Source organism: Pristiophorus japonicus, chromosome 14 (assembly GCF_044704955.1).
Source record: "Pristiophorus japonicus isolate sPriJap1 chromosome 14, sPriJap1.hap1, whole genome shotgun sequence".
Lineage (NCBI taxonomy): Eukaryota > Metazoa > Chordata > Chondrichthyes > Pristiophoridae > Pristiophorus > Pristiophorus japonicus.
Window position 1 is genome coordinate 182652437 of NC_091990.1, and position 72089 is coordinate 182724525.

A 72089-nucleotide genomic window follows, 5' to 3' on the forward strand; every position below is an offset into this window, starting at 1 on the left:
GTTGTGCGAGGCCCCTTGGGGAAGAGTGACCATAATATGGTGGAATTCTGCATTAGGATGGAGAATGAAACAGTTAATTCAGAGACCATGGTCCAGAACTTAAAGAAGGCTAACTTTGAAGGTATGAGGCGTGAATTGGCTGAGATGGATTGGCGAATGATACTTAAGGGGTTGACTGTGGATGGGCAATGGCAGACATTTAGAGACCGCATGGATGAACTACAACAATTGTATATTCCTGCCTGGCATAGAAATAAAAAAGGGAAGGTGGCTCAACCGTGGCTATCAAGGAAAATCAGGGATAGTATTAAAGCCAAGGAAGTGGCATACAAATTGGCCAGAAATAGCAGTGAACCTGGGGACTGGGAGAAATTTAGAACTCAGCAGAGGAGGACAAAGGGTTTGATTAGGGCAGGGAAAATGGAGTATGAGAAGAAGCTTGCAGGGAACATTAAGACGGATTGCAAAAGTTTCTATAGATATGTAAAGAGAAAAAGGTTAGTAAAGACAAACGTAGGTCCCCTGCAGTCAGAATCAGGGGAAGTCATAACGGGGAACAAAGAAATGGCGGACCAATTGAACAAGTACTTTGGTTCGGTATTCTGAGACTGTGACACCATGTTCTAGATTCCCTAGCCAGGGCAAACATCCACCCAGCATCGACCTTGTCAAGTCCCTTGAGTATTTTATATGTTTCAATAAGATCACCTCTCATTCTTCTAAACTCTAAGGTAAATAGGTCTAGTCTACTCAATCTCTCCTCATAGAACAATCCCCTCATTCAAGGAATCAGTCTGGTGAACCTTCATTGCACTCCCTCCAAGACAAGTATATCCTTCCTTAGGCAAGGAAACCCTATATAATTGTAATAAGACTTATTTATTCTTATACTGCAATTCTTTTGTACTAAAGGCTAACACTATTTGTTTCCTAATTGCTTGCTGTACCTCATGTTAACTTTCTGTGATTTGTGTACAAGGATATCCAGGTCCCTCTGAATACCGACATTTCCCAATCTCTCACCATTTAAAAAATACTCTGCTTTTCTATTTTTCCTACCAAAGTACATAACTTGATACTTCACATTATATTTGCCATGTTCTTGCCCACTCAATTAACCTGTCTATATCCCTTTGCAGCATCTTTGCATCCTCTTCATAGCTTACTTTCCCACCTAACTTTGTATTGTCCGCAAATTTACCCCACTAGTTACAGCCTGCAACCTGAAAATGACCCGTTTATTCCTAATCTCTGTCTTTTGTTTGTTAAGCAATCCTCAATTCATGATAATATATATCACCCCAACCCAATGAGCTCTAATTTTGTGTAATAAGCTCTTGGGTGGCACCTTATCCAATGCTTTTTGAAAATCTAAATACATTGCATTCACTAGTTCCTCCTTATCTACGCTGCTAGTTATAACCTCAAGAAACTCTAAGAGATTTGTTAAATACAATTGCCCTTTGATAAATCCGTGTTGACTCTGCCCAATCATATTATGATTTTCTAAGTGCCCTATTGCCACCTCCCGAACAATAGATTCTAGCATTTTCCCGACTACTGATGTCAGGCTAACTGACTTACAGTTCTCTGTTTGCTCTCTCTCTCTCCTTTCTTAAATATCCAGGTAATCTTTCTGTGCCTCAACTGAGGAACATTAAAAATGTTTTTATAACAGACCTTCTCATGAGAGCTGATACACTGATTCACCTTTTCATGGAATAGTGCAGATTCCCAATTCAGCTCATGACTACGTCTTTCCACTATATTGAATAATGCTCCCTACCTTTTGTTAAAATCCCTCACTCTACACTTAAGAACTCCTCCCATAAAACCTATCATTAAATAAGAACAAAGGCAGAGAGATAGTGCCACACTAAATTATTACAATGCCAGCTGTACAACACTACAGTGTATGCTCAGTCATCACCATTGTGCGTCTAATGCCTCCCTTCTGTGACTCTGGGTACTTTAAGACATTTAGCTAATCACAAACTTCTTTTAAATGGTACCTGAATACCCAAGAGGACGCCTGACTGCTCTTTATACGTTGAAACTTCACTGGAAAAGTGGTTGATGTCTTTGTCAGTTATTGTCCTTGGAGAGATCTGATCCTGGCCTCAACTCCACTTTCTCGCCCGATCCCTGTAACCCTTGACTCCCTTATCTTTCAAAAATCTGTCGATTTCCACCTTAAATACATTCAATGACCCAGCCTCCACAGTTCTCTGAGGTAGAGAATTCCAAAGATTCACGACCCTCTGAGAGAAGAAATTCCTCCTCATTTCCATTTTAAATGGGCAACCCCTTATTCTGAAACTATGCCCCCTAGTTCTAGATTCCCCCACGAGGGGAAACATCCTCTCTGCATCTACCCTAACAAGCCCCCTCAGAATCTTATACGTTTCAATAAGATCATCTCTAAGTCTTCTAAATTCCAATGATATAGGCCCAACCTGCTCAACCTTTCTTCATATGAAAACCCCTTCATCTCAGGAATCAACCTCGTGAACTTTCTCTGAACTGCTTCCAGTGCAAGTATATCTTTCCTTAAATAAGGAGACCAAAAATGTACGCAGTACTCCAGGTGTGTTCTTACCAATGCCATGTAGAGTTGTAGCAGGATTTCCCTACTTTTATACTCCATCCTCCTTGCAATAAAGGCCAACATTCCATCTGCCTTGCTAATTACTTGTTGTACCTGCATGCTAACATTTTGTGTTTCATGTACAAGGATCCCCAGGTCCCTCTGTATTGCAGAATTTTGTAATCTCTCCCCATTTAAATAATAATTTCACTTTTTTATTTTTCCTACCAAAGTGGATAACCTCACATTTTCCAACATTATACTCCACCTACCAATTTTTTTCCCACTCACTTAACTTATCTATATCTCTTTGTAGATTCTTTGCATCCTCCTCACAACTTGCGTTCCCACCGATCTTTGTATCATCAGCAAATTTGGTTAAATTACACTTGGTCCTGTCATCCAAGTCATTAATATAGTCTGTAAATGGTTGAGTCCTGCTGCTACTTTTTGAACTTTTCAAAATTTAACGTCCCAATCGGGAAGCTACCAAATTTCCAGCCCCTAGTGTGATGTAACAAATGACAGAAGTGATAATGTTGTAAGGCAAAAAGAGGTAATAATGAGAGAAATTAGAGCAATAAATGATGTACCCGAGACCCAGGGAATGTGTAAATTGTTAGAGAAGAATCTTCTTCTTAGGCAGCCCCTTGGAAGCAAGGATGACTTGCTTCCACACTAATATGAGTTCTCAGGTGACTGATGAGTCCAATGCAGGACCTACAGTCTGTGTCACAGGTGGGGCAGACGGTGGTTGGAGGGCCGGGTGGGTGGGTGGGGTGCTTGGGTTGTTGTGCGCTCATTCTGCTGTTTGCGTTGGGTTGCATGTGCTCCCGGCGAAGAGACTCAAGGTGTTCAGCGCCTTCCCGGATGATTCTCCTCCAGAAGAATAGCAGAACAGGAGGGAACCAGGCAAAATCTGTCAAAGTGGAGAAGGCTCCAGTAGCCCAGGAGTATAGTAAAAGAAAAAAGCAGATGATAGATTGATGAAGATTCTGTTCTACTTGAAAAGCTACTGGTAAATGTTAATTTTTCACTGTCCAATCTCGGCTGTTACCTTCCAACTGAACAATAATTGCAATGAATTGATCTGCACTATAAAAATGACATATACCATTTAAATAAATTGTGTTGTTTTTGGTCAGGTTTTTCTCGCTGTATATTGTGATTGTCCAGTTACACATTAAATCAAGTCATTCTCATTACTCATTCCATTGGTTCAATATGCTTTCAGTCCCTGCATATGACTAATTTAATTTTTCAGTCTGAGACTTTAGGGTGAATTTCTGCAGCGGCTCTTTCACTTGTCCATTGTTAACTTCAATGGAACAGCTGCAGAAATCCCAGAAATACATTGTCAGCACCAGTTACACTGTTTGTCAGGGATTCTGCAGCTGTTCTGCTGAATTTGCATCAGATTGCAAATCCACCCCTTTAAAATTACATTTAATATCTGTTTAATTTTACGTATTACCTACACTCTCACATCTTTTATCTGTACTAGTTACTGCTACTAAAATCTATAGATTTGTGATTAAAATGTATTTAATTTTTATCAATTGATATTAATTTATAAAAATTAATGTACTTTTAAAATTATGTTCTTGATTGTATTTGTAGATGGTGTCATATTACTTAATAATTTTATTTAAATAATTCTTTGTAACTCATATGTAACTTCCTTTATATTATTGGACAGTAAAGATTCAACAGCCACTATGTTAGATTAAACTTAAAATTTAATGTGGCCATAATCCCTTTAAGGATCCCGGCTTAAAACGCATCATGTATGACATCACCAGACCCGCTCCATTTAATTTTGCTGGGTAACGCGCTGGGTGGGCTTAATAGGCCCCATGAAGGTAAGTTCATTTTCTACAGCAGGATTGAGCCAGCAGCGGGGTTGGGACCCACCACAGACACCAGCCGCACCGGATCGCGAAGGTAAGGAAAATTCTGGTCAAGGTCTCCCTGACACATTCACATTTCTTCAACCATCTAGAATTCACATTCCATTTGCCCTTAGATGGACGTAAAAGATTCAATGGCACTATTTCTAAAAAGCACAGGGGAATTCTCCCTAGTGTCCTGTCCAAAATTTAAACCTCAACCAACATCACTAAAACAGATCACCTGGTCATTATCACATTGCTGTTTGTGGGACCTTGCTGTGTGCAAATTGAATGCCATGGTTTCTACATTAAAACAGTGACTACACTTCAAAAAGTACTTAATTGGCTGTAAAGTACCATTTGAGATGCCCTGAGGTCATGAAAGGCACTATATAAATGCAAGTCTTCTTTCCACATCTCTCCATAAAGGAAAAGGTAGCAGACAACCACTGACAGAGAGCAACAATTGGGGGAGTCCACATGAACAGGACTGCAAATAATCGGTCGGCAAAGAGGAGGTGCTGTTGAAGATGATGTGGCAGCAGAAGGGTCCTCATAAGTAGTGTAAGCTTCATGTGCTATCTCAGAATTTTACAATGCTCCCTTATTTTACCTCCTATTTCTTCAAGCGCAAATGTTACTAAGTGCATAGCTAAACAATCTCTTTTGCATTTCACATCACAGAGGATGCCATGGATGAAGAGTTCACCCACTCCGATGACTACTCAGTCACTTCCTATGACAGCCACTGCCACTTGCACATCTGCAGTTACTGCCACTGCAGCACCAATTCCGCCATGGCATATTAACTGTGCAAGCAATAGAACAAACACTCACTTGAGAGGAAGTAGTTAGTGAGTCAGAATAGTTTTACCAGATAATGGACTGAGCATGACTGAGACTGAAGATCTGGGAGTGGAAGGAAGGGAGAGTGCCATACCTCCATAAAAGGTGGAGAAACTATCGTCCAGATCCATAAATCAGGACAAGTCTTCAAAAGAGCTATGACTGGGGAGCATCAGTGTCATATAGAGGTAATGGCGTTGATTTCCATGCATATGGTGGAAATGGTTGAGAGATGGGATGAGTCCACAATCCACATCCACAAAAAATGCAGAAGGTTTCCCATGACATGCAGACCACCTGGGAGAGTGTGGCAGTCCAGGAGATTTCAGCAACGACAAGGCCCCAGGAGGAAGTACTGAGGACGTTTACTGGAGTGGCAATGGAAGTCAATGGAAATAAAAATTGGCGAGATGTAAAACAAGCTGCCAACTCGCTAATGCCCATTTTACACTATCGCACAAAGTCAAGCCAACCTGAGTACATCGGTGATCACTACATAAGTTCACGCTTATGGTTTGTGGTGCTGAATTTTTGAGAGACCAGCAATGGTGCAACTTGAGATCTACCTCAACACATTTAAAACAACTGGCATCATTGACTCCAGAGCTGTGCCGTTTGTTTGGCAGCCCCCCTCAAGCCTCACCAGGGGCAGGCTGAGCAGCTGGCTTGCTGAGTGGCCAAGATTCTTAAATTGTCTGGAACTATTTCCAGAAATTTGTTGCTTAGCACTCATTGGCAAAGAACATCATAGTCTGTTACACCTTTGGTTTTTAGCCACTTCTGTCACAGGTAAAAAAATTAAGAAACACAGGAAGGTTCCAGCCGGTATGAATGAAGAAAGAGTTACCATGCTGAATAACCATTTCTTTATACATAGCTGAAGGAAAATTCCTGCATTTCTTAAATTTTTACCTGAACTAGTCAGATGTTAAATTATAAGCCCTGAGAATAGCAAGCTTTAATAACATAGTCCATTCTATCGGCAGGTCTGACATGAGAAAACAACATGACCGGTTTTCCATCTAATAACATCGTGAGTTGACTGGTCCATTCATTTTTATTTCACCTTATGGTGACTGGCTAACAATTCAAATGGCCAAATAAAACTATCGATATCTTTAAAATTTGGGATAGATTTATGTTAATAAAATGGTGGGCCAGAGTTCAGCCACCCCACTTACCAGACCCGCTGCTAGTGCGTGTTTCTTTGCCAGTTCAAGAGCACAGTGATCCTTTCTCCTTCCTGTCATCCTCACGCTGGCACTGTTTATTTTTCTTGTTGGCCTCTGCGTTGCTCTCATTCTTTAGCTAAAGCTCTTACTCTCTCAAATGAAACTCTTGGGGCGAGAAATTCGTGGCCAAGCACTAATCCATAGTACCATTAAAATGCACTAAAATGGCCGCCATCACTCTTTCGCCAAGTTCTGTCGGTTCCTGCGGCGGCTGCCATTTTCGTCTTTATCTTTGCACTGCTGGTAACTGGCAGTGCCATTGTTGTGTTCATACTCCAGTTATTTGTTACAGTTCACTAGACAGGCATTAGGACCATGTGGGAACTATTCACAGTTGCTGTAATCATTCTGTTTCCTGCGTGTTTGGGTCACCATTTTCGGAATTGCTACAAATAACATAGTTAAGTTACTTTACTCCTGGTTCAGTTTGCCTGTTTACTTAAGTACACAACATAGTTTGGCGATGAGGATGGGTCAAATTAACCTCCCTACCCCACTGCCTTTCCTCTCCAGACCCGGGGATCCTTCAATCCCGTGGCCGAGATGGATAAAAAGCTTTTCTGCGTACATCACGGTGAGTGGGTTAGACGGCGACAACATAACACCAGCTCGCCACCGTGCAATACTTATCCCTTGCCTCAGCACCAAAGACCAATGCATCTTTGGCCAAATTGAAGACACGATGTCCTACGACAAAGCGGTAAACGTCCTAGAGAACAATTTTGGGCCAAAGAAAAGTATCATGATGGAGAGATACAAATTTCGTCAAAGAGAGAAAGGGGACAGTGAACCAATCAAACCGTCTATCATTTCATTAATTGAACTGGCCACTACGTGCAACTTTGGAGCATTCACAGAGGAAATGATCAGGGATCAAATTATTCAGAAAACAACGATCCCCTGTGTTATGTATGTATAACTCGATAGACTGAATACTGTAAACTAACACAGGTACACACCTGGCTCTGCTTTATTAGGGCCCAAAGTGATTACATTACAAGATGGCTTGCCTTTTATACCTGGGCCACACACGTGCGTACAGTCCAATGACCTCCGACAGTGGCGCCACCTGGTGGCTAGTAAACCCAAGCATACATGCATGACAATATCTCCCTTTAAGATATTAGTAACAGTCGTTTTACAAATCGAGACGGTCCCGGGCTTTCCGCTCCCGAGTTGATCATCTCAGTTCAACTCCAGCCTTGGGCGAGTGTTCTGAGTCTGTTATGACTGGGGGCTGGGGCCGATCTGATGGGAGTGGCAATGACCATGTCAGGGATTGAAAGTCCAGATTCATTGCTGACAGCGGAGTCCTCTGATGACTGAGGGTAGGTTGGTTGGTCACTGATTGTGTCTTCCTCAGTCTGTTCCAATTCATCCGTGTGCTGCAGCTTTATCTGATCAACATGTTTCCTGCATGTTTTCCCATTCTTGAGCTTGACAATAAATACTCTGTTACCCTCCTTGGTCGTAACAGTACCAGCGATCCACTTGGGACCTTGACCATAATTTAATACATACACAAGATCATTAACATAAATGTCGCGTGACACAGCAGCGCGATCACGATGCCACTGCTGACTTTGACGTCTGTATTCAACATGATCATTCAAGTCAGGGTGGACAAGAGAGAGGTTGGTCTTGAGACCTCTCTTCATCAATAGTTCAGCAGGGGGGACCCCGGTAAGCGTGTGGGATCTTGTCCTGTAACTAAGCAATATGCATGAAAAGCGAGTCTGCAGTGAACCTTGAGTTACACGTTTCATACTCTGCTTGATGGTTTGGACAGTACGCTCTGCTTGACCATTAGATGCGGGTTTGAATGGCGCTGACCTCACATGTTTGATACCATTGAGTTACGTTAACTCTTGAAACTCCAGACTAGTGAAGCAAGGTCCGTTGTCGCTTACAACGATGTCGGGCAGACCATGCCTGGCAAACATGACACGAAGGCTCTCAATGGTAGCTGTGGATGTACTGGATGACATGATTATGCACTCTATCCACTTGGAATATGCATCCACCACAACTAAAAACATCTTTCCCAGAAAGGGACCTGCAAAGTCGATGTGGATCCTGGACCATGGTTTAGATGGCGACGACCACAGACTCAGCGGCGATTCCGCTGGTGCTTTACTTAGCTGCATGCAAGTGTTGCACTGATGTACACATGATTCCAGATCAGAGTCAATTCCAGTCTACCAGACCTGGCAATGGATTCCATCATGACAATACCAGGATAAGTGTTATGTAGATCATGTACAAGTTTCTCTCTGCCTTTCTTTGGCATAACAACACGATTACCCCACAGTAAACAATCTGACTGAATGTAAGGTTGTAAGGTTTGGTCTCATCACCCATTTGCTTGGGTATGGCAGACCAATCACCATTAAGGACACAACGTTTTACAACCGATAATATCGGGTCCTGGCTGGTCCAGGTTTTAACTTGTTGAGCCGTTACAGGGGTTCCTTCACTTTCAAAAGCATCCGTAACTAACAGTAGGTCTGCAGGTTGTGGCATCTCCACCTCCGGTGTGGGCAACGGCAGATGGCTCAGTGCATCGGCACAATTCTCGGTGCTGGGTCTATGGTGAATGACATAATTATAGGCAGATAATGTCAGCGCCCACTTCTGGATGGTATTTATAACTTTGTTTTCCGAAAACAATGAAATGAGTGGCTTGTGATCAGTTTGCAGTTCAAATCGAAGACCAAACAAGTACTGATGCATCTTTTTAACCCCATACACACAGGTTAGTGCTTCTTCTTCTACCATGCTGTTGGCTCTTTCCGCCTTTGACAAACTTTTGGAAGAATACGGAACAGATTGTAGTTTACCCGACTCATTAGCTTGTTGGAGCACGCAACCAACTCCATATGACGAAGCATCACAGGCCAATACTAGACGCTTACATGGATTATAACGTACCAGCAGCTGGTTAGAGCAAAGCAGATTAGTAGCTTTTTCAAAAGCTCTATCTTGAGACACACCCCAAACCCTTTTCTTAGCAGCATGTGCAGTGGCTCTAATGAAGTGCTCAATCTAGGTAAGAAATTACCGAAGTAGTTGAGTAGGCCAAGGAACGAATGCAGCTCCGTCACATTCTGAGGATTGGGTGCATTTTTGATGGCCTTGGTTTTCGAGTCCGTAGGCCTGATGCCGTCAGCAGCAATTTTCCTCCCCAGGAATTTAACTTCCGATGCCATGAAGATGCACTTTGAATGTTTCAGTCTGAGTCCCACTTTGTCCGGATGATGTAGAACCTCTTCCAGGTTGTTCAGATGCTCGGCGGTGTCACGACCTTTGACCAGGATGTCATCTTGGAACACGACAGTTCTAGGGACGGGCGTCAGTAGACTCTCCATGTTCCTCAGAAATATGGTTGCAGCTGAGCGAATTCCGAAAGGACACCTGTTGTAGATAAACAGTCCTTTATGAGTGTTGATGTACGTAAGTTTCTTCAACATCTTGACCAGCTCCTGTGTCATGTAGGCCAACGTCAGATCCAGTTTAGTGAACGACTTCCCCCTGGCTAGCGTTGCAAACAGGTCATCAGCCTTCGGTAACGGTATTGATCCTGTTTCGAAACTCGGTTGATCGTAACCTTGTAGTCTCCACAAATCCTAAAAGTGGCATCACTCTTCAACACAGGAACAGTGGGGCTGGCCCATTCGTTAAATTCGACCGGTGATACGACCCCTTCACGCTAGAGTTTGATTTCGACTTTCTCCCTCATCATGTATGGAACTGACCAAGCTTTATGATGGATGGGTCTTGCACCGAATCCACGTGGATCTGCACCTTGGCTCCCGTGAAATTGCCGATGCCTGGTTCAAACAGCGAGGGGAACTTGCTCAGCACTTGAGCACATGGAGTATCATCCGACGACGACAACGCTTCAATATCGTTCCAATTCCATTTGATTTTTTCTAGCCAATTCCTGCCTGCTGAACAGCGTTGGACCATTGCCTGGAACAATCCATAACGGTAAATCATGAACTGCACCCTCATACGACACCTTGACTACTGCACTGCCAATCACCGTTATGAGTTCTTTAGTGTATGAACGCAACTTGGCATTGACTGGACTCAGCTTAGGCCTCACACTTTTAGTATCCCACAGCCTGTTGAATGTCCTCTGGCTCATTATTGATTGACTCACACCCATGACCAATTCCATCGGTACCGGAACACCGTTAAGTTTCACATTAATCATTATCGGTTGGCTCTTTGTTAGGAACGAATACAGTCCATACACTTCCTCCTCTGGTATCTCGGATTGCATATCCGGATCCACGCTATACTGGTCATCATCCTCCACATGATGTGGCGTAGCACACTTGCTCAGTTGCGGACACATGCGCTGGAGATGCTCCAGTCTCGAACAGCCTTTACAAATGTACTGTTTAAACCGACCCTAATGAGGCTGATGATTGCCTCCACAATGCCAACACGGTGAAATTGGATTCATTCCAGTTGGCGAACTTTGGGCAGCCACAGGTTTCGCATACGCAGTTGAGTAGGCCCTGCCATATGCAGCTCTGCCAAACAACGATACAATCCTGTTTAAAGTACTTGCCGAGCTCCGATTTTTCGATGATATCTGCTTAAAGTTTTTGTCCATCATCATGCATGCCTGGGCAATCATGATGACCTTGCTCAAATCCAGTGTCTCCGCCGCTAGTAGCTTACGCAGGATCACCTTGTGGTTGATGCCGATTACAAAGAAGTCCCGCAGCATATCTCCCAATGCATTTTCTAACTTACATGGTCCAGCTAGACATCTTAGGTCGGCAACGAATTATGACACATCCTGGCCCTTAGAACGAACGTGCGTGTAGAATCGATATTGTAAGATGATGATGCCTTCTTCTAGTTTGAGATGGTCACGTACCAGAGCACACAATTCCTCATAGTCCTTGTCCATTGGACTTGCAGGCGAGAGAAGATTCTTTATGAATCCATAGATTTTCGGACCGCAAACCGTGAGGAAGACCGCCCTCCGCCTAACTGCGTCAGTGTGTTCCTCCATTTTGTTGGCTATGAAGTATTGGTCCAGGTGAGCTACAAAATCTGCCTCTTCCTCTCCCTCCAAGAATCTCTCCAGAATTCCAATTGTGCTCATTTTTGCATGCAGAGGTTCTTAAGTTACCTCGTCACCAAATATTATGTATGTAATAACGCGATAGACTGAATACTGTAAACTAACACAGGTACACACCTGGGTCTGCTTTATTAGGGCCTAAAGTGATTGCATTACATGATGGCTTGCCTTTTATACCTGGTACCACACACACGTGCGTACAGCCCAATGACCTCCGACAGTGGCACCACCTGGTGGCTAGTAACCCCAAGCATACATACATGACACCCTGCATTCGGGAACGCTTGCTAATGGAGGTTGACAAATTGACATTGGATAAAGCCATCTAAATCGAATCAACGCTTTCCGATTCAAAAGATCCCTTGCTCCTCCTGTGCAGCAGACTGCAGCTACAGCTCATGTGCAAGGGGTTCGTCCAAAGCGGAAATCAGAGACCCAGAACTAGTAATAAGCCACCCACTACGGATCGCGGGCCAAACTTCCACTGCTTTAACTGTGGGGACAAATCACACTCGGCAAAGAGTCCTAACTGTCCTGCACATAGAAAGAAATGCTCTGCATGTGGTAAAATGAACCATTTTGCTCGTGTTTGTTGCTCATCACAGCATATTTGACATGTGGACAACCCCGATAGTGATGAACCCAGTATGATTTGCAGCATTAGTGACATTTTGCACATCCGTTTGGGCAAATTCAAGGACTGTGAGGTAAACATTGATGGCCCGCCTATCTGCCTCCTCATTGACCTTGGAGCATATTGAGCGAGTCTGTGTACAAAACCCACTTCACGCACTGTCAACAGCAGCCCGCAACTTCTACATGCGTACTCCGACTACAAAATTGAGGTACTTGGGGTAATTGTAGTATATCTGTCCTGACATACTACAAGGACATAACATTGGAGAACTTTTCCTTTTATGTCGCAAAGGGACGAAGCCTCATGGGTGTTGACCTTTTTGACAAGGTTCAAAGTTTCATCATAGGCAGTCCCTCGGAATCGAGGAAGACTTGCTTCCACTCTTAGAATGAGTAGCTGAACAGTCCAATACGAGAGCTACAGTCCCGTCACAGGTGGGACAGATAGTCGTTGAGAGTAAGGGAGGATGAGACAGGTTTTCCGCATGCTCTTTCCGCTGCCTGCACTTGATTTCTGCATGCTTTCGATGACCCAATCGGCACACCTGTCTACACGGTGGACTTTGATATGCAGTATCCCTCAATCTTCACAGCGTTTGGAGTGACAACAAAATTCTGCCATCATTCCTGCGTTGACCCTTCTGTCAAACTGGTTATGCAGAGACTTCGCCGTCTCCCATTCGCGGTTCACGACCAAGCAGCCGCAGAATTAATGTGACTGGAATCTCAGGGAATCATTGAGAGCATCAACTCCTCACTCTGGGTCTCGAACTTAGTCATTGCTTGGTGTAAAAATGGGGAGATCCGCCTATGCATCAACCTGAAAGAGGTCAACAAGGCCATCATCCCCCACAAGTACTCACTTCCTACCATCAGCGAACTGTCTTCAGAATTCCACGGCTCAATAGTTCTTACAAAACTCGACATGTGCTGCAGTTACCCGCAGATACCCCGAGCGGAAGACAGCAAACCGCTCACGGCATTCAGGACGCATGATAAGAACATAAGAACATAAGAATTAGGAACAGAGTAGGCCATCTAGCCCCTCGAGCCTGCTCCGCCATTCAACAAGATCATGGCTGATCTGGCCGTGGACTCAGCTCCACTTACCCGCCCGCTCCCCGTAACCCTGAATTCCCTTATTGGTTAAAAATCTATCTATCTGTGATTTGAATACATTCAATGAGCTAGCCTCAACTGCTTCCTTGGGCAGAGAATGCCACAGATTCACAACCCTCTGGGAGAAGAAATTCCTTCTCAACTCGGTTTTAAATTGGCTTCCCCATATTTTGAGGCTGTGCCCCCTAGTTCTAGTCTCCCCGACCAGTGGAAACAACCTCTCTGCCTCTATCTTGTCTATCCCTTTCATTATTTTAAATGTTTCTATAAGATCACCCCTCATCCTTCTGAACTCCAATGAGTAAAGACCCAGTCTACTCAATCTATCATCATAAGGTAACCCCCTCATCTCCGGAATCAGCCTAGAGAATCGTCTCTGTACCCCCTCCAAAGCTAGTATATCCTTCCTTAAGTAAGATGACCAAAACTGCATGCAGTACTCCAGGTGCGGCCTCACCAATACCCTATACAGTTGCAGAAGGACCTCCCTGCTTTTGTACTCCATCCCTCTCGCAATGAAGGCCAACATTCCATTCGCCTTCCTGATTACCTGCTGCACCTGCAAACTAACTTTTTGGGATTCATGCACAAGGACCCCCAGGTCCCTCTGCACCTCAGCATGTTGTAATTTCTCCCCATTCAAATAATATTCCCTTTTACTGTTTTTGTTCCCAAGGGGGATGACCTCACATTTTCCGACATTGTATTCCATCTGCCAAACCTTAGCCCATTCGCTTAACCTATCTAAATCTCTTTGCAGCCTCTCTGTGTCCTCTACACAACCCGCTTTCCCACTAATCTTTGTGTCATCTGCAAATTTTGTTACACTACACTCTGTCCCCTCTTCCAGGTTATCTATGTATATTGTAAACAGTTGTGGTCCCAGCACCGATCCCTGTGGCACACCACTAACCACTGATTTCCAACCCGAAAAGGACCCATTTATCCCAACTCTCTGCTTTCTGTTAGCCAGCCAATTCTCTATCCATGCTAATACATTTCCTCTGACTTCGCGTACCTTTATCTTCTGCAGTAACCTTTTGTGTGGCACCTTATCGAATGTCTTTTGGAAATCTAAATACACCACATCCATCGGTACACCTCTATCCACCATGCTCGTTATATCCTCAAAGAATTCCAGTAAATTAGTTAAGCATGATTTCCCCTTCATGAATCCATGTTGCGTCTGCTTGATTGCACTATTCCTATCTAGATGTCCCGCTATTTCTTCCTTAATGATAGTTTCAAGCATTTTCCCCACCACAGATTTTAAACTAACCGGCCTATAGTTACCTGCCTTTTGTCTGCCCCCTTTTTTAAACAGAGGCGTTACATTAGCTGATTTCCAATCCACTGGTACCTCCCCAGAGTCCAGAGAATTTTGATAGATTATAACGAATGCATCTGCTATAACTTCCGCCATCTCTTTTAATATCCTAGGATGCATTTCATCAGGACCAGGGGACTTGTCTACCTTGAGTCCCATTAGCCTGTCCAGCACTACCCCCCTAGTGATAGTGATTGTCTCAAGGTCCTCCCTTCCCACATTCCTGTGACCAGCAATTTTTGGTATGGTTTTTGTGTCTTCCACTGTGAAGACCGAAGCAAAATCATTGTTTAAGGTCTCAGCCATTGCCACATTTCCCATTATTAAATCCCCCTTCTCATCTTCTAAGGGACCAACATTTACTTTAGTCACTCTTTTCTGTTTTATATATCTGTAAAAGCATTTTACTATCCGTTTTTATGTTTTGCGCAAGTTTACTTTCGTAATCTATCTTTCCTTTCTTTATTGCTTTCTTAGTCATTCTTTGCTGTCGTTTAAAATGTTCCCAATCTTCTAGTTTCCCACTAACCTTGGCCACCTTATACGCATTGGTTTTTAATTTGATACTCTCCTTTTTTTCCTTGGTTATCCACGGCTGGTTATCCCTTCTCTTACCGCCCTTCTTTTTCACTGGAATATATTTTTGTTGAGCACTATGAAAGAGCTCCTTAAAAGTCCTCCACTGTTCCTCAATTGTGCCACCGTTTAGTCTGTGTTTCCAGTCTACTTTAGCCAACTCTGCCCTCATCCCACTGTAGTCCCCTTTGTTTAAGCATAGTACGCTCGTTTGAGACACTACTTCCTCACCCTCAATCTTTATTACAAATTCAACCATACTGTGATCACTCATTCCGAGAGGATCTTTTACTAGGAGATCATTTATTATTCCTGTCTCATTACACAGGACCAGATCTAAGATAGCTTGCTCCCTTGTAGGTTCTGTAACATACTGTTCTAAGAAACAATCCCGTATGCATTCTATGAATTCCTCCTCCAGGCTACCCCGTGCGATTTGATTTGACCAATCGATATGTTGGTTAAAATCCCCCATGATTACTGCCATTCCTTTTTCACATGCCTCCATTATTCCCTGATGGTCTGTATCAGTATAGACGCATGCCCTGCACCAAGTGTATTTCAGAAGATTGTCACTATTATGCTAGCAGGCATAGAGGGAGCCTTCAATTTGTTTGACGATATCATCGTCTATGGATGGACAATGGAAGAACATGACCAGCGACTTCACGCAGTTATGGCTAGACTTGCTACACATAACATTACACTTAATGCCGATAAGTGTACATTCACTGCTGGAGAAATAAACTTTCTGGGCTATGGAGTCACAGCATGAGCTGTCAAGCCAACGCTTGACAACATTGACATGATCCAGCAAATGCAGAAGGCGACTGACGTCAAAGAACTTCCATCATTCCTTGCAACTTCTATCTGAAGTTCATCCCGCACTACGCGCACATTGCCGAACCACTTCGTAAGTTGCTGAGCAAGAACATCCCTTGGGAATGGACAGATTCCCAGGCTCAAGCATTCACCACACTTAAGGAGAAAATCACATCCTCTCCTATCCTTTGATCCGAATGCCATTATGTACGTCACCACGGATGGATCAGGCCCTGCCATGGGTGCTGTGCTCTCACAATGGATTGACAGTCTGGAATGCCCAGTAGCCGCCTCTCACACGCTCTCATCTGCAGAACGTAAATACTCTACAGGGGAGTGCAAAGCACTCACGTGCATCTACGCATGTGAATGCTGGCAAATCTACCTCTATGGCAGGAAATTTACCCTCCGTACAGATCACCAAGCGCTAACTACGCTACTGGCTACAACTGGATTTGGGCACAGATCACTACGAATCAGCCAATGGTCAGATTGCCTTCATCAGTATAACTTTGATGTACGGTACATCGCTGCAGTCGCAACCACATAGCTGACATGCTCAGCCGCTCGACACCTGCCTCGGACTCTGGTGCTGACTTGTTCACAGATGACGACACATATGTCATGTCGAACATCACTCAGGCCATCAGAAACCTTGACCCCTGCGACGAACTCAAAACTGAATCACAGAATGATGCTACGCTCCAGCACATGAGCCGCTTCCTCCAGACTAAGTGGCCTAAGCAAATTCCGGAAGAGCTGAAAACTTCCACAGACTTTGCGCTGAATTTTCCGTTCGGATCGATAGCTGCCTAGCTCATGGTGATAGAGCAGTCACTTCAACAGCACATTCTCTCATTGGCACATGATGGACACCCTAGCATTGTCCGCGTAAAGCAGAGATGTTGCGATTCAGTATGGTGGCCTGGGATTGACACTCGCATTGAGAAGTTTGTCGCACTCTGCGAAGCATGCAGTCTGAGCGAAAAGGCCACAAACATCTGACCAGCGCCAACGAAGCCCATTCTATGGCCACAAAGACCACGGTAACAACTTCAGTCGGATATCTTCGGTCCAGTTGAAGTAGCTCCACAGCACCAGCGTTTCCTTGTTGGAGTACATGACCTGCATTCCAAATGGCCAGAAATCGCTACAAGTTCAGTGACCTCATCAGCGATCGTCACTATTCTGCAGCACATGTTCACGAAGTGGGGCCTCCCAGAGGTCATAATCACTGACAATGACCACAGTTTGTGTCCGACCAGTTCGCGGATTTCCTCACTTGTCATACTGCTCGGTACAATTCTCAAAGCAATGGAGGTGTTGAGCGATTTAACTGCAGATCTGAAAGCCAGCCAAACATTCGACGAAGCAGTTCAAACCATTCTCCGCACATACCATTCGACAAAGCATTCACTAGCGGGAAGTCACCTGCTGAGCTCATGATTGGGTGGACTCTTCGCTGGCTACTGGACATTCTCAAACCCCCAGCCAAACCTAGCACGAAGATAACCACACTCGCATCCCAGATTGCGGAACGGCAATGAAAAGCGAAGTCATACACTGACACAAAATGACACGCTCAAAAGCCCCAACTGAAGAACAGAGATTGTGTCAGAGTTAAACACCCAAACCCTAGTCATAAGCTCACATCTTCACTTTCACCTCCAAAACAGATCGGGCGAAAGTTCAGCCCTCACACCTACGAGCTCAATGATGGAACTCGATGGAACGCTCGTAGACTGATCCCAATTCACAGGCCAATAGACCAGCAGGATGGAACAGAGGCACCGTTCTGTTTCCCAACCGAAAACCTCGATCAAACGCCACAAGCTCCACGCCGGTCTTAGCGTATCAGAACACTGCCTGGTTATCTCAAGGACTTTGTCTATACATGGACTGTGTTTTCAGAAGGGGGGAAATATGTTGTGTTCATATTCTATTTGTTTCTTACATCTCACTGGACAGGCATTAGGACCCTGCGGGAGTTATTCACAGTTGCTGTAATCATTCCGGTTCATGCTGGTTTGGGTCACCATTTTGGGTGGTGCTATAAAGTTAAGTTACTTTACTCCTGGTTCAGTTTGTCTGTTTATTTACACAACAGCCATGCTGAAGAAAATGGCGGCATTGTGATGTAAACCAGCATGCAACGCCATATTTACATCACAAGCGCGAACTTTGACCCAAGTGCTAAATTCAGCGCTCAGTCCTAAGCACACCAGGTTCACCGTTTTTTGATTTTATTGAAGTAGTGGCTTGCTACAATAGATGTGAAAAGTTTTTCAAATGTGTAGGGAGTGTTGCTGGATGCTTGCACGGACTCAGATGGTAAATGAAGGCGTTTGAGAAGATAGACATGTTGCAAATACTCAGTAGGTCATGCAACATCCATGGAGAGAAAAATAGAGTTCATGCCTCAGGTCGAGATGCTGCCTAACCAATTGAGTATGTCCAGCATTTTATGCTGTCATTTCACATTTACAGAAGGAAGAGGAAGACACAAAAGAGGAGGAAGCAGAAGAGGAGGAATCATATTGAACGATGGATCCCAGACAGCGCCTGTGTGGCCGGGATATCTGGGTTGGAATCATTCATTTGTGGTTCCAGTGACCAAAACCCTAATTCCTCTTTCAACATTAGTCCCACTTCTTACCTTCCATTTGTTACAGACCATCACAACGTCTTCTTGGCCATGATGCTGAAATATAAGCCACCACAAAGCAAACTTTCCAATCCACATATATGTCTATTCATCCAATGTGACATCAAGAAATCAACTCATCACCTGTATGCATTCTCTTATTGAGTGCCCTGTGTGTACCTTTGTCTATCCTACTGCTACCCCAGTGGCTACATGATGGCTGGTGAAAGGCTGCTGAATTTCAGTGGTGGACCCTGCAAGTCATCTTGAAGAGCTGGTGGCTGGGCACTGTCTCCTCCAAAGGGGTGAGGTGAGGCTAGGAATGGGAGATGTACCTCGCGATTGGTGCAGATTGTTGGTAGGTGAGTGATTGGGGGTGGGGTCATGCATTGAGCATTATGTGAGGCTAGTGGTACATTTGATAGGAGACGGCTTTTGAAAATGCATTCACTGACCTTGTCCAGTAGTTTGAGATCGTGAAGCATCTTTGGCCACTGGAGTCAGGTGGTGGGAGCGACACTGCTGGCAGTGATGGACTCGGTAATGTACTCCCACATCGCTCTTTCTGGAGGGCCTCCTGGCCCCTGTGGGTAGATGGCCTTTCTTGCAGTGTTGACCCCCTGCACAAAGATGGAGTGCTGCGTGCGAGACCATGGGTGCCCTTCCCTGGATTGCTGAGCCATTTGTGTTAGTGCGAAGGCATTTTTCCTATTTTTTGAGGTTAGGACGTGAATTCAACTTCAAGGGCTGAATATTCACATTTGGAATTTTTTAATGTCAATTTTTTTTTAAGGCTGGAAGGGCTGTAAACTGCATCGTTTCATGTTATTTTAATTTGTATTGCTTCAGTGTGCATGGCCCCTTTAATTCTCAGACCTCTTCATTGCCCACAATTCCTTGCGAGCTCCACAGCCTCGCTTGCAGAGGTTGTGGGAAGCTGCAACGCCGCACCTACACACAAACTTCGGGTGGGATGCCTTCAGCAACGCCGCCAGAATGGTGTTGCATGGCAGGTAAGAGCTGCGGCAACAATCTCCACCCACCAGTTGAATTTTGCTCCGTTAGCATTGCGGCAATTTTCAGCGGCCGTTAACTCCAGTTGCCGAAGGCACTGGAAACTTTACTGGCTAAAACAAAGTCCCCCCATCCCCCCTTCAAGGTCTTTTAACTGAAATTCTCTCACACTTTTTTCTGCTGTTAGTCTCACCTTTTCAATTTCTGCCTCCCTTGATCTGGTCAATGTTTTCAAGTACCTCACTCTTTCTGTTCAGTTCACTTGTTAACTCAGAATCCAACTACTGTCACCAGTCGTATCAAGCATCTTCTCTTGGGTACAGCAATGCCAGTCATTTCATAAACAGTCCGCGCGTGTTATGTTTAGGGATGTGCCCATACTACCCAATATCAAACTATCTGATAGCAGACCCCAGAGGTTCCCATTGATCGAAACTGGATATTTATGTATTTCACCAGTATGCTTCTTCAATCTTTTCAATCTTGGACCAAGAAAACACTTGGTAAGAGCTGTGGTGCAGGCCTGTGTATAAGGGAGTGAATGAGTGAGTGAATAAGGAGACAAAAAATGAATAAAAACCAAAGGATGTTACTTGTTCTGAGTTGGGGGAGGCCTCCGACCTCCCATTCCACTTCTCTTGTCTCCATGCCCCCAATCTCCAAGGCCCTCTTTTTGTAAGAAATTAATGGTTGCAGCTTTTGCTTGGATGACCCTGGCCCCATCTGTTACATGTGGTCGTCTCCAAAAGCAGGTAGAAAAGGGGCATATGTTGGCATAATATGAGAGATAATGTGTGTCACACAAGTGCCCAGGCAACAGCCATATTATGTGATTATGTGAACATACAGCATGCAGAAAACTTGTGTTTGCTGCTTGCAATATTTCATGGTGCACAGAGCAAACGCTTTGTAATGACAGCAACACAGAATGTGCTGGTAAAACATGAGCATACCTGTACAATTGGAAATTAGACATATAAATGAAGAGTGATGTTCATTCGCACTCTGTGATGCTGCACTCAGCTTACAATTATGATATCTTCTTTACGACATCATAAAGACACACACTCAAGATGTCTTCATTCCTTTTACTGCATTTACAGCAGTACGTGCATTACCACAGTAGTTCACGAGGTAGAGCAGTATTCCAATAGGTGGAGCTATATTACACTTCTCCCTCCTTAATGAAGAATTAATTATAACAAAATAATCATTATACACAACTTGCATGGCGATACATAACATAAGATATGGACTTATTTTGCCATATTTACAAATCAAACTTAACCAATGGTTTTCTGTCAAAGAAGATACCAGTAGTTGTATGAGGAATATTATGCCAACTTGTGGTCCAACGACAACTAATGTTTCTTTGGATTTGTATCCAATATTGGTTTGATGAGGGCACGTTTTACAATTTGTACTGTGCACTCCGCTGCACTATTTGAAGCAGGGTGTTACAGTGGAACTTTGGTACGTTTCCGTTCCTGAACTGTGCAAATTCTTCTGAATAAAATTGCGGCCCAATATCCGACACTATTTCTTCTGGAAGGCGATATGAAGAAAACAATCTTCGCAGATTGTCTAGTGTTTTACTTGTTGTTATTTTCCGCATTGGAAACATCTCTATCCACTTCGAACGGCAATAGAAACATAGAAAATAGGTGCAGAGTAGGCCATTCGGCCCCTCGAGCCCGCACCACCATGCAATGAGTTCATGGCTGAACATGCAACTTCAGTACCCCATTCCAGCTTTCTCGCCATACCTCTTGATCCCCCTAGTAGTAAGGACTACATCTAACTCCTTTTTGAATATATTTAGTGAATTGGCCTCAACAACTTTCTGTGGTAGAGAATTCCACAGCTTCACCACACTCTGGGTGAAGAACTTTCTCCTCATCTCGGTCCGAAATGGCTTCCCCTTATCCTTAGACTGTGACCCCTGGTTCTGGACTTCCCCAACATTGGGAACATTCTTCCTGCATCTAACCTGTCGAAGCCATCAGAATTTTAAACATTTCTATGAGATCCCCTCTCATTCTTCTGAACTCCAGTGAATACAAGCCCAGTTGATCCAGTCTTTCTTGATAGGTCAGTCCCACCATCCCGGGAATCAGTCTGGTAAACCTTCGCTGCACTCCCTCAATAGCAAGAATGTCCTTCCTCAAGTTAGGAGACCAAAACTGTACATAATACTCCAGGTGTGGCCTCACCAAGGCCCTGTACAACTGTAGTAACACCTCCCTGCCCCTGTACTCAAATCCCCTTGCTATGAAGGCCAACATGCCATTTGCTTTCTTAACCGCCTGCTGCACCTGCATGCCAACCTTCAGTGACTGATATACCATGACACCCAGGTCTCGTTGCACCTCCCCTTTTCCTAATCTGTCACCATTCAGATAATAGTCTGTCTCTCTGTTTTTACCACCAAAGTGGATAACCTCACATTTATCCACATTATACTTCATCTGCCATATATTTGCCCACTCACCTATCCAAGTCACTCTGCAGCCTCATAGCATCCTCCTCGCAGCTCACACTGCCATCCAACTTAGTGTCATCCGTAAATTTGGAGATACTACATTTAATCCCCTCGTCTAAATCATTAATGTACAATGTAAACAGCTGCAGCCCCAGCACAGAACCTTGCGTTACCCCACTAGTCACTGCCTGCCAGTCTGAAAAGTACCCATTTATTCCTACTCTTTGCTTCCTGTCTGCCAACCAGTTCTCAATCCACGTCAGCATACTACCCCCAATCCCATGTGCTTTAACTTTGCACATTACTCTCTTGTATGGGACCTTGGCGAAAGCTTTCTGAAAGTCCAAATACACCACATCAACTGGTTCTCCCTTGTCCACTCTACTGGAAACATCCTCAAAAAATTCCAGAAGATTTGTCAAGCATGATTTCCCTTTCACAAATCCATGCTGACTTGGACCTATCATGTCACCTCTTTCCAAATGCGCTGCTATGACATCCTTAATAATTGATTCCATCATTTTATCCACTGCCGATGTCAGGCTGACCGGTCTATAATTCCCTGTTTTCTCTCTCCCTCCTTTTTTAAAAAGTGGGGTTACATTGGCTACCCTCCATTCCATAGGAACTGATCCAGAGTCTATGGAATGTTGGAAAATGACTGTCAATGCATCCGCTATTTCCAAGGCCACCTCTTTAAGTACTCTAGGATGCAGACCATCAGGCCCTGGGGATTTATCGGCCTTCAATTCCATCAATTTCCCCAACACAATTTCCCGACTAATAAGGATTTCCCTCAGTTCCTCCTGCTTACTAGACCCTCTGACCCCTTTTATATCCGGAAGGTTGTTTGTGTCCTCCTTAGTGAATACCGAACCAAAGTACTTGTTCAATTGGTCTGCCATTTCTTTGTTCCCTGTTATGACTTCTCCTGATTCTGACTGCAGGGGACCTATGTTTGTCTTTACTAACCTTTTTCTCTTTACATATCTATAGAAGCTTTTGTAATCCGTCTTAATGTTCACTGCAAGCTTCCTCTCGTACTCTATTTTCCCTGCCCTAATCAAACCCTTTGTCCTCCTCTGCTGAGTTCAAAATTTCTCCCAGTCCCCGGGTTCGCTGCTATTTCTGGCCAATTTGTATGCCACTTCCTTGGCTTTAATACTATCCCTGATTTTCCTTGATAGCCACGGTTGAGCCACCTTCCCTTTTTTATTTTTACGCCAGATAGGGATGTACAATTGTTGTAGTTAATCCATGCGGTCTCTAAATGTCTGCCATTGCCCATCCACAGTCAACCCCTTAAGTATCATTTGCCAATCTATCCTAGCCAAGTCACGTCTCATACTTTCAAAGTTACCCTTCTTTAAGTTCTGGACCATGGTCTCTGAAAAAGAACATAAGAACATAAGAATTAGGAACAGGAGTAGGCCATCTAGCCCCTCGAGCCTGCTCCGCCATTCAATAAGATCATGGCTGATCTGGCCGTGGACTCAGCTCCACTTACCCACCCGCTCCCCGTAACCCTTAATTCCCTTATTGGTTAAAAATCTATCTATCTGTGATTTGAATACATTCAATGAGCTAGCCTCAACTGCTTCCTTGGGCAGAGAATTCCACAGATTCACAACCCTCTGGGAGAAGAAATTCCTTCTCAACTCGGTTTTAAATTGGCTCCCCTGTATTTTGAGGCTGTGCCCCCTAGTTCTAGTCTCCCCAACCAGTGGAAACAACCTCTCTGCCTCTATCTTGTCGATCCCTTTTATTATTTTAAATGTTTCTATAAGATCACCCCTCATCCTTCTGAACTCCAATGAGTAAAGACCCAGTCTACTCAATCTATCATCATAAGGTAACCCCCTCATCTCCGGAATCAGCCAAGTGAATCGTTTCTGTACCCCCTCCAAAGCTACTATATCCTTCCTTAAGTAAGGTGACCAAAACTGCATGCAGTATTCCAGTTGCGGCCTCACCAATACCCTATACAGTTGCAGCAGGACCTCCCTGCTTTTGTACTCCATCCCTCTCGCAATGAAGGCCAACATTCCATTCGCCTTCCTGATTACCTGCTGCACCTGCAAACTAACTTTTTGGGATTCATGCACAAGGACCCCCAGGTCCCTCTGCACCGCAGCATGTTGTAATTTCTCCCCATTCAAATAATATTCCCTTTTACTGTTTTTTTTTCCAAGGTGGATGACCTCACTTTTTCCAACATTGTATTCCATCTGCCAAACCTTAGCCCATTCGCTTAACCTATCTAAATCTCTTTGCAGCCTCTCTGTGTCCTCTACACAACCCGCTTTCCCACTAATCTTTGTGTCATCTGCAAATTTTGTTGCACTACACTCTGTCCCCTCTTCCAGGTCATCTATGTATATTGTAAACAGTTGTGGTCCCAGCACCGATCCCTGTGGCACACCACTAACCACCGATTTCCAACCCGAAAAGGACCCATTTATCCCAACTCTCTGCTTTCTGTTAGCCAGCCAATTCTCTATCCATGCTAATACATTTCCTCTGAATCTGCGTACCTTTATCTTCTGCAGTAACCTTTTGTGTGGCACCTTATTGAATGTCTTTTGGAAATCTAAATACACCTCATCCATCGGTACACCTCTATCCACCATGCTCGTTATATCCTCAAAGAATTCCAGTAAATTAGTTAAACATGATTTCCCCTTCATGAATCCATGTTGCGTCTGCTTGATTGCACTATTCCTATCTAGATGTCCCGCTATTTCTTCCTTAATGATAGCTTCAAGCATTTTCCCCACTACAGATGTTAAACTAACCGGCCTATAGTTACCTGCCTTTTGTCTGCCCCCTTTTTTAAACAGAGGCGTTACATTAGCTGCTTTCCAATCTGCTGGTATCTCCCCAGAGTCCAGAGAATTTTGGTAGATTATAACGAATGCATCTGCTATAACTTCCGCCATCTCTTTTAATACCTTAGGATGCATTTCATCAGGACCAGGGGACTTGTCTACCTTGAGTCTCATTAGCCTGTCCAGCACTACCCCCTAGTGATAGTGATTATCTCAAGGTCCTCCCTTCCCACATTCCTGTGACCAGCAATTTTTAGCATGGTTTTTGTGTCTTCCATTGTGAAGACCGAAGCAAAATAATTGTTTAAGGTCTCAGCTATATCCACATTTCCCATTATTAAATCCCCCTTCTCATCTTCTAAGGGACCAACATTTACTTTAGTCACTCTTTCCCATTTTATATATCGGTAAAATCTTTTACTATCTGTTTTTATGTTTTGCGCAAGTTTACTTTCGTAATCTATCTTTCCTTTCTTTAATGATTTCTTCTTCATTCTTTGCTGTTGTTTAAAATTTTCCCAATCTTCTAGTTTCCCACTAACCTTGGCCACCTTATACGCATTGGTTTTTAATTTGATACTCTCCTTTATTTCCTTGGTTATCCACACTGGTTATCCCTTCTCTTACCACCCTTCTTTGTCACTGGAATATATTAACTGTTTCATTCTCCATCCTAATGTAGAATTCCACCATATTATGGTCACAAGATTGCTAATTAGTCCTTTCTCATTACACATCACCCAATCTAGGATGGCCTCCCCCCTAGTTGGTTCCTCGACATATTGATCGAGAAAACCATCCCTTATGCACTCCAGGAAATCCTCCTTCACCGTATTGCTTCCAGTTTGGTTAGCCCAATCTATATGCATACTAAAGTCACCCATGATAACTGCTGCACCTTTATTGCATGCACCCCTAATTTCCTGTTTGATACCCTCCCCAACATCACTACTACTGTTTCGAGTACTTTACACAACTCCCACTAACGTCTTTTGCCCTTTGGTGTTCTGCAGCTCTACCCATATAGATTGCACATCCTCCAAGCTAATGTCCTTCCTAACTATTGCATTAATCTCCTCTTTAACCAGCAATGCTACCCCACCTCCTTTTCCTTCTGTTCCATCCTTCCTGAATATTGAATACCCCTGGGTATTGAGCTCCCAGCCCTGATAACCCTGGAGCCACGTCTCTGTAGAGTGGGAGAGCGATAGTGATAGGGGATTCTATTGTAAGGGGAATAGATAGACATTTCTGCGGCCGCAATGGAGACTCCAGGATGGTATGTTGCCTCCCTGATGCAAGGGTCAAGGATGTCTCGGAGCAGGTGCAGGACATTCTGAAAAGGGAGGGTGAACAGCCAGTTGTCATGGTGCATATAGGTACCAACGATAAAGGCAAAAAAACGGGATGAGGTCCTACAAGACGAATTTAGGGAGCTAGGAGCTAAATTAAAAAGTAGGACCACAAAAGTAGTAATCTCAGGATTGCTACCAGTGCCACGTGCTAGTCAGAGTAGGAATCGCAGGATAGCTCAGATGAATACGTGGCTTGAGGAGTGGCGCAGAAGGGAGGGATTCAAATTCCTGGGACATTGGAACCGGTTCTGGAGGAGGTGGGGCCAGTACACACCAGACGGTCTGCACCTGGGCAGGACCGGAACCAATGTCCTAGGGGGAGTGTTTGCTAGTGCTGTTGGGGAGGAGTTAAACTAATATGGCAGGGGGATGGGAACCTATGCGGGGAGACAGAGGGAAGTAGAATGGGGGCAGAATCAAAAGACAGAAAGAAGAAAAGTAAAAGTGGAGGGCAGAGAAACCCAAGGCAAAAAGCAAAAAGGACCACATTGCAGCAAAATTCTAAAGGGGCAAAGTATGTTAGAAAGACAAGCCTGAAGGCTCTGTGCCTCAATGCGAGGAGTATTCATAATAAGGTGGATGAATTAACTGCGCAGATAGCAGTTATCGGATATGATGTAATTGGCATCACAGAGACATGGCTCCAGGGTGACCAAGGCTGAGAACTCTACATCCAGGGGTATTCAACATTTAGGAAGAGTAGACAGAAAGGAAAAGGAGGTGGGATGGCATTGCTGGTTAAACAGGAAATTAATGCAATAGTAAGGAAGGACATTAGCTTGGATGATGTGGAATTGGTATGGGTGGAACTACAGAATACCAATGGGCAGAAAACGTTAGTGGGAGTTGTGTACAGACCACCAAACAGTAGTACTGAGGTTGGGGACAGCATCAAACATAAAATTAGGGATGCGTGCAATAAAGGTACAGCAGTTATCATGGGGTGACGTTAATCTACATATTGATTGGGCTAACCAAACTGGTAGCAATGCGGTGGAGGAAGATTTCCTGGAGTGTATTAGGGATGGTTTTCTAGACCAATATGTCGAGGAACCAACTAGAGGGCTAGCCATCCTAGATTGGGTGATGTGTAATGAGAAAGGACTAATTAGCAATCTTGTTGTGCGAGGCCCCTTGGGGAAGAGTGACCATATATGGTAGAATTCTTTATTAAGGTGGAGAGTGACACATTTAATTCAGAGACTAGGGTCCTGAACTTCAGGAAAGGTAACTTCGATGGTATGAGATGTGAATTGGCTTGAATAGACTGGAGAGTGATACTTAAAGAGTTGACAGTGGATAGGAAATGGCAAACATTGAAAGATCACGTGGATGAACTTCAACAATTGTACATCTCTGTCTGGAGTAAAAATAAAATGGGGAAGGTGGCTCAACCGTGGCTAACAAGGGAAATTAAGGGTAGTGTTAAATCCAAGGAAGAGGCATATAAATTGGCCAGAAAAACCTGAGGACTGGGAGAATTTTATAATACAACAGAGAAGGACAAAGGGTTTAATTAAGAGGGGGAAAATAGAGTTTGAGAGGAAGCTTGCTGGGAACATAAAAACTGACTGCAAAAGCTTCTATAGATATGTGAAGAGAAAAAGATTAATGAAGACAAACATAGGTACCTTGCAGTCAGATTCAGGTGAATTTATAATGGGGAACAAAGAAATGGCGGACCAGTTAAACAAATACTTTGGTTCTGTCTTCACGAAGGAAGACACAAATAACCTTCCGGAAATACTAGGGGACTGAGGGTCCAGTGAGAAGGAGGAACTGAAGGAAATCCTTATTAGGCGGAAAATTGTATTAGGGAAATTGATGGGATTGAAGGCTGATAAATCCCCGGGGCCTGATGTTCTGCATCCCAGAGTACTTAAGGAAATGGCCCTAGAAATAGTGGATGCATTGGTGATCATTTTCCAACAATCTATCGACTCTGGATCAGTTCCTATGGACTGGAGGGTAGCTAATGTAACACCACTTTTTAAGAAAGGAGGGAAAGAGAAAACAGGGAATTATAAACTGATTAGCCTGACATCACTAGTGGGGAAAATGATGGAATCAATTATTAAAGATGAAATAGCAGCGCATTTGGAAAGCAGTGACGGGATCGGTCCAAGTCAGCATGGATTTAGGAAAGGGAAATCCTGCTTGTTAAATCTTCTAGCATTTTTTGAGGATGTAACTGGTAGAGTGGACAAGGGAGAACCAGTGGATGTGGTGTATTTGGACTTTCAAAAGGCTTTTGACAAGGTCCCACACAAGAGATTGGTGTGCAAAATTAAAGCGCATGTTATTGGGGGTAATGTGCTGACGTGGATAGAGAACTGGTTGGCAGACAGGAAGCAGAGAGTCGGGATAAACGGGTCCTTTTCAGAATGGCAGGCAGTGACTAGTGGGGTGCCGCAGGGCTCAGTGCTGGGACCCCAGCTATTTACAATATACATCAATAATTTAGATAAAGGAATTGAGTGTCATATCTCCAAGTTTGCAGATGACACTAAGCTGGGTGGTGGTGTGAGCTGTGAGGAGGACACTAAGAGGCTGCAGGATGACTTGGACAGGTTAGGTGAGTGGGCAAACGCATGGCAGATACAGGTTAATGTGGATAGTGTGAGGTTATCCACTTTGGTGGCAAAAACACAAAGGTAGAATATTATCTGAATGGCGGCAGATTCGGAAAAGGGGAGGTGCAACGAGACCTGGGTGTTATGGTACATCAGTCATTAAAAGTTGGCACGCAAGTTCAGCAGGCGGTGAAGAAGGCAAATGGTATGTTGGCCTTCATAGCTAGGGGATTTGAGTATAGGAGTAGGCAGATCTTACTGCAGTTGTACAGGGCCTTAGTGAGGCCTCACCTTGAATATTGTGTTCAGTTTTGGTCTCCTAACCTGAGGAAGGACATTCTTGGTATTGAGGGAGTGCAGCGAAGGTTCACCAGACTGATTCCCAGGATGGCAGGACTGACATATGAGGAGAGACTGGATCAACTGGGCCTGTATTCACTGGAATTTAGAAGGATGAGAGGGGATCTCATAGAAACATATAAAATTCTGACGGGACTGGACAAGTTAGATGCAGGAAGAATGTTCCCGATGTTGGGAAGTCTAGAACCAGGGGACATAGTCCAAGGATAAGGGGTAAGCCATTTCGTGCTGAGGTGAGGAGAAACTTCTTCACTCAGAGAGTTGTTAACCTGTGGAATTCCCTACCGCAGAAAGTTGTTGATGCCAGTTCATTGGATTATATTCAAGAGGGAGTTAGATATGGCCCTTACGGCTAAAGGGATCAAGGGGTATGGAGAGAAAGCAGGAAACGGGTACTGAGGTGAATGATCAGCCATGATCTTATTGAATGATGGTGCAGGCTCGAAGGGCCGAAAGGCCTACTCTTGCAACTATTTTCTATGGTTCTATGTTTTTATTGTATTTACAACAGTACTTGCATTACCACAGTCGTCCACTAGGTGAAGCTATATTACAACAATGAAATAACATTATGATGCTTTGTAAGGCAACATTGTTAAATTATGCAAAGTGTGAACACGGTTAACTTGGGAATCTCAGATAACCCAGTTAACTTCTTCCTCACCTGCTCCCAATATCAGACCACATAGCATCTACTCATTCAGCAACCTCCACCAGGCCTCCCTTGCAGTATTCTGGCCTGGAGGATGCACTTCCACTGCAAAAAGACCCCCTCCCCTCTCTGTCGCATTGCCAAAGCAGAATCTTGAAATAATGCTATTTTTCCTCCACATCTTACTTTTGCTGTTTTTAAAATTTGCAGCCAATTCTCTTTTAAGGGTGACCAGGGTGACCAGACTTCATAGCACAAGATCAGCTCTGTGCACTGCAGAGCTGTACAGTACCCGAGAACGACCCCAGTGTTTTTGCACCTATATTGCCCACTGTGTGTTACGTGGCATCACATTCCTGTCATTATAAAACAATCTTCTCTTCTTATGCGGTCCCTTGTCTCGAGGATGACTTTATTCCACACAGCAAAGGGAATAAGTTCACAGGTGTTACAATGAGGGGCCTGATACTCCAGGTCCCGAACTACATACTGAATGGTGGAAGATGCCTGTGCGTGGATTTTTTTAACGTGTGGTGGCCGTTGCACACCAGGCATCACACGGGTGTGACAGAGCTAGGTCTTGGTCCAGTGGCAAGGATTTACCAAGACGACTGGAGATCGGCTCTGTTGCATGGATTTAGTGCACACACGTATCGCAGTGTGGGCTGGCCTGTGCTGCCCCTGGGCTCTGGATAAATAAAACAATATAATCCCCCAACTCACCATGAGCAATGCCATAGGCGATCTGATAGCTTAAAACAAATCAGCTAATGCCTTCATTAAAAGAGGGCAAAAATGGAATTTCATAGGAACACATTGACACATTTGTATGCTAATATCACAGTGCAATTTCACCCCATTAGTGTCTAAAGATAGATGACCACATTTTCAGCAAATGTTGGCAATGGTCTGGATTTTCAAATTTTGATAAAAGATCATAAAATTAATTTATCGGTATATTCATTACATAGCTGACTTGCCTAGAGATGATTAAGCATAACGTTATATTTAGGTAATACATTTTTCAAGGAAAATACTTAACCTAAAACCCTAAATGAATAGATTGTCCTGCAGTCAGTTTTTTAAGTATGTTTCACATCTGGTACTATAATGATTCTCTCCACTTTCCACTGTTTATTTTTCTTTAAATTTCCATAGGTATTTCCATCTGCAGCCTTCAGCTCTTTCAAAATTCTCTTGCCTTGAGCAAGTTCATAGAGGTCATGTAGATCGCTGCAAGAATTGACTGTTACAAGTCTCTTAAATGGGCAAACAGTGTAATGGGTGCTTGAGGTGGTTACTCAAAATGTTTTTATATTGCAGGAGCATAGCTAATGAGAAGTGCATGAGTCTGCTTCCACTACACTCCGTACCATAGCTACAGCAATGCTCAAGGAGTTAACTGCATGAAACAATGGGTCTACAAATGCATCGTTAGAACAAGGAAACCAGTTTCACAAAAGCAAACAAGGTAAGTCTGTCCTCCCTGTTTTATTCATACAGCAATGAGACTCTAAATTCCACATGGAGCCCAGAATCACTGGTACCCAATTGTAAGCAAATGGGAAAATTCACTGGCATCACTGTTCCTCGACAGGAATAGCACTTCAACTGGCCAGAATTGTAGCAACAAAGAGTACAAAAATTAGGAAAGTATGCTAAACCTTTATTAATCATTGGTTAGGCCTCAGCTGGAGTATGGGGTCCAAATCTGGACACCACACTTTCAGAAGGATGTCCAGGCTTTGGAGAGGCTGCAGAGGCAATTTACCAGAATGATATCAGGGACGAGGGACTTCAGTTATGTGGAGAGATGAGAGAAGCTGGGATTGTTTTCCTCAGAGTAGAGAAGGTTAAAGGGAGGTTTAATAGAGGTGTTCAAAATTATGAGGAGTTTTGGTAGAGTAGATAGGAAGAAACTGTTTCCACTGGCAGGAAGGTTGATAAGCAGAGGACACAGATTTAAGGTAATTACCAAAGGAGAGATGAGGAGATTTTTGTTACGCAGAGAGTTATTATAATATGGAATGAATTGCTGGAAAAGGTGCTGAAAGCAGATTCAATGGTACCTTTCAAAAGGGAATTGGATGTTTACTTGAAAAGGAAACATTTGCACAGCAGTGGGGAAGGAGTAGGGGAGTGGGACTAATTGGATACCTCTTTCAAAGAGCCAGCACAGGAACGATGGGTCTCTGGGCCTCCTTCGTTGTATTATTCTGTGATTCTATCTTTTTCCACTATTTGTTCCGCTATAACTAAAGCTTTTACGGCTAGAAATTGATCAAAGGCCACGACTGCCCATTTACTGCCCAAAAAATGGCTAAGATTCTGTAATTAACCCCAGTGGAAAATTGATCAAAATATAGAAAAATAAAACGCCCGGCACGAAAAATGGTTGTTGCACATGGATTCTCAGCAGTCCTGGTCAAATTAAGTCCAAGGCTAGAGTCGGCCTAGCGAGGGGGAAAAACACAAAAAATATTTTTCAAAAAATAAAACATCGGAAAACATTCAGAGGACCATTTCCACTGATTCGCTGCAAAAGAATTAGAAAATAAAGGTTCACTTAACTTTTTTTGCAGGATTTCATACCAACCGTCCATCTAAAGGTTGGTCCTGCTGGGTGTTTTTTTTTTTCCAAGAGGTACGGATCACCGATCCCACCAAACTCGGGCAGGAGCGGTTTTCCCAGTGGTGCATGCCAGCGGTATTTCGAAACCACCGGCGGAAGACCCTGATGAAATTCCCAACGAATAAAAGACCACCCAAAACAAGGAAATACCGCCGAGAAACACGATGGTAGGTTAATTAATTTCTAGCCCTTAATGTCTAAAATAACATTTAAAAAAAATATATTCCACATTTCACAACATGATTAAATTTACCCATTGACTTGTCTGTTTTGTTTTTAATTCCTTCATTAAAGCTTTTACTTGAAGGCCTCAGCCTCCCCCCAAAATCTGGACTTTAATCAAAGACTAATCTAACTCTATTAGCTGAAGGCAGATCTTGCAGTCTGAGCATGTACAATGCACACAATTTCTCAGGAAGCAATGGTAACATTTCATCAGCTGAAATATTTTTCATCAGCTGAAATATTTCTCATCAGCTTCCAAGACTTCACATGAAATAAATCATAGGTTTGAATCTACATCCTGTCATTTATGGTGAGCTACTAGAACCTAGCTAGATAGTTTCTTGCCATTTTTCATAAAGCTCTAACACATTTGAAAAGTAATGCATAAGTTCCTTACAGAACAGTGCATAATTTTGCAAAGTTGGTTTTTTTTTGTTACAGTAATTGGGCATAAGAAAAAAGTGCATAATCCATAATAAAGACATTAAAATAAAATATAAAAGGCTACAGATTGCTGGTGGTGATATTAGCAGACAAACACAATGGGATCGATATTAATCCTCCCCTCCACAATGGGCGGGAAAGGGCCAGAGGTGGGCGGTTAAATCATCTGTAATAGTGGAGGATTTCAACTACCCTAATATTAACTGGGAAAAAAGCAATGTGAATGGTACAGAGGGTGCGGAATTCCTAAAATGCATTCAGGAGAACTTCTTTAGCCAGTATGTAACAAGCCCAACAAGGGAGGGGGCGGTTCTGGACTTGGTTTTGGGGAATGAAGAGGGGCAGGTGGAAAGGGTATCAGTGGGAGAGCATTTTGGTGCTAGTGATCATAATTCAGTAAGATTTAGGGTAGTTATGGAAAAGGACAAAGGTGGACCAGGAAAAAATGTTCTCAATTGGGGTAAAGCCAATTTTGCTGAGCTGAGATGAGATGGAGCCAAAGTGGACTGGAAACGGCTACTTAATGGTAAATCAGTGTCAGAACAGTGGGGGGCATTCAAGGAGGAGATCCTGAGGGTACAGAACAAGTATGTTCCTTTAAAAAAAAGGGTGACACTAACAAATCTAGAGCCCCCTGGATGTCAAGGGACATACAGGGTAAGATAAAGAAAAAAAAGGGAAGCTTATGACAGATTCTGAGAACTCAATACTGCAGAGACTCGAGAGGAGTATCAGAAGTGAAGGGGTGCAATTAAAAAATATATCAGGAAAGCAAAGAGAGTGAAAGAATGTTAACAAGTAAAATCAGGAAAAACCTAAAGATGTTTTATAAATACATTAAGAGCAAAAGGCTAACAATAGAAGAGTGGGGTCATGGGTGAACAATTGATCAAAGGTCACCACCGCCCACTTACTGCCCAAAAAACCGCTAAGATTCTGCAATTAACGCCGGCGGAAAGTTGATCACAAAATAGGAAAAAAAACGCCTGGTGGGAAAAATTGTCTTTGCATGTGGATTCTCAGGGGTCCTGGTCAAATTAAATCCCAGGCTAGAGTCGGCCTAGGGAGGGGGGGGGAACATGAAAATATTGTTTCAAAAAGTAAAAAATTAAACATCGGAAAACATTCAGAGGACCCTTTTCCACTAAAACGCTGCAAAATAATGTTTTTTTTAAACGTTTACTTGTCTTTTTTTTGCAGGGTTTCCTCCCTACCATTCATGGAAAGGCTGGTCTGACCGGACGTTTTTTTTGAAGTACCGATTACCGCTCCCACCAAACTCTGGCGGGAGCAGTTTTCCCAGCTGCCAGCAGTACGCTCCCCAGGGGTATATTCTCTGGCCTGTATTCACTGGAGTTTAGAAGGATGAGAGGGGATCTCATAAAAACTGTAAAGTCCTGTCCCCTCAGTATAGATTCACACGAGGCATGTAGTGAAGTCAAGGTCACTCTGGACCTGCACCTTTATTTCACAGCTCTGGAATGCTGCACTTGCCTGAGACCTGTCCTTATATACCTGTCTCTTGCAAGTGCACCCCTGGTGGTAAGGTATGCTGGTGGTTGCAGGTCACATCTTATTACAGTCATGTATAGCATGTTAGGATACAGTTATATATAATAGTGTAAGATACATGACATCACCCTCCCTCAAGGTCTTATTGTCTTTATAGGTTCAGTCTCTCAGGTGGTCTGCGCTCTCGCGTGGAGCGTCTGAGTTGTGGTTCAATTGTTTGCATTGGTGTCTGTTTTTCTTTGGGTGTGGTTGCTGGTATCTTGCCTGGGCTGTCTGTTTTGATTGGTGTGATTGTTGTTGACTCGCCTGGGCTGTCTGTTGGGATTGCCCTTTCCTCAGGTTGTTCCCTCTGTCTGTCCACTAGGTGTGGTGCGAGTTCCACATTGTAGTCTGCCTCTGGTTCCGCAGTGTTGTTGGTAAATCTGCTTTTGACTTAGTCTACATGCCTCCGGTAGGTTTTGCCATTGTCCATTTGTACTACCAGTAGCCTGTTTCCTTCCTTGCCCGTTACTGTCCCTGCAAGCCATTTGGGACCCTTGCCATAGTTTAGTACAAACACTTTGTCCCCTATCTCATTCCATCTCCCCTCGAATTTCTGTCATGGTACTCAGTCAGCTTACGGCGCTTTGCCTCAACGATTTCGTGCATGTCTGGGAGGATTAATGAGAGCCTTGTTTTTAAAGTCCTTTTCATCAACTGTTGCGCGGTGGGGGGATCCCAGTCAGTGAGTGCGGACGAGATCTGTATGCCAGCAGCAGTCGCGACAGGCGACCCTGCAGCGTGGGACCTTAGATTTTAAGCATGCCTTGTTTAATGATTTGCACTGCTCTCTCCGCCTGGCCATTGGAGGCCGGCTTGAACGGTGCCGTCTTGACGTGATTTATGCTGTGGTCAATTATAAAGTCTTGGAATTCTGCGCTGGTGAAGCACGGACCATTGTCACTGACCAATATGTCAGGGATTCCGTGCGTTGCAAACATGGTTGCGAGGCTCTCCACAGTGGTGGAGGTTGTGCTCGAGTTTAAAATGGTGCATTCGATCCACTTTGAAAATGCATCTACAACTACGAGGAAGATTTTGCCCATGAATGGGCCCGCATAGTCTACGTGCACCTGCGACCACGGTTTGGTGGGCCAGGGCCAGGGGCTCAGTGGAGCCTCCCTGGGGGCATTGCTGAGTTGGGCACAAATGGTGCACCTTCGGATGCAGAGCTCCAAGTCCGTGTAAATACCAGGCCACCAGTCGTGGGATCTGGCTACGGCCTTCATGAGAATGATCCCCGGTTGCTCGCGGTGGAGCTCCCAGACAAATGCCTCTCTGCCTCGCAGAGGCATGACTACTCGGCTGCCCCACATCAGGTAGTCTGCTTGTAGTGATAGCACATGCATGCACCTGTGAAAGGGTTTTAAATCCTCGGGGCAGGCATCGTGAGCCTCTGCCCAGTCACTGGTTAGGATACATGTTTTTACTAAGGATAACGTGGGTTCGCTGGCCATCCAGGCTCTGATTTGGCGAGCCGTCATGGGCAAACCTGTGGACTCAAAGGCATTGATTGCCATGACTATCTCACAGTCCTGTTCGTCAGATCTTTCCGTGGTTGCCAGGGGTAGCCTGCTGAGCACGTCAGCACAGTTGTCTGTGCCTGGTCTGTGCCTTATGGTATAGTTGTGGGACGCCAGCATGAGTGCCCACCGTTGAATTTGCGCCGAGGCGTTGCCGTTTATTGCCTTGCTCTCGGATAGGAGGGACGTGGGGGGCTTGTGGTCGGTTTCTAATACGAACTTGGCCCCGAAAAAGTATTGGTGCATCTTTTTGACACCGTACATGCACGCGAGCGCCTCCTTCTCTACCATTCCGTACCCGCGCTCCGCCCGCGAAAGTGACCTGGAGGCATAAGCTATGGGTTGTAATTTGCCCGCACTATTGACATGTTGCAAAACGCACCCGACCCCATACGCTGACGCATCGCATGTGAGAACTAGCTTTTTACCTGGGTCAAAGAAAGTCAAAACACTGTTGGAACACAGAAGGTTGCGTGCCTTATTGAAGGCGCATTCTTGGGCGTCTCCCCAAAACAAATCGCACCCCTTCCTGAGTAGCATGTGGAGAGGCTCCAGCAGCGTGCTTAAGTTCTGCATAAAGTTCCCAATGTAATTGAGTAGCCCGAGAAAGGCGCGCAGTTCTGAGACATTCCAGGCGAATTGCTTCTGTTTTGGACTTTGTTGGGCGGATTCCATCAGCGGCAATCCTTCAGCCCAAATATTCAACCTCGGGTGCGAGAAACAGGCACTTGGATTTCTTGACTCGTAGGCCTACCCGATCCAACCGCTTTAGTACTTCCTCCAAATTACAGAGATGGGAGTCGGTGTCCCTGCCCGTGATAAGTATGTCGTCTTGAAATACAACCGTCCCCGGGATGGACTTGAGCAGACTCTCCATGTTGCGCTGGAATATGGCAGCTGCTGACCTGATGCCGAATGGGCATCGATTGTACATGAAAAGGCCTCGATGTGTGTTGATGGTGGTGAGTAGCTTGGATTCCTCGGTCAATTCTTGCGTCATATACGCAGATGTGAGGTCTAATTTTGAGAAAAGTTTACCTCCAGCCAATGTGGCAAATAAGTCCTCCGCTCTGGGCAGCGGGTACTGGTTCTGTAGGGAGACTCTGTTTATGGTAGATTTGTAGTCCCCACAGATTCGTACGGATCCATCAGGCTTCATGACTGGGACGATGGGACTTGCCCAGTCGCTAAATTCCACAGGTGATATAATGTCTTCCCGCAGAAACCTGTCTAGTTCGTGTTCAATCTTTTCCCTCATCACATAGGGTACAGCTCTGGCCTTGTGATGGACCGGTCTCGCATCCTGTGTGATGTAGATTTTGACTTTGGCCCCTTTGAAAGTGCCCACACCTGGCTGAAAGAGATGTTCAAATCGCTTTATAACTGTTGAGCAGGAGGTCCGTTCCTCTAATGACATGGCATGGACATCATCCCATTTCCAGTTTAGTTTTGCCAGCCAGCTTCTCCCCAGCAGTGCTGGGGGGTCTCCGGGGACAATTCACAGGGGAAGTCGGTTCACTGTCCCTTTGTGTGTGACAGAGAGCATGGTGCTGCCGAGGATTGGTACGATTTCTTTGGTATAGGTCCTTAGTTTGGTGTCGACCCTTGTGAGTATTGGTCTGTCTCTTTTATGTGGCCACAGTTGTTCAAATTGTTGAGCACCCATGAGAGATTGACTCGCTCCCGTATCCAGCTCCATATTGATAGATATCCCGTTGAGTCGGACCCTCATCATTATAGGAGGGGTCCTGTTGTAGGAGCAGCAGCCATTGATTGTGTTGACCCACTGTACATCGGTGTCCCGGGTACTGTCCCCACCATCTTCTGGTCCACTTTCCGACCCATCCAATTCATATACCAGCCGAGCTGCCGTTTTTTTGCACATGCGAGCCAAATGCCCTGTATATTCACAATTTCTGCAAATAGCCTGCTGAAATCGACATCCCCTTGACGAGTGCCCATCCCCACACCTCCAGCACAGGCCTGTTCCATTGTTCAAAGAGTTCCCAAAGAATGAGCTGCGTCTGGCTGATCTCTCTTGAGCTTCTCTCAGTTTGTCGTTGATTGCTCGCATTGTGGGTTGATGAGGTGTGAACAGCCGTTCCTGTGGCTCTTGATGGCTTCTGCCTGCTGTCGAGAGCCTGTTCTCCCGGTTTTGTCTGTGTGTGGGGGTAGCAGCTTGTTTAGTGCTGTGAACTTCTTGTTCCGATATTTCATTAGTTGTCGTACCTGCATTGTAAATCAACCTCGTTTCTTCTTCCCCTACCAAGAATGTCTGTGCAACCAGTGCTGCTGCCTCTAAGGTCAGGTTCTTGGTCTCTATGAGCTTGCGGAATATGCCTGCGTGGCCTATTCCTTCAATGAAAAAGTCTCTCAGCATTTCTCTCCTCAGTTCATCGGAGAACTCACATAAACTAGCCAACCTCCGAAGTTCCGCCACAAAGTCGGGTATGCTCTGGCCCACACAGCATCTGTAGTTGTAGAACCTGTGTCTGGCCATGTGTAGGCTGCTCGCTGGCTTCAGGTGGTCTCTTACCAGTGTGCTCAATTCATCAAACGTCTTGCTTGCTGGTTTCTCGGGTGCCAACAGATCCTTCATTAAAGCATATGTTTTCGAGCCACAGCTGGTCAAGAGATGGGCTCTTCTCTTGTCTGCCTTATCATCGCCTAACCAGTCTTTGGTTACAAAGCTTTGCTGGAGCCTTTCTATAAAGTCCTCCCAATTGTCTCCCGCATTGTACTTTTCATCTGATTCGTTGTTCGCCATTCTGTGGATTCTGTAATCCCGTAACTCGTCGCCACTGTAAAGTCCTGTCCCCTCAGTACAGATTCACACGAGGCATGTAGTGAAGTCAAGGTCACTCTGGACCTGCACCTTTTATTTCACAGCTCTGGAATGCTGCACTTGCCTGAGACCTGTCCTTATAAACCTGTCTCTTGCAAGTGCACCCCTGGAGGTAAGTTATGCTGGTGGTTACAGGTCATATCTTATTACAGTCATGTATAGCTTGTTGGGATACAGTTATATATAATAATGTAAGATACATGACAGAAACATATAAAATTCTGACGGGACTGGACAAGTTAGATGCAGGAAGAATTTTCCCGATGTTGCGAAGTCCAGAACCAGGGGACACAGTCTAAGGATAAGGGGTAGGCCATTTAGGACTGAGATGAGGAGAAAGTTCTTCACTCAGAGAGTTGTTAACCTGTGGAATTCCCTACCGCATAGACTTGTTGATGCCAGTTCATTGGATATATTCAAGAGAGAGTTAGATATGGCCCTTACGGCTAAAGGGATCAAGTGATATGGAGAAAAAGCAGGAAATGGGTACTGAGGGAATGATCAGCCATGATCTTATTGAATGGCGGTGCAGGCTCGAAGGGCTGAATGGCCTACTCCTGCATCTATTTTCTATGTTTCTATATTTCTATGAGGCTGAGCGGAGACATTATTGAGGTGTATAAAATTATGAGGGGCCTGGATAGAGTGGATAGGGGCCTGTTTCCTTTGGCAGAGATGTCAACAACCAGGGAACATAGATTTAAAGTAATTGGGGGGAAGTTTAGAGGAGATATGGGGAAATTTCTTCATCCAGAGGATAGTGGGGGTCTGGAACTCACTGCCTGAAAGGGTGGTAGAGGCAGAAACCCACATGACATTAAATAATAACATTTGAAATTTGTGAAACACAACTATAACCCACTGTGAACACGTCTGTTTCCGGTTTAACTGCGGCACATACCGGGGAGTCTGAGTAACTCGCTCTGGGGTGGGGGGTCCATCATTATAATATTTAAATAAGGCTCCTTCCATGAGATTTGAAACATCATCAGGCAGCATTGAACGGCACTTCATGAGCATGGGTAAAGGTATGGATTCCCGATGGGAATAAAGCCTCAGTGCTTACAGCTTCATTCCCAGTTCCTTCTGGGAAACGGTTTGGTGCGAGTACTTGTTGTGAGAGACTCACTTGTACCATTTGGAGGTGTTCACACAGAGAACGTCGGGATGTGTGGCGTCATGGGTACTTTTGATTGGAGTTTCGATGAGGAAGACAATCAGCATCCACAGCAGCAAGGGTGTGCTGTGGAGGGAGCTGCAGATTGGGGAGCAAAAGAGGGGATCTAGTTCATCGTAGGCACTACCCACCTCACGGGGCCTACAGACAGAGGCTCGGTTTCCTTGAACTCTTGGAGGAGCAGTGCTTCCGAAGGCTGAGATTGTCATGCCAGGTGGTCGCAGACAACTGAAGCCTCCTTGTGAAGACGTGCTCCCTCCTGGACCTGGTGACCACACATTGCCAGTGGCTGTGACAGTCACCACCACCTTCAATTTTATTGCCTCTAGTTCCTTCCGGGGCACTACGGGAGACATATCGAGTGTCTTGCGGTCGGCTGCACACAACTGCATAAGGCAAGTGATGGGTGGATTGTTTGCCAGTGCTGGGAGGTACATAAACTTCCCGTGTGCTGAGAATAGGCAGAATGAGCAAGCACTCGGATTCGCGTTTCTAGCTGTCTTCCCACAGGTGCAGGGTGCCATTGATTGCACACACATAGCAACCCAAGCACCCTCAGCTCAACTGCAAGGGATTTCATCCTATCAATCTTCACCTGGTGTGCGATACAAGAAAAGGTTCATGCAAGTTTGCGCTGGATTCTCTGGGAGCGGTCACGATGCTTTCATACTGCGGCAGTCCAACATGCCCAACCTGTTCGTAACTGAAACCACACTTAAGGACTGCAAGGCAACAAAGGATACGCCTCACAAACCTGGCTGATGACACCTCTGAGGGACCCCACTAAAGAACCCCAACAGCGCTACAATGACAGCCGTATGACTACCAAATGTGTCACTGAGCAAGACATTGACATGCTAAAGGTGTACTTCAGTTACCTGGACAGATGTGGACGCTTCAACAGCGAAGATCTCTCGGATAATCATTGTGTGCTGCGCTCTGCACAACAGAGTGCAGTAACGAGGACCAAAGGTGGTGGAGGAACAAGCCGCTCATCACTTAGCATCTGATGAGGATTCCGACAGAGAGTAGAAGACCGAAGAGGAGCAGGAGGAAGATGAAGGTGAAGCCCTCAATGCCAGACCAACTTCTCACATTGCTGCTCAGCTTGCCAAGGATTACCTAATAGCTTAAAGGTTCAGATAGTCACTCGCACTGGACCAAAATAAATCACATCCCCTGCCACTGACACAAAGCAGTTCATCCACCCATTGCACATGCACCAGTTGGTCCCATCCATACATGTCTTCACATTCATCACCAAGCAACTGAAAACCCGAGCTGGCACGCACCATGTAAGAATGGTGAACACAGGAAAGTGGTGCAAATTAATAAATGATATGTGTATTAAGAAATTAAAGATACTGACAATACATTTTCATATACACACATGTGCATACCCTGGGTGAACTACAAAGCTTTTTCGGGGGCCAGCATCGCGAGAGGAGAGGCGCGGGACTACACAGGGCGGCTGCAGCAACTGGAAGCAGCGGCAGATCATTGGGGGCCAGCTGGTGCAGAGGCCGAAGGTAAAACAAAGAAGTAAAAAGAAACTGAAGTGTGACATCACAGCCAAGCGGGTAAGTAATTGGCTGGTGGATTGGTGAGTATTTCATCTTTTTCTTTTACTTTTAATTTCTCTATCACTAGGTAACCTTTGACATTGTTGCCAAATTAAGTTAATTTAAGGGTTAAGTCATGACAGGAGAGCCCATACCTGTGTTATGCTCCTCCTGTGCTATGTGGGAAGTCAGGGATGCTCCCAGTGTCTCTGACAACTACGTCTGCAGGAAGTGTGTCCAGCTGCAGCTCCTGACAGACTGCATTGCGGCACTGGAGCTGCGCATGGATTCAATCTGGAGAATCCGCGATGCTGAGGGTGTCATGAATAGCACGTTTAGTGAGTTGGTCACACCGCAGGTAAAGATTACTCAAGCAGATAGGGAATGGGTGAACATCATGCAGAGCAGTGGAAGGAAGGTAGTGCAGGGGTCCCCTGCGGTCATCTCCCTCCAAAACAAATATACCATTTTGGGTACTGTTGGGGGAGATGACTCATCAGAGGAAGGCAGCAGCAGCCAAGTTCATGGCACCATGGGTGGCTCTGCTGCACAGGGGGGCAGGAAAAAGAGAGGGAGAGCTATAGTGATAGGGGATTCTATTGTAAGGGGAATAGATAGACATTTCTGCGGCTGCAATCGAGACTCCAGGATGGTATGTTGCCTCCCTGGTGCAAGGGTCAAGGATGTCTCGGAGCGGCTGCAGGGCATTTTGGATGGGGGAGGGTGAACAGCCAGTTGTCATGGTGCATATAGGTACCAACAATAGGTAAAAAACGGGATGAGCTCCTACAAGCTGAATTTAGGGAGCTAGGAGTTAAATTAAAAAGTAGGACCTCAAGGTAGTAATCTCAGGATTGTTGCCAGTGCCACATGCTAGTCAGAGTAGAAATAGCAGGATAGTTAAAATGAATACATAGTTTGAGGAATGGTGCAAGAGGGAAGGATTCAAATTCCTGGGACATTGGAACCAGTTCTGGGACCAGTACAAACTGGACAGTCTGCACCTGGGCAGGACCGGAACCAATGTCCTAGGGGGAGTGTTTGCTAGTGCTGTTGGGGATGGTATAAACTAATATGGCAGGGGGATGGGAATCTATGTTGGCTGACAGGTGGAAGTAAAATGCGGGCAGAAGTAAAAGTTCGAAAGGAGATAAGGAAAAGTGGAGGGCAGAGAAATCCAAGGCAAAAATCAAAAAGGGTCACATTATATCATAATTCTAAAAAGAAAGAGTGTTAAAAAAACAAGCCTGAAGGCTCTGTTTCTCAATGAGAGGAGCATTTGTAATAAGGTGGATGATAGCTGTTAATGGATATGATGTAATTGGGATTACGGAGATAGGGCTCCAGGGTGCCTAAGGCTGGGAACGCAACATCCAGGGGTATTCAACATTCAGGAACGATAGACAGAAAGGAAAAGGAAGTGGGGTAGCGTTACTGGTTAAAGAGTAGATTAACACAATAGTAAGGAAGGACATTAGCTTGGATGATGTGGAATCGGTATGGGTCGAGCTTGAAACACCAAAGGGCAGAAAACACTAGTGGGAGTTGTGTACAAACCTCAAAACAGTGGTAGTGAGGTTGGGGATGGCATCAAACAGGAAATTAGGGATATGTGCAATAAAGGTACAGCAGTTATCATGGGTGACTTGAATCTACATATAGATTGGGCTAGCCAAACTGGTTCCAATATGGTGGAGGAGGATTTCCTGGAGTGTAAAAGGGACGGTCTTCTTGACCAATATGTCAAGGAACCAACTAGAGAGCAGGCCATCCTAGACTGGGTCTTGTGTAATGAGAGAGGATTAATTGGCAATCTTGTTGTGCGAGGCCCCTTGGGGAAGAGTGACCATAATATGGCAGAATTCTTCATTAAGATCGAGAGTGACACAGTTAATTCAGAGACTAGGTTCCTGAACTTAAACAAAGGTAACTTCGATGGTATGAGACGTGAATTGATTAGGATAAACTGGCAAATGATACTAAAAGGATTGATGGTGGATAGGCAATGGCAGACATTTAAAGATCACATGGATGAACTTCAACAATTATACATCCCTGTCTGGCGTAAAAATAAAACGGGGAAGGTGGCTCAACCGTGGCTAACAAGAGAAATTAGGGATAATTTTAAATCCAAGGAAGAGGCATTTTGGCCCCAAGTTTCCACACGCGGCAAAAAAGGCGCCCCTCCGAGCTGGGCGCCCGTTTTTCGCGCCGAAAACGGCGCCTGAAAAAAAACGCGCTATTCTCGAGCGTTTTGCAGCTCGATGTCAGCTTGGCGCGGTGCCCAGGGGGCGGAGCCTACCACTCGCGGCGATTTTGTAAGTAGGAGGGGGCGGGTACCATTTAAATGAGTTTTTTTCGTGCCGGCAACCCTGCGCGTGCGCGTTGGAGCGTTCGCGCATGCGCAGTGTGAAGGAAACATTGGCACTCGGCCATTTTTGTAGTTCTTTGCAGCTGTTCATTTTTTATCATTTTTTAATAAAAGCACATTGCCCTTCCATGATCAGCACTGAGGCTTCTTGCAGCAGGGAGAAAGCTGCAGGAAGCCTCAGAAGTTGAGGCAGCCGTTTCCCGACGGGCCCGACCGACGGCAGGGGGGCCTTCCCGCCCCCCCCCACCCCGCCGTCGGGAACGGCTGCTGCCGTCGGTCAGTCGGTCGGTCGGGCCCTCACTGCCTTCCCCCCCCCCTCCCCCCCGCCGTCGGGAACGGCTGCCTCAACTTCTGAGGCTTCCTGCAGCCTACCCCACCGCCCCCTCCACCCCGCCGTTGGGAACGGCTGCTGCCGTCGGTCAGTCGGTCGGTCGGACCCTCACTGCCTTCCCCCCCCCCCTCCCCCCCGCCATCGGGAACGGCTGCCTCAACTTGTGAGGCTTCTTGCACCATTCTCCCTGCCTGAAGCACTTTCACACAGGTAGGAAGATGGTTTATTTAATCTTTTCTTTGCTTATAAATTTTTATTCAGGTTGGATTTATTTGTATAATATTTGTATAAGTATAAATAAGGATTTATTGTAGAATGTAATGACTTCCCTCCCCCCCCTCCCCCCACCTCGTTCCCGACGCCTAATTTGTAACTTGCGCCTGATTTTTTAATGTGTAGACAAGGTTTTTTCAGGCCTACAAAAATCTTCACTTGCTCCATTCTAAGTTAGTTTGGAGTATGTTTTCACTGTGGAAACTTTGAAATCAGGCGTCAGTGGCCGGACACGCCCCCTTTTGAAGAAAAAATTCTGTTCCCAAGTGAAACTGTTCTAACTGACTAGAACTGCAAAAAACAAAATGTGGAGAATTGCGATTTCTAAGATAGTCCGTTCTCCACCAGTTGCTCCTAAAAATCAGGAGCAAATCATGCGGAAACTTGGGCCCATAAATTGGCCACATAAAGCAACAAACCTGAGGACTGGGAGAAATTTAGAATTCAGCAGAGGAGGACAAAGGGTTTAATTAGGAGGGGGGAAATAGAATATGAGAGTAAGCTTGCAGGAAACATAAAAACTGACTGCAAAAGCTTCTATAGATATGTGAAGAGAAAACGATTAGTGAAGACAAATGTAGGTCCCTTGCAGTCAGAATCAGGTGAACTTATAATGGGGAACAAAGAAATGGCAGACCAATTGAACAAATACTTTGGTTCTGTCTCCATGAAGGAAGACACAAATAATCTTCTGGAAATACTAGGGGACCGAGGATCTAGCGAGAAGGAGGAACTGAAGGAAATCATTATTAGTCAGGAAATTGTATTAGGGAAATTGATGGGATTGAAGGCCGATAAATCCCCAGGGCCTGATAGTCTGCATTAAGGATGTGGCCCTGGAAATAGTGGATGTATTGGTGGTCATTTTCCAACATTCTATAGACTCTGGATCAGTTCCTATGGATTGGAGGGTAGCTAATGTAACACCACTTTTTAAAAAAGGAGGGAGAGAGAACACAGGGAATTATAGACCGGTTAGCCTGACATCAGTAGTAGGGAAAATGTTGGAATCAATTATTAAAAATGAAATAGCAGCGCATTTGGAAAGCAGTGACAGGATCGGTCCAAGTCAGCATGGATTTATGAAAGGGAAATCATGCTTGACAAATCTTCTGGAATTTTTTGAGGATGTAACTAGTAGAGTGGATAAGGGAGAACCAGTGAATGTGGTGTATTTGGACTGTCAAAAGGCTTTTGACAAGGTCCCACACAAGAGATTAGTGTGCAAAATTAAAGCACATGGTATTGGGGATAATGTATTGACGTGGATAGAGAACTGGTTGGCAGACAGGAAGCAAAGAGTAGGAAGAAACGGGTCCTTTTCAGAATGGCAGGCAGTGACTAGTGGGGTACCGCAAGGTTCAGTGCTGGGCCTTCAGCTATTTACAATATACATTAATGATTTGGACGAAGAAATTGAATGTAATATCTCCAAGTTTGCAGATGACACTAAGCTGGGTGGTGGTGTGAGCTTTGAGGAGGATGCTAAGATGCTGCAGGGTGACTTGGACAGGTTAGGTGAGTGGGCAAATGCATGGCAGATACAGAATAATGTAGATAAATGTGAGGTTATCCATTTTGGTGGCAAAAACAGGAAGGCAGAATATTATCTGAATGGTGACAGATTAGGAAAAGGGGAGGTGCAACAAGACCTGGGTGTCATGGTACATCAGTCATTGAAAGTTGGCATGCAGGTACAGCAAGCGGTGAAGGCAAATGGCATGTTGGCCTTCATAGCGAGAGGATTTTAGTATAGGAGCAGGGAGGTCATACTGCAGTTGTACAGGGCCTTGGTGAGGCCACACCTTGAATATTGTGTTCAGTTTTGGTCTCCTAATCTGAGGAAGGACATTCTTGCTATTGAGGGAGTTCACCAGATTGATTCCCAGGATGGCAGGACTGACATATAAAGAAAGAATGGATCGACTAGGCTTATATTCACTGGAATTTAGAAAAATGAGAGGGGATCTCATAGAAACATATAAAATTCTGACGGGATTGGACAGGTTAGATGCAGGAAGAATGTTCCTGATTTTGGGGCAGTCCAGAACCAGGGGTCACAGTGTAAGGGGTAAGGGGTAAGCCATTTACGACTGAGATGAGGAGAACTCTTCACTGAGAATTGTGAACCTGTGGAATTCTCTACCACAGAAAGTTGTTGAGGCCAGTTCGTTAGATATATTCAAAAGGGAGTTAGATGTGGTTCTTACGGCTAAAGGGATCAAAGGGTATGGAGAGAAAGCAGGAATGGGGTACTGAAGTTGTATGATCAGCCATGATCATATTGAATGGTGGTGCAGGCTCGAATGGCCGAATGGCCTAATCCTGCACCTATTTTCTATGTTTCTAATTTCTATGGATCTCTAGCACTCCTACGTGGTGAAACCCCTGTGGCTTCAGCAGAGGTAGCAGTAGGCTGCTCAGATCCCTGCTCTGACTTTTGAGATGCTCGCGGTCGACAACCTCTGTGAGTTGGAGCCCGTGAGGGCCCCGCCAAAGACTGCTCCACCTGCACCTGTGCAGGGGCAGACTCAGCCATTGGGAGGCAAGGCACCATGTCGGATAGTGATTGGGGGTGGTGGGAGGGAGGGGGGGGTGGCAACGGGTAAGATGTCGGAGCACTTTGAGTGGAGTTTCCACTTCCATGTCCCCTTCACCATATTCCATCTCCTAGGCAGGTGGCACATCACTCCAACTTTCTGCGGGAGAGCAGCTTGAAACAGATCAGTGATGCCTTGTAAGGCCATAGCTAATGCATCTTTCAGGAGGCAGACATGTTAGCATCCATAGTTTGCACGGATGTTGTCAGGGCCTGCAGGGACTTACCAGGGTTCCACAGAGGAGGCCATTCTTAATGGCCTAGCACCTCAATCTACAAATGTTTGGACTGGACTCCTCCATCCTCTCTGATATTGTGGAAAGTGTGCCTGGCGGGAATACCAGTACCTTGCACATTTACTTATGACCCTCTATCATTCTCCTTTTCATCGATGGCCCCCCCAGGTTCAGCATCACTGAGCAGAGCTTGGAGAGGTCTGATGTGGGCACTCCACAGCTGTTCCTACCACTACTCTTTGCTCGTGCTCACTTGTGAACTGTGACTCACGAGGTGAGGGGCACCTAGCTGTCGCAGAGGACTCACCGAAGAGCTTGTATCTGCGCTGGTGCCTGGTAAGCATGTGACCTGTGACGGTGCACCCTCAGCTTCTGTGAGCAAACGTCAGCGGCAAAGAGCATGTTCTTCGTGTGGTGGCCCTGAAGGAGAGAAGAGACGGATCTGATTTTGTCATGGGAATGTAAAAATGTTGAAATTCACATGGTAAAGCGTATTTCATTCGGTGCTGAAATCTAGCCAACATAACTTAATCTTGTATGAGATGTGGGTCGGAGATGTTTAACGCTCTCACCATGCAGCAATGAAGTCCAATGCTGCGGGATGCTGATATCCTACATATCTCCAGAACTTCCCAAAAAATACCCCCCAAAATACACAAACACTTAAAATAAATATTTCAAAAAAACATCACATATTTCAAATTAATCAAAATGGAATTTAATTAATTATTTAAAACTAAAATTTTATTTTTTGAAAAATAAATTTACATATTTTAAAGGGTCTTAAAATAATCTTACCTTATTTCACAGGTTTTTAAATGTTTAAATTAGTGAAAAAAATGTCCAGTTCTGGTCACCACACTTCAGGAAAAATGTATTTTTCTGTCCTTTAAAAGTCTTACACTGATACCAGGCATAAGATTTTCACAGGCATTCGCTGGGCAGAAGTTGTGCAAATAGACCAACTCTCCTGCTGCAAGTACCCATTTCTGTTAGATTCGTACGATCAGTCAAGAGGATTTTTGACAGATTGCAAGTTCCAGGTTTAGGCGCGTGGGCAGCGCATGTCTAAACCCGGAACTTGCGTGGCCCCTATGGGCGCGTGTGCACCTTGTACACACCCACAGGGGCCACGAATTCAGCCCCATTATTACACCAGCTCATTCTGACGTAGGCATTGTTTCTGCTGCAAAGAAGTCTCTATGAAATTCAATTTTCATATTGGATATCCCAGGAATTACATTTTCCTCAATATTATTCAACAACAACAACTTATGTTGAAACTGTAGAAAATGTTCCAAAACATTTTATTGAGGGGCGAGAAGATAAACAGGAATAGATAAGGAAATGGAGACTGAGCCATGGAGGGAGAGACTAGGAGGGGTGACTGAAAGCTAGGTTGAGATGATTGGTTTTGAGAAAGATTTTTAAAGTGGAATGGTTCAGGGAGGGAATTCCAATGAATTGGGCTGATGTAGCTGAAGGTTCTGCCATCAAAGGTGGAACAAAAGAAGGGACAATGCACAAAAGGCCATAATTGAATGACTGAAACGGGTATATAAGGCTGGAGGTGATTGCAGGATTAGGCTGCAGCAAGCCCACTGAAGACAAGCACAAAGATTGTAAATTTAATGCATTAGGGGACTGGGACCCAATTCAGGTCAGAGAGGGCATGGGTGAGCTGAATTTAATGTGGAGAGACTATGGGCAGTGCATTTTGGATCTGTTGGAGTTTATAGAGCATGAAGGATGTAAAGCCAGTGACAATGACCTTTCTCCAAAGGTGAGAAAGGGTTTCAGTGGCAGAGGGAATGAGGTAGAGATGAAGGCAGTCATTGTTGTAAAAGTGGAAATAAGCAGCCTTGGATAGAATAATAGGGTTTAACATAGTCTGGTTCAGTCTGAGTGAATGATTGTGGGGAGCGGAGTGGGGGAGGGGCACTGTGGGAAACTTGACTCAGGTTTAGCCTCTCTCTTCGAACAACCCAGCCAAGTCCAAAACCTCATGTGTAAGGAACCAAAGGCTTGAATCTACATCCTGCCAGTCATTGTGAACTGCAATTACACTCACTCAGATGTATTTTTTGCCACAGGCCAGGATGAATTGAAATATTTTGTGAGACGGTGAAAATTCCTAGAATTTACAAAGTAAGTTATATCTTTAGATATTTATAAGCTGGCCACATTTTAAAAAAAATTATTTTCTGCTATTTCCTCCCTATCATCTTATAAAAGTCAGATACTGCATAGTCTGAATAATCTGGTTGACAGATTTCCCCATAAATGCACTCAGTTAATAAATATGAGTTGCATTTTCAAGGCAGGGATGGGAGAAAGAGGAGCACTAGAATTTCCGTCACTGAGTTGAAGCATCCTATCATAGTGAGGCACTCTACCAATTGCGGCAAGGGCAAACTCGAATAAAAGGTCATGTTGGAAATCAAATACACAACCATCTGGTTGGAAGGCAGTGCCTGTGGATACAAATGTTTTGCAACTATTTACTCATGGTATATGCCTTAATTTCTGCAGAGTGATGCAATAACATTTTCTAAAACTGATATTAAATTTGGTGTGAATCTAATAGAATCCCTGAATGTAATTAATATATTTTAATGTATTTTTGGATTCCCCTAATGCAATTACCTCTGATAAGTAGGAATGTATTTTAAGTTTGGCTCTCATTTTTGGGTCATCCAACAACCTCAACAGTTTTATCAAACTAAGCCACAGAATTTTTAGATATATAAGTTCAATACAGTAATTAGCCAGAACTGCACAATTTATCCTTCTTATTTTAATGATTAATTATGTACATTAAGTGGCTAACAATTAACATCTCTTAACTGGGCAAGGTTGCTACTCATTTTGAAAAAACTACAAATCTACTTACCTCACTACTGGTAATATTCTCCTTAGCATATTATTTAACTATGTGAGGACACATAGGCCTAGAAGGTTGGACCTTTAGCGCTAGCCGTTAAGGACGGTTTTGGAGATAAAATGCCGCCACTTTACTTTCGGCATGGAACATGGCGGCCGCTATATTGGGCAGGTCGGCAGCATTGCCGTTGCCTACACTTGCCACAAGTATTTTAATTACCAGGAGCATGACGTCAATCAGCATGCAACAATTTTGGACATCGCCATTCCTTTTACCACCCTCTCCAAAGCATGCCCGTGTGTGCAGCCATTGTCAGACCTTCTGATTGGATCCCATACAAATATGGCCACTTGGCTGAAGTACCACAGAGCACCGTGTATGCTTGAAATCATGTCCCAGCATGAATCAGTACCTCAAAAGACTAGAGAGGGAATTGGTTGGGGAACAATTAGTGAAACTCCCCAGACGATTTTCTGATCAGACCTGCACTGCCTTCATGAAATACATTTTTAAAAATTGCATTCTTGGGCAGGCAGGTTGACCAATTTTCCACCAAATCATTAAACCGAGTACTGTCCAACTGCTGTGCACTTAGTTTCAAGGAGGCAGGTAACATTCTTTACATCATTCACAATCATATTGCCTGTACTGTTAAAAGATCATGAATTTTTTCATTGGGATTGTAAATTGGAAAGCATGGTCTTTAGAGGTGGTTAGTGATAATTACGTTGAATGTTTATATAAATTGCTTTTAGTTTCAGATGTTAGTGAGCTTGAGGGAAATAATTCTGTGCAGCCGGAGTCCTTTCAGAGACCCGCATAGGAAGTTTGCATTTCAGATGTCAAGGCACAAATTGTCAGAGCAGCTAAAAGAAACAAATATATAGATCTAAATTTTCTCCATCTAAGGTCTGCCCTCCTCGCTTCCTCTCCCATCCCCCCGACACCTCCATTCTGCTCGCCTCCTTGCCAGAGAGAAGCAAGTGGAGCGAACATGCGGATAGTAGGCTCCGCATGGCGCAGGGAGCCATTGACTGCACACACGGCACTTTGTGGGCACTGCATCTCAATTCGCCAATGTACCGCAACCAGAAAGGATACTACTCTCTTAATCTCCATCTGGTGTGTAAACATACTCAGCGCATCATGCAGGTCAGTGCTTGGTATTCTGTCAGCAGTCATGATGCCTTCATTCTGCGACAGTCCGTTGTACTAAAGAGAAAGGTCTAGGTAATACAGCAGTGTAGCAATTTGGATAAAAATAAGCAGAGTGTGACAGGAAGGGACAGAGAGTTTAACGGTTGCAGTACAGCAGAAAATAAGGCCAAAGCAGGGAATAATTGTAAAAAAATTCAATTGAAGGCTCTTTATCTGAATGCACAACCATTCGTAACAAGATAGACGAACTTATGCCACATATTGGGCCCAAGTTTCCACATGATTCGCGCCTGATTTTTAGGAGCAACTGGTGGAGAACGGACTATTTTAGAAATCGCAATTCTCCACATTTTTTTTTCTACAGTTCTAGTCAGGTAGAACAGTTCTAGTTTAGAACAGAATTTTTTCTTCAAAAGGGGGCGTGTTCAGCCACTGACGCCTGATTTGAAAGTTTCCACAGTGAAAATGTACTCCAAACTAAAGTAGAATGGAGCCAGTGAAGATTATTGTAGAACTGAAAAAACCTGTTCTACACATTAAAAAATCAGGCGCAGGTTACAAATTAGGCGTCCAGAACGAGGTGGGGGGGGGGGAAAAGGGAACTCATTAAATTCGACAATAAATCCTTATTTATACTTCTACAAATATTATACAAATAAATCCAACCTGAATAAACATTTATAAGCCAAGAAAAGATTAAATAAACCATCTTCCTACCTGTGTGAAAGTGCTTCAGCCAGGGAGAATTCTGCAGCCGTTCGTGTCGCAGAGAGAGAGAGAGAGAGAGAGAGAGAGGGAGAGAGAGAGAGGGAGGGAGAGAGAGAGAGGGAGGGAGAGAGAGAGAGAGGGGGAGGGAGGGAGAGAGAGAGAGGGGGAGGGAGGGAGAGAGAGGGGGAGGGAGGGAGAGAGAGGGGGAGGGAGGGAGAGAGAGAGAGGGGGAGGGAGGGAGAGAGAAGGGAGGGAGAGAGAGAGCGGAGGGGGGGGGAGAGCGGGGGGGCGGGTCGGGTCAGTCGGGGGGGGGGAGCGGGTCTCGGGTCGGGTCGGGGGGGAAGCAGGAGCTGGCCGTGGGAGGAGCCTCATTCACGCAGCCCCAGTGAGGCCATTGGGCCAGGGCTAGGGGCTGCGTGCTTCGGGCCCCTCCCACACAGTTCGGCACCTGGAGCTACTGCACTTGCGTGCCGACTGTAGCGCGCATGTGCAGAGGTCCCGGCACTGAAAACAGTGCCGGAACCTGGCTCCGCCCCCCACAGCTCGTGCTGGCTGCGCCGAGGGCCAGAGGACCTGTAAGTAGGTGGAGAATACCGAGGATTTTTTTAGGCGCCGTTTTAGGCGCGAAAAACGGGCGCCCAGCTCGAAGGGGCGCACGTTTTTTTTCTTGTAGAAACTTGGGCCCATAGAGATAAATGTGTTTGATCTAATAGCCATCACAGAGAAGTGGTTGCAAGGTGACCAAGGTTGGGAACTAAACGTTCCAGGGTACTTGACATTTAGAAAAGGCAGGCAGAATGGAAAAGGAGGGGTGGGAGGTAGCCCTGTTAATAAAGGATGACATAAGGACAGTAGAGAGAAAGGATCTCGGCTCGGAAGGTCAGGAAGTAGAATCAATATGGGTGGAGATAAGGAATAACAAGGGGCAGAAAACACTGGTGGGAGTATTATATAGGCCTCCTAACAGTAGCTATACCAGTGGGCAGAATATTAATCAAGAAATAGTAGGAGCTTGTAATGTAGTAATGTAGGAAGCATGGTGCCAATTTGCACACAGCAAGGTCCCACAAACAGCGATGTGATAATGACCAGATAATCCGTTTCTTTAGTGATGCTGATTGAGGGAAAAATATTGACCAGGAGACTGGGGTGATCTTCTTCAAAATAGTGCCAGGGGGCAGACATATCCTCGGTTTAACATCTCATCTGAAAGACAGCACCTCATGCAGTGCAGCGGTTCCTGAGTACTGCACTGATGTATCAGTCGAGATTATGTGCTCAAGTCCCTAGTGTGGAACTTCAACCCACAACCTTCTGACTCATAGACAAGAGTACGACCACTGCATCAAATCTGACATGTATCTCCAACTGTCAGTTACATTAGATGAGAGAATTTTGTTTTGCTGAAGACATACAAGGATGTGAGTGAAGGAACACTTGTAGGTAATGGATGGGATGTAAAGAGTACCCATTACTTCAAGAGGATTAATTGTAATGTTTGAAGGTGTTTTAAAACAGTGTGAAGGAGAAGTAATTGTAGTTGCATACATACTTGGAATACTGCATTAATGTAAATTCATGGTGGGTCTGTTTTCCTTGGCTAACCCGGTTAGGTCATTGATCATTTTCCTGTGCTGCTTCCTGTGTATGGTGCTGTGGATGTGACACTCTCCTATACTCACTTCTTCAAGAAGACTGTCTATTGCCCCATCAGAGAAATTGGCCACTCTGTGGCTTACTTGGCTCCATCAAGATCTTTTTATAGCAAGAGCTTGCTGGTTTCCCCAGTTTAAAATTTCTGGGGAAACCAGAAATGCCTGCCTTTTTACTGCTACAAGTCTTTAAATTCTGGAGCATGTGATTTCCCCACCCCTGTACAGGCAAGCTCCTAGTCAGACGTATTTTGTATACTTGGAGCTTGCCCAAATAGCAGTGCGAAAATACTTTAAACTATTGCAAAACCACCTCTTCCCACTTCCATGTGCACTGCACATCTATAGCATGTATGTCAGTCAGAGTGAGTAGTGTTTGACCGCTTTGTAAGTCTGGAAGAATAGCAAGCAGTCTCGTTCCGTTCCTGGTGGCATTTACCTGTACAACAAGAAACCCCTCACAAACTTAACAGCATACCCCACAGAGGAAATGGTAGGCTAACAGTAAAGAAAGACCCGGGCCATGTGACCAATCTCGACACCACGAGAAGAAGGGTGCAGTCCCAGTGACATTCGTAGATAAGGCAGAACAGCTTCTATACTCTATCCCAGTTACCACCTCTGGAAAACAACACAATTCTGGATTGTATAACACTACTCCATCAGTATCATGCCAATAGTTGTCTATCAATATCTGATACTGTAAAGAAAAATTGTACAATAATATGTGATCCAGTGTAAAATTACAGGAAAAAATACAAATGAGTTCTGCTGTTCTAGATGTGCACATTGATATTTTTGGCTCTGTCTATGTGATGTAAAGCCGCATGACCAAAACTGGACTGTTTTCAATAATGTTCATTCTCACAGCTTCTGGAAATTTATACAACACATCTGTTTCTTGCCCTTTAATATCAGAGGAACTTTACAGAGTTTACAGAATAATTTTCCTGTCTGCTGAAAGTTACATGATTAAAAAATGAACAATCATTTTTGTAAAGTCCTTACTCCACAGTATGAAACCACACGAGGCACATTCTGGGGACAAGGTCACTCTGTGACCTTAACTCTTTATTTACAGGACTCCAAAGATGATGACCCTGCATGGGACTTCCCTTTTTATACCTGTATGATCAGGTAAGGAGTGTCTCCCACAAGTTCACCCCCTGTGGTCAAGGTGTGCATCTAGGTTGAGTGTATACAATAATACAGTGGTGTTACATTGTGGTTACATGCATGACATCAGCACCCCCACCCCCCCCCAAAGTCTTATTGGGATCATAGGTTCAGTCTTTCAGGTGGTCTACGCTCCCTCGTGGAGCACCGCAGTTGGGGCTCTGGTTGTTGGACACTGACGTGAGTGTCTTGTCACCTGTGGTGATTCCGGCCTGTCCGGGCTGACCTCAGGGACTGTGCATTCTTCTGATTGCTCTTGTTGCTCGTTCACTGGCGGTGTTGTGAGCTCCATCTCATGGTCTTCTTCAGGTTCCTCCGTGTCCATGCTGAACCTTTTTTTTACTTGGTCCAGATGTTTACGGCATATCTGACCATTTTGAGTTTTACCACAATGACCCTAATCCCTCTTTGGCAATTATAGTGCCCTCAAGCCATTTGGGCCCCATGGCGTGATTGAGGACAAATACAGGATCATTTATTTTTATACGTCTCCCCCTCGAATTACGGTCATGGCACTCGTTTTGTGACTTGCGCTTGCCCTCAACTATGTCGGTCACGACTGGGTGAATGAGGGACAACCGAGTTTTGAGTGTCCTTTTCATTAGTAGCTCTGCTGGCGGGATCCCCGTGAGTGAGTGCGGTCGGGATCTATAGGCCAGCGAGAGACGCGATTGGCGGCATTGTAGGGAGAGTCCTTGAATCCTGAGCATACCTTGCTTAATGATTTGGACCGCACGTTCCGCCTGGCCATTGGAGGCCGGCTTGAATGGCGCAGTCCTGACGTGGTTGATGCCATTGCCTGACATAAACTCTCGGAATCCGTGGCTTGTGAAACATGGGCCATTATCACTAACCAGGATGTCCGGCAAGCCATGGGTTGCAAAGATCGCACGTAGGCTTTCCACGATGGTCAAGGTGTGCATCTAGGTTGAGTGTATACAGTAATACAGTGGTGTTACATGATGGTTACATACATGACAATTTTTTCCTGTTAAGAATCCAGACATGTCTCCTGAAAATTTCTGATTCAAAAGTTTCCCAACTACTTAAACAAGTTCACAAATTCATTCCTCAGACAGACCAAGAAATAAAAACTCAATAAAAACTACTCCACCTTTTTTTTATAGGTGCGAAAAATTATCATTGGACAATGCAGCTGGCATCAATTAATAAAAACTTGCATCCAGAGAACCATTTCTCTGGGGATCAATGAAAAAAAAACAAAGGTATTGAAATCAATTAGATTGGTTTTGCTTAATGATATGGCTTCATTTCCACTAATGTCCTCTCGCAAACAGACTTCCGCTGTATGACCCATTGTTGCTTGTGAAAGTCATCATTTTTCCATTAGTACTGTAGCTTCTGAATCCCTGCACAGGAACATCTTTATATAAAAGTCTTTATTCTCTCCCCTTTCCCCTGGAATCCCTCTGCTGCATTATCTTTTGTCAGCTTTGAGGGCAGGCTGGAAGCCTAATCCCGGCTGTTACAAATGGCTCTCCATCGGTGCCCATTTGGAAGTGTGGAAAATTGGGCATCACTTAAATGAGTTGAATTGGGGGAGAGTCAAGGCTGTACATGAGAAGTTACAGGATAATGGAAGTGATCAGGACTGAGTCAAGAATGCAGCATCAGAAAGAGTATTGTGTTTTCCAGACAGCAAGACCTGAAAACTAGATAGGGGGCCTGACATTCCAGGAGTCCCACTCTACCAGCAGAGATGTGTCAGAACAGAACTCCTGGCTGTGCATTGGAGGATGATGCAGACTCCATCCCAAATCCTGAGCATCTGGACATTTGCATGATCAGAGCAGGCCGTCTGTGCCTGTAATGGTCAGCAGTGCTGCCTGCAAAGATTAGGTGGATATATATGAATGCCAGAAATATTTGCAATGAAGTGCTTCAAGTAGAAGCACGGGTGGCAACCAGTAATTATTTGATAGGAATGATAAATACTTGGTTAATGCAGAACAATGCAAATTAATATTACTTACAAGGGACAGCACATATATCTGCATCTGCCCTGGCAAATACTCTCCTTCAAGTCACTTACAATGGCACTTTGCCCCTCTCAATTGCTAATTTTGAGACCTCTATTCACCACAATACTTCTGCAGCCAGGAATCTGTCAACCACTTTCTAATGTCCTCCTTTGATGCCCTTGTTCCCAGCAAAACCTTTACAGGTCAAAATTCCATCGCGCCCCATTTGGGGGCAGTATCATCCAGGAGGAGGGACATTCTGCGCCAGGCGCGGAAATCCCATCCCACTCAAAACATTCGGGTTACCACCCCCGAAAGGAAGTGGAGCGCAAACGAACGTGTTCCACTTCCTTTGTGCAGCGGTAGTGCAGCAGACGGGTCGGGAGCAGGACGCAGTGCTACGCACTGGGCCACATAGCGCTGTCGCGTTGGAGGGGCTCTCCCTTTCATTTAAGGGGAAGGCCCAAACTGCAAACTCTGCAAGAAAGAGCCGGGCCTCCATGAACCACCGGGTTGCCGAGCACGAACCCTACGATCGCGGCACCAATAGGATGCCGAAGAAAAATGGCAATTTTTTTAAAATATGGCCGTCACCTCCCTTTTTACTCGTGCCCCGCGAGCGACCTGCAGCCCCGTTCACATCCCGTGAAGCTGACGCTGGCATCGCCCGGCACAGCTTCAGGGGGCACTCCCCAATTTTTGTGCTGGGGCGAAAACGGGTCGCTGGGCACGGTGATGACGTCATCATCACCGGCGCAGTGGATCGAGGCCTAAAACCCCGTGGAATTTAGCAGGAGTCGTTAGCGGCGCCGCGCCCAGCTGAAAAGTCCTTTGAGCCTAACGGGAGGCGCAAACGACCCGAATTTCTCGGCTTTACTCTTTCCCATCCCAGTTGTTCCCCCTAGTTTGGCTCCCATCTTCACTCCCTCAAGTCCAAGGGACACAGACTTGAGAATAATTGACGCACAACTTAGCCATCTATCAACAGATCCAGCTGGACCACACGAGGTATTACAGAGTCTCTCGTTCTGCTCCCAAAGGCGTCCATTTCTCCAAGATCATCCTGGAGAACAAAGATAATCCTTGGCTTCTTTTCTCCACTACCAAAAATCTCCTTAAATCCTTGCCCCTGACCCTCCACTGTTATCTCCAACAACAAGTGCGAGAAGCTCTTGGGTTTCTTTGTCACTATGATTGAGACCATCCATTCCTCTGCCTCTCCCACCAAACCAAGCCTCCTCCATGCCCTAACCCTGAACCAGTGTCTTTCTGCAGATTCTCTCTGCTATCCCCTCATCCCCTGTCTGAACTGATCTCATCCACAAGACACAAACCAGGCTCCTTTCACTCCATTTCCACTAAACTACTGATCACCCAACTTCCCTTTCTAGCCCCCATGCTAACATTGTAAATGGTTCCCTCATCTCAGGTACTGTCCCCCTCTTCAAAAACCCACCCTCGACTCCCTTTTTACTGCCATATCTCCAACCTCCCTTTCCTCTCCAAAGTCCTTGAACATGTTGTCATCTTCCAAATCTGTGGTCATATGTTTCAATCTCTCCAATCAAGTTTCCATCCCTCTTACAACATCAAAATGGCCCTAACCAAAGTCAAAAAAGACATCCTCTATCACTGTGACCATGGTCCGTTATCCCTGCTCATCATTCTGAACCTCTCTGTGGCCTTTTACATGGCTGATCATACCATTCTCCTCCAGTGTCCAGCTCAGTGGGACTTGCCTCTGCTCCTACCTATCCAATCGTAGCCAGCAAATGTTTCTCTTCACTCCACCTCTGTAATATCAGCATTACCTCCCCTGCCTCAGCCCATCTGCTGCTGCATTACTCATCCATACCTTTATCACCTCCAGATTTGAAAAGTTCAATGCTCTCCTGGATGGCATGTTATCCACCACCCTCCATAAACCAGCTCATTCTAAACTCTGCTGGCCATATCCCATCCCATATCACATCCTGCTTATTAGTCACCCCGTTCTTACTGACTGCATTGCCTGCCCGTCTCCCAATGTCTCCAATTTAAAATGATCATACTTGTGTTTAAATCACTTCATAGCCTCACCACTCTATCTCTGTAACTTCCTCCAGACCTACAACCTCCCCATGCCCTCCATTCCTCCAACTCTGGCATTTTATTATCCCCCTCCAACATTCACTCCACCAGTGGTAGGGCAGATTGTACTTGAACTGTGGTAGCAACAGGCTTGATGGCCTGTATGGCATTTTCTTGTTATATGATTCTGATGTTAAAATCTGCACTAGAGGTACTCTAAAATGGGAATTTTAAAGTGAATGTTGCCATTATTTGCAGTATGAGAATGATATGATAATAAGTGAGGTTAATGTAAACAAACAAAACTGAATACCCCTCTACAGTGGTGCCTTTTCAATATATTTATAAGGCCCGAAAAAGCATTTGTCTGTCTGTCTCAAATTATATGAGTATTCAATAAGAAGTCAATTTGTTTTTCTCTAGGTAATATAAAATAAAAGCCGAGAGGGTATTTTGGAGTTCTCAGTCATTTCTAATCTAATTAAGATAAAGATTACATAAGAATATAAGAATTAGGAACAGGAGTAGGCCATCTAGCCCCTCGAGCCTGCTCCGCCATTCAACAAGATCATGGCTGATCTGGCCGTGGACTCAGCTCCACTTACCCGCCCGCTCCCCGGAACCTTTAATTCCCTTATTGGTTAAAAAACTGAATACCCCTCTACAGTGGTGCCTTTTCAATATATTTATAAGGCCCGAAAAAGCATTTGTCACGAGAGAGTCACCTGATTCTGTCAGTTAGCTGTGAACTTAGCTCCATTTTTTTAGCCTATTTTACCACCTGTACTGAATAGAATTTCTATAATAATTTGTCAACAAATAGTGTCCCTGCTCTTTGTACATAGCTTTGCAAATATTCCAACACAACAGAGATAACAGATAATAAGTACAAGGGTTTTCTGCACTATTATATAAGCACAGTTTTGCAATAGTTTGCCAAAAACTGCTGACAACTGGTTAAATGTTGTAATGGCTCAGGATTTAAAGCTCATAAAAATAAACGAGAGATCTGTAAGCACCCCCATTGAGTGAATTCACCACTTGATGAGCTATTGATTCATCGGAACCAGGAAGGTCCCAGGTTCAGTGTGCTGCATCAGTTGATTTAGCATAAGTGGGGTCATCATCACAGGCAGTCCTTCGAAATCGCGGAAGACTTGCTACCAGTCTACAAGTGAGTTCTCAGGTGACTGAACAGTCCAATATGGGAATTACTGTCTCTGTCATAGGTGGGACAGACAGTGGTTGAAGGAAAGGGTGGGTGGGACTGGTTTGCCGCACACTCCTTCCGCTGCCTGCGCTTGGTTTCTGCATGCTCTCGGCGACGAGACTCGAGGTGCTCAGCGCCCCCCCAAGTGCTCTTCCTCCACTTAGGGCGGTCTTTGGCCAAGGACTCCCAGGTGCCAGTGGGGATGTTGCATTTTATCAAGGAGGCTTTGAGGGTGGGGTACTTCACTAGCCTCAGAATCCCCAGAGTGTAGGAAGGAGGAAACAGACAGGGTTTTTAACATTTCCTCACAATCCAGAGACCCTTATGAAAGTATGTTTGTGAGTGTTAGCTGAGGATAGATGCTTGATGCTGGTCTCCAAAAGCCTACTGTTACTCTGTGGCTCTTAATTTTCCGTCAGTGGCGAAGCAAAAGTCCCGAAGTGAGATTCCCACAAAGCTCTCGCAAACTCAGTGACAAGAAGTTTGGCTTTTCTGACATGCAGTTGAAATCATTGTTGTCATGTATTCAACCAGCATTGTAACCCATGTATAATCTGACCTTTGACATTGACATGCTGCAACACACACCCAACACCATAGGATGACGCATCGCACGTTAACACAAGTTTCTTACATGGGTCGTATAGTGTTAACAGAGTGTTGGAACATAACAAATTGCGTGCTCTATTAAAAGCCCTTTCCTGGCTGTGTCCCCAGACCCATTTGCGACCTTTGCGTAGGAGCACGTGTAGCGGCTCTAGCAGCGTGCTCAATTTGGGAAGAAAGTTGCCAAAATAGTTCAGCAACCCCATCGAAGAAGCAGAGAAAGAACACGATGTAGACTTCACTCCACCACAGGTGACCGCACACCGGAACCAAAGGGAGGAGAGCCCAGTCACTGTGGGCAGTCTGGATAGGCCTGAGGCACCGCAAACAGCAGACACTCAGGCCAGCGCCCAACAACTGAGCCCCAACTCAGGCGCTCTACAAGAGAGCGTAAACCACCAGAGAGACTCAACCTGTGATCCCAATAAGACTTTGGGGGAGAGGTGTAAATGCACACGAGGCCCATGCTTGAGAGAAGGTCAGTCTGTGACCTGTCCTTTATTTCTTAGCACTCAAGTGATGAAGGTGGGTGGAGCTTCCCCTTTTTGATTATCTATACTGCTCGTTCTGCCTGGCCGTTTGAGGCCGGCTTGAACGGTGCCGTTCTGACATGGTTAATTCCATTGCCTGCCATGAAGTCCTGGAATTCAGTGCTTGTGAAGCACGGGCCATTGTCGCTGACCAAGACGTACGGTAGACCATGGGCGGCGAACATTGCCCGTAGACTTTCTACCGTGGCAGAGAATGTGCTTGAATTTAAAATGTCACACTCGATCCATTTGGAGTAGGCGTCTACTACAACCAAAAACATTTTTCCCATGAAAGGACCTGTGTAGTCCACATGGATGCGTGACCAAGGCTTGGCGGGCCATGGCCAGGGGCTAAGGAGGGCTTTCCTGGGCGCATTGCCCAGCTGGGCACATGTGTTGCACCTGCGAACACAAAGTTCCAGATCTGCGTCTATCCCTGGCCACCAAACGTGTGACCTGGCAATTGCCTTCATCATGACAATGCCCGGGTGCTCATTGTGGAGTTCTCTGATGAACACCTCTCTGCCCATCTGGGGCATGACTACGCGGTTTCCCCACAGTAGGCAATCGGCCTGAATCGAGAGTTCATCCCTGCGCCTGTGAAATGGTTTAAATTCCTCAGGGCATGCCCTGTATGTGGCTGCCCAGTCCCCATTCAGGACACATTTCTTGACTATAGGCAATAGCGGGTCTCTATTTCTCCAGACTTTAATCTGACGGGCTGTCACGGGTGAGCCTTCGCTTCCGAAAGCTTCAACAGCCATGACCATCTCAGCAGCAGGCTCGGTAGCCTCCTCAGTGGTGGCTAGTGGGAGCCTGCTGAGTGCATCGGCACAGTTTTCAGTGCCCGGTCTGTGCTGAATTGTATAGTCATAGGCGGCTAACGTGAGTGCCCACCTCTGTATGCGGGCCGATGCATTTGCATTTATGGTCTTGTTAAGATCATAAGAACATACGAATTAGGAACAGGAGTAGGCCATCTAGCCCCTCGAGCCTGCTCCGCCATTCAACAAGATCATGGCTGATCTGGCCGTGGACTCAGCTCCACTTACCCACCCGCTCCCCGTAACCCTTAATTCCCTTATTGGTTAAAAATCTATCTATCTGTGACTTGAATACATTCAATGAGCTAGCCTCAACTGCTTGCTTGGGCAGAGAATTCCACAGATTCACAACCCTCTGGGAGAAGAAATTCCTTCTCAACTCGGTTTTAAATTGGCTCCCCCGTATTTTGAGACTGTGCCCCCTAGTTCTAGTCTCCCTGACCAGTGGAAACAATCTCTCTGCCTCTATCTTGTCTATCCCTTTCATTATTTTAAATGTTTCTATAAGATCCCCCCTCATCCTTCTGAACTCCAACGAGTAAAGACCCAGTCTACTCAATCTATCATCATAAGGTAACCCCCTCATCTCCGGAATCAGCCTCGTGAATCGTCTCTGTACCCCCTCCAAAGCTAGTGTATCCTTCCTTAAGTAAGGTGACCAAAACTGCACGCAGTACTCCAGGTGCGGCCTCACCGATACCCTATACAGTTACAGAAGGACCTCCCTGCTTTTGTACTCCATCGTCGGCCAAAAGGGACGTTAGGTTTGTGATCTGTCTCCAGCTCAAATTTCCTGCCAGACAGGTGCATTTTCTTTACCGCATATACACATGCAAACGCCTCCTTTTCTACCATCCCGTAACCCCTTTCTGCCTGGGACAGACTCCTGGAGGCATAAGCTACCGGCTGTAACAGAGTGTTGGAACATAACAAATTGCGTGCTCTATTAAAAGCCCTTTCCTGGCTGTCCCCCCAGACCCATTCGCGACCTTTGCGTAGGGGCACGTTTAGCGGCTCTAGCAGCGTGCTCAATTTGGGAAGAAAGTTACCAAAATAGTTCAGGAGCCCCAGGAACGAACGCAGCTCCGTCGTGGGGTCTGGGTGCTCTCTGGATCGCTTCCGTCTTGGACGCAGTAGGGCTGATCCCGTCTGCTGCTACCCTCATCCCCAGAAATTCTACCTCTGGAGCTAGGAAGACACACTTCGCCTTTTTCAGCCTTTGTGGAGATGTTCTTCAGTATCGTGACCCGTGATGAGGATGTCGTCCTGAAAAACCACCGTCCCTGGAATCAACTCGAGGAGGCTTTCCATATTTCGTTGAAAGATCGCGGCGGCCGAGCGAATCCCGAACGGACATCTGTTGTACTCAAACAACCCCTTGTGTGTCGTGATGGTGGTCAGCTTCTTCGACTCACTCGCCAGCTCCTGGGTCATGTAAGCTGAGGTCAGGTCCAATTTTGAAAAAAGTTTGCCACCGGATAGCGTCGCAAAGAGGTCCTCCGCTCTCGGTAGCGGGTACTGGTCTTGGAGTGACACCCGATTGATGGTGGCCTTGTAATCACCACATATCCTGACCGACCCATCCGCCTTGAGCACCAGCACAATCGGGCTCGCCCAGTCACTGAATTCGACTGGCGAGATGATGCCTTCCCTCAGCAGGCGGTCCAATTCGCCTTCTATCTTTTCCCGCATCACGTACGGCACCGCTCTGGCCTTGTGGTGTACTGGCCTGGCGTCCGGGTTTATGTGAATCACGACCTTCGCCCCCATGAAAGTGCTGATGCTGGGTTGAAATAATGAGTCAAATTTGTCCAGGATCTGTGAGCATGATACTCGCTCCACAGAGGAAATTGCATTGACATCGCCCCATTTCCAGTTCATGACAGCAAGCCATCTCCTCCCCAGTGGTACGGGACCATCTCCCGGGACAACCCAGAGTGGCAACATGTTCTTCGAATCTTTGTGGGTCATGACTATGGCGCTGCCTAGCACCGGAATGATCTGCTTTGTGTAAGTCCGTAGCTGTGCGTCAATCGGCGATAATTTTGGCCTCCTGGCCTTGGATGCCCACAACTTTTCGAACTGTTTGATACCCATCAGGTACTGGCTGGCCCCCGTGTCTATCTCCATTGATACTGGGATGCCATTGAGGAGCACATTCATCATTATCGGTGGCGTCCTAGTGTATGAACTGTATACGTGTCCACATGAACTCGCTGAACTTCAGCTTCCAGCGATTTCCCCCAGCATTCATTTCTGCAATTTCTGCAGGTATTTTGCTCATCTCTGCAAACTCCGGCTGAGTGTATGCCTCCATGCCTCCAACATGAGCTGCTGTTGGAAACAAAAGGTCCCTTGCCAGTCGATCGTCCCTGACTGCCCCTGTGACTGTCCTTAAGTGCACCATTAACAGGTGTTGATGGCCCCATTACTGGCCGCATTGTCCCTTGCAATGGTGTGAATCGCCGTTCAACTTGCCATTGTCTCTGTCGAACTCCCCCTCTGGGTTCGACTACATGTCCGACTGCCCTTGTCTGCCTGGAGAACTGTGTGCTGCTTTAACAATGTTGAATTTCTGTCCCAACCATTCCTTAACACAGTACCTCTCGTCTGTTCTGCTAGTGGCCATGCTCGCCTGGTTTAAATCCCATCCTCGTCACCATTGATAGATCCTTACTATACAGTATAAATGCACATGAGGCCCATGCTTGAGAGAAGGTCAGTCTGTGACCTGTCCTTTATTCCTTAGCACTCAAGTGCTGAAGGTGGGTGGAGCTTCCCCGTTTATACCTGAAGGTCCAGGTTAGGAGTGTCTCCCACCTAGTGGTCATTGTTCTCACGGTGTACAACTTAGGTCAGATTATACATGGGTTACAATGCTGGTTGAATACATGACAATTGTAGTTTCATGGGAATCCACTACTGTGATGCCAACAAGCAGTCTAAGCAGCCAATCACAAAGCAGAATTCTCATAGGCAGCAAACCAGGAAGTGAATAAGCTCCTTTGATCTTAACTTTTTATAAATGTTATAGAAAGCAAAACAAAGATTGGGGCTCTCACATGGGGCGAAGGTAAACCTGAAAAAAAATGAACAAACTTTTTTTTTTAAATGTAATTTTTTTTTAAATTTTGTAAAAATATATATTTTTATTAAAATGGATAAATTTGACACTCCACAAAATTTTAATTGTTTTTTTTTAAAGAGTTATAGTGTTTGTTTAGCAGTAAATATGCTATTAAAACCCCAGTTGCACCTAAGCCAAAGGGTCTAACTTTTAATGGATATTTAACAGCGATATTACCGCAGAAGCCCGAAATATTCGTCAGTTTCCCTGATTTCTCAGATTTCACTGATTGCCAGCTATCAGGAGGGGGGCCACAGCACAGCCAGTGTCAGAGCAGTGATTGACTGAGAGCAACTTCAGGATTTCCGCGTTAGGATGCATAGGCACTTCATCCTGAAGTTGCTGTTAATTTCAAAGGGGAAATAACAGCAAATTCTACACCAGTGTCTCGGGTACCTTTTGAGCAAAGTATATATTGGAGGGCGTGTAGTACCATACAGCAGCATGTATTGCACTTTTAAGAAGGGAGAAGAAAACCTGAGGAAGGCGATAAAGGAAATACAATTGCTTGCAAGTTTATTCTTAAATTTCAGTTGTACGACCTAAAGCAGTTATCGTTACCAACAACCAGAATTATATTTTATCAGCAGTAACTAATCAAAAATGGACTTGGGTCTTTGTCCAGTTCTACAACCTCACTACTATAAGATTAACCTTTAGCTCCTTCAATAGTGGCTCTGTTTGAACATTCAGCTCGTGAAGCACCATAACAAGGTCAGTAATCTGATAAGCACAGTAACTCTAAGAGATAGATACTATTGTAAAGTTCAGCATCAAAATCTTCATTATCACAAGTTATGCACAAATGCAGTACACCATAAAGTGATAGGAAATGACTTACCTCACGTGGCAAAAGCCATGTAGTCCTGGGCCTTGCAGGAAGGTGGTGAGTGTAACATTTCCTCAGAGAGAGGGAATTGTAAACTCAAAGGGAAAGTTAAAATCTGCCACTCGTGGGCATGCTGCAGAACCCATTGCAGAGCAGCACTGGCATAGGGTGGCAGAGGTCACCTGGATCTGCGTTCAGTCAGAAAATCATGTGCAACACTAATGGTTTAATTCTATGCACATGTTGGTATCATCCATCTGTTACTGTAATATTCAATCATTTATTTTAAATATGACTAGCTAATAATACTACAAAAGATACTTTTGTGTAGGAAAACAGCAGTAAATCTGTTAATTTGATTTAAATTAGAATTGGCACAAAGCAACTGATTTAGAAGTCACAGCTGTTACCTGTTTTTAGATTGGAACAGCGGAACAAAATAAAATGTATTATCTTAATTGTGTTATAGTTACACATACTGTGTACTGATTAATATACTTTGTCCTGTCCATGAGGAACTTGAAACTAAATATCTATGGGCTCAATTTTCCCCAGTGATTTGCACCGTTTATTTGGCGCACGGTAATTTTTTTTAGACAAAGTTTAAAAAATACAAGTTTCCCCAATCAATGTGCGCCAGCGTAACTCAGTTAGTTACGATTTTTTTAGGTTCATTTTTTTTTTGAGCCTGCCACCTGCGCCAATTTTGGACATTTAGGCAAGTTCGGCCAGCTCCGATTTACTCCAATTCTTCTCAGGCCGGCGTATGTGGCCTCTGTAGAAAAACCTTCCGGTGAATTAAGCAAATCGACGCAGGTAAGGAAATCAGCATGGTGGATGCCCAGACAGCAGCAGCAGGAGAGGTAAGAGACAGTGGGAGAGAGAGGGGGATGCCTTTTGGGCATAGTTAGGAGCGGGAACCAGGAGGGAGGAGGCCATTTGGCCTGGGATAGGTGCAGGGACTGGGAGGCCATTCGACAGGAATCGGTGTGGGGACTGGGAGCGGGGTGGCCATTCAGCCAGGGATAGGTACGGGGACCAGCTTCGGGAGGTCATTCGGCCAGGACTAGGTGCAGGGACCGGGAGGCCATTCGTCAGGGATAGGTGTGGGGACCGGGAGGTCATTCGACAGGGATAGGTGCGGGGACCGAGGGAGAGGGGTGCAGGGAGACTTTAATAATTTAATGGAGGTAAGTTGTTGCAATATTTTAATGTGCTTGTGCAGGTTGTGAGCTGGCTGTATGTTTCACTTTCCAGCCTCAGCCCACACTGTGTCCCTGGTTACCGTGGCAACCTGATATTTTTGGTGCAGGTCAAGGCTCCATCCCCAAAACTAAGCGACAGGCTAGGCAGCGCCAAAATGAAGAAATCAAACGGGGAAACTTGGATGATTTTTTCTTGGTGTAATTGGACCCAAAATAAAATGGGCGTAACTCTTCAAGTACGCCAAAAAACAGCTTTGGGAAAAATTGAGACCTTTGTTCTTAGCCTGGCTCTTTTTACCCAGACATTTTTGAACCTCCTGGTCTTGTTTGTCTGCTCAGTTCATCATTCTGGCTCTCTGAGGCCATTTGTCTCTGGCTAATGCCCTGTGTACAGTAGTTTGGGATCAGGTAGAGGAAAACAAGTGAACCCTTGGAGCAACTGTTCTCTGCCCCATTTGTGCTGGATGAAGATTTGCGATTTCAGCTGCAGTGCAGTGCACCTGGAACCAGTTCTGAGATTTAAATGACATGTAAAAGATACAGAATTGGTGCGAATCCTCCTTCTGTGTAATTTTCCTTCCCTGATGCTGGTCGCAATTTACATGCTAATACTGCCCATACAAACATTGCTAGGTCGCACCTGAAATCCAAAGTTTTTTAAAGGGACTGGCAGCAACTTGGGCTGTGAATCGCAAACCAACTTTGGGGCAGTTTGGAGAGTGAACTTGATATTGTTTTGCTGCAGTTAGTTGTACTGTATCTAGGTGCTTTTAAGGGCAGCTCAGAAATTAGTTTTCTGCTCCTGCCACCTTCCTCAGCAAAATGGGTGTCCTGTCTGGAAAACCATTATATATACTACTTGGAGGAAGATGATGAGGAAGAACTTTTGGTTGTTTGGGCTGTGTGGCATCATTGCAGTAGGAGGGTTGCTACCTACTGCAACCTTGCCAACTCAATATAGCAGTAACAAAGAAATTATCTAGCCAGACAGAGGAGCAATCCCTTCAGATATTAATTAACCAGGGAGGTAGTGGCAAGAGTTGTACAGCATGCTACAGGAAGTACTCCAGCTGAATTCCACGATGTAATGTATTTGCTTCAGGGTTCTTTGCTTAAGAATTCATGGCAACACATTGCTATTAAGAACTAGTTGGTTTATTAACAATGGTTTAACAAGCACATTACCAGTTCATCTACTCGGCTCACAACTGCATACCTCATCGTGGATGACCTAGACCCAACTGACTGGGGTTTTATTGAGTGTTGTGAACATCACGTGACTGGCTTAGTCACTCATAATGCACCAGCTCTACAAACCTGTGAAGAGTTTCCCAGAAGAGGCGAGGGCCCAGGGGCAGCATGGGCCCAGCCCACACTGAGATATGTGCGCGCACTCGGTCCGTGCAGCAGAGCTGGTCTTCAGTCATCTTCGTTAATCTTTGCCACTGGACCAAGACCTCGCTCTGTCAAGCCCGTGTGGTGGCTGGTGTGTAACGACCAACACACGTTAAAAAAATCCACACACAGACATCTTCCACTCTTCAGGATGTAGTTTGGGATCTGGAATATTAGGTCCTTCATTGAAACACCTGTGAACTCATCCCTTTTTGGCGTGGAAGCAAGTCATCCTCGCTTTGAGGGCCTGCCTATGATGATGACGATGCATACATTACACTGGGCAGGATGGTACCAGTGAGGATGACTTGCTTCCAAGCCAAAAAGGGATGCGTTCACAGTGAAGGTGACAGTTAACGTAAACGGGTTTTTTTGGCTCAGGCTCTTTCTAATAGCCCTGGGGGATATCAGTAACACCAATCTGCAGTGCCTCACTGCAGAACACAGGTGACTGATAGATTGTTTGCCAGAGCAAGCAGTTACATCACTTGCCCCATGGGAAACAGAGTGCAACAGGAAAGAGCCATAGGATCTTTTCAAATGACGGATTCCCAAAAGTACAAGGTGTCATTGATGGCATGCATGTAGCCCTAAGTGCACACAGGAATGTCCCAAGAGTGATTCAGCTCACCATGATACAGGGCACTTTCTCCTAATGCCCCCACGGACCCTCCCCAATACCAGTCCTCCTTGCATAATCCTCACATTCTGCAATAAATAACAAGCCTCAATATCAGAGTGTCAGCTGTGGCTCAGTGGGCAGCACACTTGCCTCTGAGTCAGAAGGTTGTGGATTCAAGTCCCACTCCAGGAACTTGAGCACATAAATCTAGGTTGACACTCCCAGTGCAGTACTGAGGAAGTGCTGCGCTGTCAGGGGAGCTGTCTTTTGGATGATATATTAAACCGAAGCCCCATCTGCCCTCTCAGGTGGACGTAAAAGATCTCATGGCACTATTTCGAAGAAAAGCAGGGGAGTTATCCCCGGTATCCTGGCCAATACTTATTCCTCAATCAACGTAACAAAAACAAATTATCTGATCATTATCACATTGCTGTTTGTGGGAGTTTGCTGTGCGCATGTTGGTACAATAGTGACTCCAAAAGTACTTCATTGGCTGTAAAGCGCTTTGAGACATCCAGTGGCCGTGAAAGGCGCTATATAAATGCAAGTCTTTCTTTCTATTTGCATTTCAACTCTACGTATCTGCCAGACAGATCATTGTACATCTTTTCCCAGATTACAAATTACAACCACTGTGCTAACATGTTTTATTTATCAAAATCTGTAGTGTCTCTGAATCTATGATGTTTCCTGTTAGAACAATCTTTTGTGTGCTATGCTGATAGCTAATCTGGTACTTCTTCCCCATACAACCCCATGACTGGAGCCTAAGAGATGGCAGGGAGCTAGTGCCTGTGTGAGGCTCCTGCAATTGAGGTCGCCCTTGATCACTATAAACGTGGCTCCTGTTTCAGGCTGCAGCAATTTGCACGTGTGGCAGCAGCCCTGCTTTCTGGCTCTTTGGGTTATTAGAGGAGGGTGAAGGAATGGTGTAGTTGTGTTGTTATCAGGAGAGACAACAACATCATCCACTGTCGTTTCCAGCCTACCCTTACTCCCAACCTCCCTGTTACCATGCTCATTGAACTGTATGTGAACAGAGCTCGTTGCACAAATGATATTACTGAAGCCTATATTAATTGCCATCTTCATTCCATCAAAATAATCAGCTAATCTGTCTGAGGAACCAGTAGTATTACAGCCTGAGGCAAAGACTGACATAAGGGTTCGTGGTACAGATATTTCTGGAGGTGGTAATCACTCCACAGCTGACTGCATACTTTCTCTGTCCTGCACAGAAATCCCACACCTATAGGTTGTGGAATCCTTCACACTAGCTGTCACATGTTGACAGTTTCTAGGCATCGCCCCATATCACTCCAACAATCTCCCATGCTCCAAAATCATCATCTTTTAGAAACTGAATCCCAGAAATCTGATTCCCTGTATCCTCAGCTGGGAATGGATGTGAGATGACTCCAAGAATAGGTATTTCCTGCTCTTTCTGTGCCAACGCTGCTCACTTCTGCTCAGGGGTTCATCCGGTACACCCTCCTCAAGCTATCAAAATCCCCCAAAGTGTATGTACCAGTTGTTAAGCAACCTCCTTTCTCCTCTGGTTCACAACAACACATTTCCAGTAAGTACAAGACTTGGTAGTGGAGTATATGGAGCAGACTTTACAGTAAAGGTGATCAGTCTCAACTGCTTACAGAGAGTGACTTTACTGGTTTCTGTATCTTTCAAGTACACTTTGACAAACTGTTGAAAAGCATACACCAAAAAAACTTTTAATTTGAGAACAACAGTTACAACAGGAATAATAATAACAACAACAACAACAACAACAACAGTAGCAGCAAAGAAAGGCTGCACCCATCTCTCCTCCACGTTATTCTAAGACCGCTCGCTGTGCTTGTTCTTGGTGACTCCACCAGCCCTGCCCACAGCGCAGTGTTTCTGGGGTTGGTACCGAGCTTATTCTTTCTAAGATCCTGGGTAGTGCGCACCTGTTGAGGGGGCGGGGGCAGCAGGCAGCATTGTGGAGGGCTCGGCTTTGGGCTCTTCAGAGGCTGGTGTGGGGATTGGAATGAGAGTGGTAGTTGATTCTGTCAATGGGCGCGGGGTCTGGGTGTGTTCCCTATTGCAGCAGCTAACTCCAACATGCCCTCCCTCATGAGCCCCGACAGTGTCTCAACAACCTGCAACATTCCCTCTCTCATGTTGAGCAAAATTGTTTCAACTACCTGTGGCATTCCCTCCTTCATGGTCAGTGATAGTGTTTGCACCATCTCTGACATTCCCTTCCTGATGTTCACTGACAGCGCAGCAGTTACCTGTGACATTC